This window comes from Acanthochromis polyacanthus, chromosome 10, assembly GCF_021347895.1.
Source record: "Acanthochromis polyacanthus isolate Apoly-LR-REF ecotype Palm Island chromosome 10, KAUST_Apoly_ChrSc, whole genome shotgun sequence".
Lineage (NCBI taxonomy): Eukaryota > Metazoa > Chordata > Actinopteri > Pomacentridae > Acanthochromis > Acanthochromis polyacanthus.
In genome coordinates, this window is record NC_067122.1 from 36,034,671 (window position 1) to 36,092,692 (window position 58,022).

Here is a 58,022-nt window from a genome sequence, read left to right on the forward strand (position 1 = left end):
GCGAAGACCCTGGATTTAATTAATTATTATTAATATTATATTATTATTATTATCATTATCATTATTATTATCATTATTAGAATAGAATAGCCATTACACACACACACACACACACACATATATATATATATATATATATATATATATATATATATATATATATATATATATATATATATATATTCTATATATCTATATACACCCCCTGTCAAAGGTTTTAGGACACTTTCTCATTCAAATAAAGTAGAACCTGTCCTACAACTTTTGACAGGGGGTGTATCTACCAAATTTGGTACACACATGCAGCACATCAGGCTGAACAAAAAAGTCAGTGACAGCCACATTCCAAACCCAACAGGAAGTGAGCTATTTTGCATTGAATGTCAGATTTTGCCCATTTTTCATTTTTTTTCTAGAGCGAACTCCACCTAGGGGGAAAGTCCAATTCACCTCAAATTCGGCCAGTACATACAGGAGGCCTTAATGATCCAAAGTTATTAAAATCTTTTTCCAAAGTCAAAGGGCATGTCCGTGGCGGTCTCTGGAATTTTGATCCTTCACCATGAAATTTCAAATGCTGTGTAAATGCCCTGAACATGCTCCAATCTGCCTGAAACTTTACATGTATGACCAGAGTCCTGCCCTGATCACATCCATATGATGAAATACACCCCCTGTCAAAAGTTGTAGGACAGGTTCTACTTTATTTGAATAAGAAAGTGTCCTAAAACTTTTGACAGGGGGTAAGTCTGCGATTTGGTAGAATTGGAGTTTCTACCAGTAGAGATATTGCGATCGCAATTTCTACCAGTAGAAACTCCAATCCTACCAGTAGAGATTTGTCAGGGCTAAGGTTAGACTTTTAAGGTTAGGGTCAGGGGTCAGGGCAGGGGTCAGATTTAAAGTTCCATCTCTACTGGTAGAGATTACAATCGCAATCTCTACCAGTAGAAACTCCAACTCTACCAAATCGCAGTCTCTACCCTGACATATATATAGTTTTTACATGTATATATTGGAATTGCTTTTTATTTTTAATTTTTTTTGTTTTGTTTTTCTAATAATACACACATACGGACACACACAGACACACACACACAGACACACACACCTGTATATATACACATCCACCATCCACAAATATTTATTTTACAGTGAAGATGTATAACATTATTATTGTTAGTAGTAGTAGTAGTAGAAGTAGTAGTCTCCCCGGAACAAGTGCGTTGTTAAGGGACTAAACGTGCTCAAACTATTGTGAAAATTTGCAGATGCACCAGAAGCAGTGAAAAATTTAACTTGAATTGCGCATGTGTGTGACAAAATTGCTCCATAGTGCCCTCTGCAAAACTTGTATCATCTACACCTACAGCTACCGAATTTGAGAGGCATATGCAGCACGTCAGGCTGAACAAAAGTTAGTGGTGGCCATATCCGAAACCTAACAAGATGCCTGCCATTTTGAATTGACTGTTTGAAATTTGATGATTTTGCTCATTCTCAAGACCTACAAACTCAAAGGGCGTAGCTCCAAATCACCTTAGATTTGTCCAGTACATACAATAGATCAAAAGTTATCAAAATTTTATCCAGAAGTCAAAGGGCATGGGCATGGGCATGGGCATGGGCGTGGGCGTGGGCGTGGGCGTGGGTGTGGCGGCTTCTGGAATTTTGATCCTCGCCATGACACATCAGGTGCTGTCTACCTCCCCTGTACATGCTCCAATCTGCCTGAAACTTTACATGTATGATCAGTGTCCTGCCCTGATCACATCCATGTCATCATATCTGTTCACAGTTATGGAGTCACTTTATTTCAACTGGAAATGTCATGTTTTACACTTTGAGCCCATTGCCTAGATTATCCTGCAATGTGGTGACATAGGCCTTAAGATGTTGATGATGATTCACAGTGAAAATGGTGACTCGTCATTAAAAGGTGTGTTTGTGGTGGTGCGGTGAATTTTGATGTCTCGTAAGGACTACTGCAGTGTTTTTATCTCAGCTAATCCTAATTCAATCTGTCCCAAACTTCATGTGCTGGACACCAGCCCCAGTCTGAAGACATTCATATTCATAACTGTAATCAGAGTCATGCCTTGTTGATATGAGAGCTCAGAGAATGGGAAGACTGGTTCTGAAACTGAGGCTACAATTCGCACAGGCTCACCAAAATTGGACAATAGATTGGAAAAAAAGTTGCCTGGTCTGATGAGTCTCGATTTCAGCTGTATGGATGTGCAGCCGACAAATCTGCAGCAACTGTGTGACGCTATCATGCCAATATGGATCAAAATCTGAGGAATGTTTCCATGTTGAAAATATGCCATTAATAATTACGGTAGTTCTGAAGGCAAAAGAGGATCCAACCTTTAACTAGCAAGGTGTACCTAATAAAGTGTATACAGTGCTAAAATTTATTCGACCACCACCCAGTGTAAGGCATTTGCCAGCGCTGAAATAAATTAACAGTACTGCTGATTATCAAAATATATTTGTTTCTGTAATGGTTAATCCATCAGCATGTGGAGACCTTTACTCAAATGATATCTTTAATGCTAAAATATAATTATAATCCGTGAATTTTCAAATTTACTTGAAAAGTAAAGCACATTCTTATTTTTTGACTGAGATGCCAAATTAGTTATTTGCTTGTATTCCTGAACAGAAATGTTGTGGTTATATGTTAATCTTGATCAATTTCTGACTTCTCAGAGAATTCCAGTGTGCTTGTTCAAGTTTGTATATAAAAACATGAGTCCTGTTTGAAATTCCTCACTTCTGTTCAAAATGGTGAAGCATAAGGAACTCATTGAGAAACAGTCTGAATTAAAGCACTTCATGATGGTGGATGAGTCTTTGACAATAAGGTAGGACATAAATTATTCTCATAGCTGGGTCAATTATGCCTTGGACTCGATTGTAGGGACTGGTACTTAGAATATGAGCCAAGAAAGAGGCTGAAAACAAAAGCTGGCTGAAGCAGATGTCAGACACTTCAAGATCTGAAGGACCAGAGACAGAAGGAAGACCACTGCTGATCTTCATGCAGAGATTAATGCTTCTAGATCAGAATCTGTAAAAGTTTCTAGAATGACCATAAGCAGACGACTGAAGGAACAGAATTAAAGGGAGGAATAGCTGCTAAGAAATCATTGAGGTATGCAAACATCCAAACCACTTCAAATTTACCAGCGAGCACAAACACTGGACTGTAGATGACTGGAGGAAGGTACTCTGGATGGACGAGTCCAAGTTTGAACTCTTCAGTCTGCATTGTCGTGTTTATGTCTGCAGGAAATCTGGAGAATGTTTTGATGTTAGATGCACTGACCCGTAGTGAAACACGGTGGAGATATGGTACGAAGGCATTAGGGCTCTCGCCAAAAACCAACAAGAAACAGACAAAGGCAGTTAAGGCACTTTTTTATCAGAAACAATCACCTCAGATCCATTATTTCTCTTCATACAACCTGATATGGAAACCACAAACATTTAAAACTTGATTTTACACACAAGGAATGCAGACTTCTATGACAATAGTCTTGCAAGTTTGAATACTCGCGCTGATGTATGTACAGTACAAAATGTCATCTTGCCCTGGGCTTAATGCCAATCTCACTTCTTAATAAGAGCAAAAAGGAAGTGTGAAGAATTAATTGGACATCTACTGGTATTACATCATAACAACAGCAGGAAAGAACCAAAGTATTTTACATAAACATTGCTTTCTGTAATTCTTTAACATTTTTTTCATTCCAATTGTTTTTTCTTATTGGGACATTAGTAACTGAACAGGGGATGGATATAGAGTTACAGAAGACTGCTTCAATATGGCTGGATTTATGGGGACCATGTTGATTATTGCTTAACATTTCTGCATTGTTTCTAAAAAATAATGTTTTACATAGTGTTGGGAAATACTACGCTTCTCTTCAGCCCTAGCGGAAAATAGCAACAAGACCTACAAATACCAACTACTGAACCTTAAACACTGTTGCTGCTACTAGGAACCATCAGGGGGAGGATTACTAACCATGATGAGGAATAGGACTCACTGATGCAGGGGGACCAACAGCTCCAGGCCTATTGGCCCTAAACTGGTTTGTGTTGATCTACCACAAACTTTGCTCTGGAGATTGCACTACATAAAATATAACAATACTTAAAAGGGGTCCTGCTTAAGTGCCAGATCTTGAGACCCTATGTTGTAGGATACAAGATCTTACTTTACAGTCAAACAGACATATTTGGTCATTCTTTTCTTTTAGTACAGTTTGAAAAGGTGGTTTATAAGTATACTGCTACTTATCAAATAGTAAAAAGGGCATTTGAGCAATATCAAAAAGAGCCCTGCTTTTTAGTGGCTGGAGGGGCATTTAAGGCAGGCTGAACTTGACACATAACAAATTTGCACCTTAGCTTGAAAGCTGTTGACAGACTGTCTTGCTAGCAGTAGTATTGCAGAGCAGAAAGCCTTTGCTAACTGAAGTGATATTTGCAGGTAATTTCCATGAGCTTTATTGTGCTGTAGCTGACTGACTAGTTGTTCAGTCTGCAAACTGATGCTAGCGGTGTCATTTTCCCTGGTGATGTCTCTCGGCTCAAATGTGGATATATTAGAAGAACAATCTGTAAAGAAAAAAATACCTTTCCACAGTCCCTAATTTTCAAAACAAAAGACTAGGATTTTAATTTCCATCAGGCATAAACTAATATGATTGAAAAACAATACATTTTAGACTTTAGGATTTTTAACAACTCTAATATAGAAGACGTCTTTTGGCACTTGACAGTTTAGAATGCACAGTGGTGATGAAGGCTCTGTTCTTGGCAAATTATTGCTTGCTGATATTTTGTAAAGGCACACCGTGTCCAACTTTTAATTCAACATGTTAAACATCAAATTATAGTTTGGGAAAAAGTTCTGCATTGCTGCAGCAGAAAACACTCTGTTAATGGCACTTGAGGACTTCCTCTCCTTAAGTTTACACTTGCTTTGGAACTGCAGGATTCTCATCAGCCTTAACTCATCAGGAAGCTACAACAGAGACAAGAAAATTTACAGTCATTAAACATGAAGGCACTATCCAAGCTATTTACAGCAGACAATACAGAGTGAACTGATATGAATGTGTCCCTCTGTTCCTACCTGTAAGGGTATCCATGGTACTTGGCTCTGAAAATGGACAACAGCCAGCTGAAGAACAGCATCACCAGGCCAATACCTGCTATGCACATTACTGACACACAAACAGAGACAGAAACACACACACAGACAAAGAGAGAGAGAGACTGAGTTACAGAAACATAGGTCAATCTTTTCAACACGTATTATCTCTTAAAGGATTCTATATGTAGATTTTCAGTTAAAATATATATTTTACATAGCAACACATATTTGTTGAATTTATCCTCTGCCAAAAGTTGTTTTGTAAGTTGCGAAAATGGCCACCTCAGACAGAGAAACTATGGCCACACTGAGCAGGGTGGAACTTCCAGTAGCATAATGTCTCTCAAGGTTATTTCAATATACACGGGGTCCTCGGTTTACGACGTCATCGACCTACGGCATTTTGTCATCACGTCGGAACTGGTTACATGGAACTAGCTGATGAGCGGAGCGGACAAATACCTCGTCACGCGGTGCTATAAGACAGATTTGTTTCCATTCTATAGTTGTACACCACCTTGGATTGTGCTACAACACTAACTTTTTGCTCTTCATTATGGCTCCCAGGCGTAAGTCAGACTCTTCTGATGGCATCACCATGGAAGTGAAATTAGGTATAATAAAACACTCAGAACAAAGCCAAACACCGACCAACATCGGCATTGTTAGATGAAGTTGTAAAAACAGGTCAATATATTGTAGTGATCCTCTGTGATGAATGAGTGAGACTTTATCTGGTTCTCTGGTCATTTATTGAACCTTCACACAGGCCACTGTGGGCTGTAGCCAACACCAGAACAATTACAAAAACCCCATAACTTAGCTCCAGAATTAGCCGCCGTTCCAGCTCTCTCTTATTTGATACACACACGCTACTGCTGACTGTCAGCCAATCAGAGGTGAGCTACCTAAACATGCCACATTTTAGGTAAATCTAGAACTGAACAACAAGACGACATGGTCATCAATATCCTCCGCCACATGTGATGTCTATGAGTCTACATCCAAAACAGTGATAAAGGGCCATAGCTCTGTTAAATATTATGGCACAGGTCTCATTTTTGAACTTGATCAAGGTGTCCATGGTGTGAAGCTACACACTAAATTTCGTAATCCTAGCTGTAATAGTTTCCGAGAAAAGCTGTCCCCTTCATGTCGGATGGAGGCCAAACCTATATCCCCCTTTGTCCACTTCGTGGAGGCGGGGGATAATAATCACTGAAACCTCGACATCAACAATATCAGTCCGTTACACTATTCTGCTATTTTCTTGTAAAATGATTCATACATGCATGAAAGTCGTTGGTATTCATGACTTTTCCAAAGAACTGATCATAACGTGATTCACAGAATGGCTTTATTTACATTTTTGCCATATCAGGATGCACATAAAGGCTTTGTTTATGTTTTTGCCATATTGTGATGCACGTAACGGTTTTGTTTACATTTTCGCCGGAGTTCCGTCTTATGGTGAAAATCTATCTATCGCACCTTTACTGATGTGTTATACCCTTAATCATTTAACACCCAGGTGATTACTGTTTAGTTATAAGACAGCTGTCAAGTCTGTCCCATGACAATGATCTCATGCCTGTGGAGTTTCTTATGTTCTTATTGGTCAGAAACTGGTGTCTCCTTAACACGATATAAGCCAAAATGTATTCAAGGACAACCCAATTTGACCATGGGCAGTCAACTTAAAAAAAATAACAATTTGACCTAACTCCCAATGCTAAAGCCTCTATTGGCTTTAGCTGATCCTTAGAATGCTTTTTGCACAACAAAGTCAGTGGACTTGATTCTTCATCGATTGCACATCAATAACTATACAAAGAAGTAGCTTCAGGTGGAAACGACAGAAGAATTCTTTCAGGATGCACATGGTTATTTAGCAACTATTTTAGATCGATGTAGAAGAAAAACTATCCTTCAACGAGGTGAAGGGAATAACACTGATCATCATGTTACAATGCAACATCCTGCTGAGGAATTTGGATCGTGCATTCATGTGGATGCTACTGTGACATGTACGACCCACATAAACATTGTTCCATACAAAACACTCATGCCGTTTCCAGTAGCTTTCTCCAGCAGGACAACGTGCCTTGGTTCACTGCCAAAAACTGATCAGGAACAACTCAAGTAACAAACTCCTTAAACAGTAATCTGACTGAGCATTCGCGGAATGCACCAGAATAAGTCCAACGCTACAGAGGTTCCAAACAACAGGACCCAAGGGATGTGCTTCCAGCATACCAATGCCAAATAACATAGGACACTCCTACAGCTCTCATGTTCACTTCCCAGCAAATCAGAGCTGTTCTGGTGGCACAAGGTAGATTCATGCAATACTAGGAAGGTGTTTTTAATATCGTCACTAATTGGTGCATGCTATGGGTGTTCCTTGGTTGGCACACAGAAAATAGTCTTAGTGAATGGTTATCACTTGGAAAAGTTCATGAAATGATCAAGAGTGATACAAAAAAGATGGAAAATGTGTGCGTGTGTGTGCATACTTTTCCTTTTTCCAATGTCCAGGTCAGAAGTAGCAGCCTCACACAGCAGCACTATCCCCATGGTAACCGCAGCGTCTGACAGTGACGTCAAGGTTTATACAAGCATGTCAGTCTACTACAGACTGAACTGTGCTATAAAAATAAGCAAAAAGGAGAAGTGAAGAACAGGATCAAACCTGATGCTTTGAGGAAACATTAAAAAGCTTTTACTTTGGGGATAAAGGGGATACGATTCACCACAGCAATACAAATCACTATGGATCACACCCCAAACACCATTCAAGCATGAAGTTAATAACACTGATTATATTGTGAGAACTGTAGATGTCAGAGTCTGGGAAACATTACATGGTAAGTGAATGCTTATTTTTGACATGTTGGAAAAATGGGCAAGTGTAGAGCAATGAGCCACTTTAATGAAGCATCTTCAAAAAGCGCATTTGACACTCAACATGTTCAGTCAGAGGTCTTACTAGCTGCTTTGAGTAACACAGAAGTCAGACATTTTCGCAACAGATTACTAAAAATTCTGCCAAAATTCGTTCTTTGTAGACAGTGTTAGTGCCTGAAACTGCCGGGCACCTTCAGAGATCTTGTAGAGTCCATGCCTCACCAAACCGGAGATGTTTGGGTGGTGCATAAAGAACCTCCAGCAAATAGATAAGAGGTCACACTGTTTTGTCTCACCAGTTTGCTGTCTGGACTTTTTTTTATCCGTGCATTTCAAAAGACATCAACAGAGATAAGACTTCTGCTTTAGCATTCATTGTTTTGTGAGAGTATACACACAGCTGAAGGATACTGAAGAGTAGGATGATGTGTGTCTCTGCCACAAACTGGGCCTGACTGCTACCGTGGATGTAACTCTGAAAACACAGATAGTTCATACATTAGTAGACTGGGCCAAATACAATTATTTTTTTCTGGAAAGTAGCACAACACAATGAAAATAACATTGAGCATCTTATAAGACCAATGGTGTATCAGAGTAGCATGTTCCTCTACAGAAAGTGTTGAAATATGGGTTACATGTAGCCTTAAGTCTTTTCAGTTTGTTTATTATGAGCTTTTCAGATTAGGACAACATTAAACTATGTGGTTAGTCAAGTTTAACCGTATTGAATTTCTGAAGGCTCATGTAATGTGTTTTGCTGCCAAAAAACATAAAGTCGTGATAGCTGAAAGCAAGCACAGCTTCTCTCAGTCTACTGCAAGAAAATCTGTCCAGCAGCTATCATCAATGGTGAGCTCAAAAAGAAAGAGCTGCGTAAAATGAAGAACTGGATGTAGAAAAATTCTGAGCAATTTCTGAACAGGACAGAAAAGAGTGTGAGCCTGTGACTGACAGATGACATACACTCCATGATTAACAAGGAAAAGACTTTCAGAATCAGAACTCATTGTTAAAAGTATTTCAAGAAAACTATCCCAACAGGATGAACTTCAAAGTGTTTCCTATCTTGGTAGTCTTTTAACCAAACACAGACATTGGCAGGATGCATTCTTTTAGAACTGTAGTCATCTTATATTTGGGCCAGTATGGTACATTGTGAGTTATGGAGTTACTTTCTTTAAACCAAAACGTGGCCTTTCAGTTTGATTAGATACTTCATTCCTCCCTGTTGAGAAATTCACAGGCTCCAGCAGGATCTACACATGAAAGATAAAATGCTTGCAAAATACAATAAAGGAAAATATAAGTTAAAAGTCCGGTATGGTGCAGGATATATAGTTTAAGATCAGCGCTTCCTCTAGGATTTTCTGCAGCATTGGCGGCAGGCTCTCTGGGGAGCACCGCTGCGGAATGAATGTAGAGGAAACACTGAAGGTGCATGGTGATCAGTGTGTTGTACAGTTCCTAACTTCATTTCCCCCACCGAGTGGAGCTGAAGAGCCACATGGCTAAAGGGAGGAAGGATCTCCTCAGTCCATCAGTAGAGCAGGACAGTGGCAGCAGCCTATCACTGAAGCTGCTCTCGGCTTGGAGATGATGCCATGCAGTGGGTTGTCCATGATTGATAGGAGCCTGTTCAGCTTCCATCGCTCTGACATAGACGCACGACTGTCCAGTTCTGAGCCACAGAGACTGCCTTTCTCACCAGTTTGTGCAGATGTGTGGCGTCCCTCTTGTTAATGCTGCCCCCTCCCCAGCCCTCCCCATTCCTCCAGTCTGATAGAACGTCTGCAGCAGCTTTCTGCAGCTGTTGAAGGATGCCAGTCTGAAGAAGTACAACAGGCTTTGTCCTCTCCTCCACAGAGCACCTGTGATGGCAGTCCAGTCAGGTTTGTTGTCCAACTGTACTCCCAGGTATTTACAGGTCTGTACAACCTCTACACAGTCCCCATTGATGGTCACAGGCTCAAGGTGCAGTCTGGGCCTCCTGAAGTTTACCACCATCTCTTTGGTCCTGGTGGTGTTGAGGTGCAGATGGTTGGAGTCACACTATGTCACAAAGTCCTGGATCAGTTTCCTGTACTCCTCCTCCTGTCCACTCTTTATACAGCACGCGATAGCAGTGTCTTCCACAAACTTTTGCACGTGGCAGGACTCAGAGTTGTCTTTGAAGTCCCACGTGGACAGGGAGGACCAGAGAAAGCACAGTCCACTGTGGCGCTTTGGTGCTGCTGACCAAAGTGTCAGACCTGCAGTCTCTCAGTCATACATACTGAGGTCCACTTGTCAGGTAGTCTGTTTTTCATGCCAGCAAGTATGAGCCTACTGCTAGCCTACTTCATCTCTGTCAGTTTGTCCCTGAACAGCTGAGGCTGGATGGTAGTACAGATGCTGGGAAAGTCCAAAAATGTGATTCTCCCAGCACTGCTGCCCCTGCCTACGTGAGAGCGGGATCAGTGTATCATGTAGACAGCGGCGAAGATGCATTGTAGAGCGTTTCCAACTCCATGGGGCAGGCCTTCATCAGTTGTGGATATACTTCATCTGGACCCGCTGCCTTGTTGGGATGTGGCCTCCTCAGCTCTCTGCACACCTGGGCTGCTGTGATCTTGGGTGGAGAAACGTTCTCCATTGTACTCGCGTCCGCACAGGGGTGGGTGAGGGGTGCAGTCATCTAGGGTGAGAGCGAGTTAGGGAGGTTGAACCTGTTGAAGTTGTTCAACTGGTTTGCTCTTCCCACATCTCCTTCAGTGGTGTCTTCCCTCGTCGAGCGCCAGCTGGTGATGATCTTCATCCCGTCCCACACCTCATTCATGCTGTTATTCTGCAGCTTCTGCTTCAGCTTCCTTCTATATCTCTCCTTCACCTCCCATGCACTTTAGCTCCTACTGATCATCATCTTTAAAGGCCCTCTTCTTCTGGTTCAGAAGGTTCTTGATGTCACTCGTGATTCAGGGATTGTTGCTGTCATAGCAGCGTACAGTTCGTAGCAGAACAACAGCGTCCATACAAAAGTTAATTTAATCAGCAGTGCAGTTTACAGTCGCCTTGATGTCCTCACTGTGGGATCCCTGCAGTACGTCCCAGTCTGTAGATTCAAAGCAGTCTCTCTGCTTTGCCTCAGGAGACTACTTCCTGAACGAGCGTGTGGTCGTGGGTAGCCTCCTCACTCTTGGTTTGGAGTGATGTAGCAGAATAAGGTTGTGGTCCAAAATCCGAGAGCAGAAATTTCTCAAGTATGAGGAGACACATTTAAACTGAACCAAAAGAAATTTGTGCAGCTATGAATTTCAAATTTTTGACTGCAGACGAACAGTTTTGAACATTAGTCAGTTGGTAGCAAAGCACAGGTTATTTGAGAGAGGGGGCACGGTTTGGAGGAAAAACTAATTTGAACATAAATTAATCAACAGTGCTATCAAACTGAAAGACCACACTTGATTAAACATGTGAAAGCAACTCCCTAGTGAGTGAGTGCATATTGTGAATTCTGTGATATTGCCTTACAACTTGTCCTGTGCTGGGGTTCTTGTGAGCATAAGGCGGTCCTCTGATGTGGTTCCACATCTGGCCTGAAGTCATGATGAGGACAAAGCACTGAAACACAAGGAAACACACACATACTTGCTGGGTATCCATTCTGTATTTGACTCTGCTTTTGCTTTCAGATAAAAGCATTCAAAAACAACACCAAATGATTTTGTTTTTTAGAAATTTGTACATACAATTATTTTTAAAAAATCACAATGCAGACATAAATGATAATGTAATGTCACACAAGTACCACAAAGAGTTGAGCCTAAGCAATGGTTAGTCCAGTTATCCAACACATTTTTGTCATTGTTTTTAGCCTGCTTCCAGGTTCTTTTCACTTCACTGAAACTGCATGTCCTGAAGGTAATGATCCTCTGCTTGCTTGGATTTGGATTCTAGCCCTACGCTTGTATTGCTTGATGCTGGTGTGCCCATCTCTCCTTATATTTTATATGTGTTTCACTCAGACTTCACTGTGCTGGTCCACCAATCATTCTGGGACCTGTGACTATCCTCAGGATCTTAATGCCTTGTTCAAGATGTTCTGGGTCTGGATCTCTATCGTCTTTTGAGTGCATGGTTACCTTGTTTCTTGATTTGCTCATGTTTCCCGCTAATTATGTAGTTTTGGGGGTTTCTAGGTCACCATGGTGAAAAATCCGATTTGAAAATTTATAGTTTTTATATTATAATTTCATAATAATATGAGCTAACTAATGGCTGGCTCATCAGGAAAAGACATTCCTCATCTGTTGCTCTTTCTGAGGTATTCATTTCTATTCTTAAATTCTTATCTAAATCATAGCACTGTTTGGATATGAATGACTTCAATTTTAGTTTTAATTTTGCTTCTGAATTCCAGTTATCAACTTTTGATTCACAGTCAAAATAGGTCACACCTTGTTTCGCTTTAACGGGAATATTTTACAGAACATTTGATAGCTGCCACTTGTCATGTGAAAACACTGAAAGACATTAGATGTGGAACATTGCCGACTACTGACTAGGGCTGGACTGAATATTCGGTAGTGACGGTGGTATGTGAATATTTATTTTGAGATCCGAATATTCAGACGATGACGTGCGACTAGTATTCGTCTCGTCAATTCGCCTGACGTGTCGTCCTTGTCATATGAATCTATCCCAATGTCCAACAACAACTCACAGTCACTGGTTCATTTATGTGGATGACTGGGTCAAAATCAAAGCCCAGAAAGCACAAGCCTTCACAGAACACAGCAACTCAGTGGATAACAACATCAAGTTCACAAAAGAAGAAGCTGCTTTTTTGGATGTGCACACTGAGGAGGATGGAAGTCTCAACATGTTTAAAGAAACGGTAAAAACTTTGTGTGTCTGACAAAATCAAAAGGGTTAGTTCCAGAGCAGAGGCTGTTGTACACCGTACAGATTGATTCAAGGTCCCATATTGTGCTGCTTTTCAGCAAATTAATGTCTCACATGCAGTTTTCAGTTCAAAATGTGGCTAGTGCGTTCATTTTACCATGACTCCGTACAACTCCTGGTTTCCTCCACCAGAGTCTGATAAGGGTCATGAAGTGCCGATGTGAGAACAACCACACCTCTGGAGAAGAGGAGATGGCATTCTTCACTGAGACGCCCTGACCTTTCTCTCTCCCTAACACACAGAACTTTCTTTACTGCAATGAACTGAACAGTTTTAAATGCTCAAAATGAAGAAATTCAGCATTACTAGAGTAATGATCTGTACTCAGTCTATGATACCAGGTTGATCAGGACCAGTATCAAAGAAGAACACATCATATGTGAAGTGTTTGTGGAAGATGGACACACAATACAGCAACACTCGCTTCTCTCTGTCACTACAATAAACGACACAGACACTCTTTACAGTTAGTTTTGGGCCTTTTTGACAGGTAAGTTGAGACACAGACAGGAAAGTAGAGTGAAGAATGAGGGGGAAGACCTGCAGCAAAGGGTCGAGAGCTGGAGTCAAACCCAAGCCAATCAGTTGAGCTATCCGGGCGCCTGACACATTATTCCAAGCGTATACTGTATGTAGAATTTCTAAGTCTCATTTTACTTGCGATTCAATATATGCTTGTGCCCTCAATTACATTAGAAGTTTACTTTCAAGTATCCTGAAATTCCAGTTTGTATGCACATTTACACTTTTTATATTTTCTCAGAAACAGCATATTTCTAACCCCTTATGTTTGAAACTGTCTGATTCACTATCCGGTGATATTTCACATCTGTGACCATCAAAGATATTTCTTAACCAGATTTGTACACTAAAAGTTAGTTCTAAAGGTATCTGACCTTCAAACTCTCCTGGACAGCAAAGTTCTACACCATCCCTTGGGAGGAACACATCCATGATTGGATAGATGCTGTTTTGAATTTGGCTCCAAAACTTTCTGTATAAAAAACAGTCACTGGAATGAAATGAGGACTGAAAAAGATGGCTTTAACTAAAAATGGCTTAAAACAAAAGGTGTAAAAACAGGTTCTTTAATGATGACTTAAACAAACACATGGATTCACTTTAAACTAAAGCTTGTTATTTTAGTATTTTTCCACACCTTTTCCATACAATTGTTAAGGATTCTCTTCTATAATTTAAGTTTGAATTTGTTTTCCTTTGTTTTATTTAAAGTTTGACTTCTTAAGTTAACTTTAATCATGCAGCAGTGGAAAGATTTTCTGTATAACTATGAGCATCGGCTCTTAGTGCTTTTACTTTGCCACACTTTTTTGCAATGCAAATGTGTCTAAGTCTATGTCAAAGTGTCTGTTTGTCTCTGTGTTCCTGAACCAACTCATCCAGCAGATCATCACTGCTACACATCCAGCCCCAGCCTCCCTCTTCCTCCTACAAGGGCTATATAAGGATCATTTTCCTTCTGCTAAATGGGTGAATTCACAAATTCTAATAAATAAATTCATCACATTTCTACCAACTGCTTCCAGTGACGATCACAGCTAATTAGTTTGTTCACTTGCATTCATTCATTCATTCATTCATTGCTGTTTTTTCCATCATTGTTCATAATATGTGTCTGTAGTATTAGAAAATAAATGTTTGTGCATAATTATCATCAATCCTGTTGTGTATTTCTTGATTTGGGGAACTGGAGGTCAGTGAAATCAGAACTGACGACTTTTATGAGACTGATCAATACGAGTAGATTTGATAAATTTATGATCATTCAACCTGAAATATTCTTGATAGAGGTCTCTCAGATTGGTCTAAGTTAAATATGTGTTTATGTTACGTAAAATAATAATTAAACTGGTGGTAAAAAAAAAAACAAAACACGTGTCTGGGACATTCATAGTTTTGACACAGTGGAAAAGATCATGTGTGCGTCTGAAACGGTTCTTAACCCTTTAAGCTTCAGTCAATTCCAGCCGTTTTCAGTACAAAAAAATCGCTAATATTCTATTTTTTAATTAAAAAAATTACGAAAAATACGGGGAATATTGGACGGGCATCGCGAGGTGCATTTCCTTGAAAACGACTGATTCGTGTCCGACTTCAGGACATGTTTTGGACAAAATAGTTTACTGGCTTGTGTTGTCTGGATGTAAAAGGTTGGATTATGGCCGTTTTTTGTGGAATATTTTCATCTGTGTGTAATAATGAACCCGGAAATGTGAGTCGAGCTGTGTATGTTGAAGCCGTGTATAGAGAACGGAAGGATGGATATTTGTTTTTGTCGGACAAATGTGTTTTTCTCACCCGCTGTGGTAATCACATCTGAAAGTGGTTTATACCGGCGGATTCATGAGAATCTAAGCTTTCCATCGGCGTATAGTGTTTGTATAATCGCGTTTGCAGCCGTCGGACGTTCTTGAAATTTCTATGCAAATTAGTAGGTGTACCGCCGGCAGGACACCTACTACGCACTGAAGTGCAAAGGGTTAATGCACCAGTGAATGTTGCAGTGTGTGGCAGGGACCCTATGAATTACTGCTGATGTGTAAGGTGGCCACTTTGATGGGGATGGTGTGTCTTATTATTATTATTTATTTACCTTTATTTATATTTAACCAGGAAGTCCCACTGAGATTAGACATCTCTTTTACAAGACAGACCAATGGAGCAGCCATCCAAAATGTAGAAGTTAGATAAATGCATATATGGTGTAGTTTTAGTTTTTAAAGGCGCACACTGTCATCTTTTTCAGTGTAACTCGTTTATCATCACTGCTTTTGGAGGACTACCTGCTGGTACCACCACCATGTACGTATCTGTGTAAAGCTGCAGAAGCATGTGTTGATTCTTGTTACCAGTGCAGAAAAGGCCCAGACGTTCTTGTTAAAGAGAAACTCCAAATTGTGTCTTCGTAGATACGCCAGTCCTCCGATCACTGCCAGGAGAAAGCCCAGCAGTAGAGGCCCCGCATAGTTGGGAGGACGGATGACACGAATCTGAAACAGACAAATGTGACTAAAATCATCAGAGGCACCCATTATCCTAGTGAGCAACAGCTCTGACTGAAGATTTATGTTGTCTACTGACCTGTACATCTGTCCTGTCTGCCACCCATCTAGCCAGTTGCTCAGCTGCAAAGCCTTTGACCTGCAGCTCATATGTATCAGACCTGCGAGGTTTTCCTTTGGATGGGAAGTGGAGGAAGGTCGGCGCAGAATTCATATTTAGCTGCAAACACATAAATACAGTCAAAACATTTTACATGTGCAGCAGTGGGGTTCAATGATACCTAGTTGCATCCATGACTGGTTAGATGCTGCTGTGAATTTGGCTCCAAAACTTTCTATATAGAGGAAAGCGACCGGTATGCAACTCAGCTTAAGAATTCGAACCAGGCTATTGAGAACAATGAGAAGATGGGAAGAAGGATTTTTGAAACTGGCTTTTTCATAAAAGTTAAACTAAAACAAAGGCTTAAAACTCTGATGGCTAAAAGAAATGCATTACTCAAACTAGGGCTTTGTTTTTCTATAATGCACTTAAAGTTTGACTTCTTAAATGAACTTTAATACTACAACAGTGTGAACATTTTCTTTATAACTATGAGCTTTGACTCTCAGTGTTTTTACTTCAGCACACTTTGCAATGCAAATTTGCCAAAGTTCCTTCTTGCCTCTGCGTTCCTGAACCAACTCATCCAGATCATCACAGCTACACATCCTGCAGCAGCCTTCCTCATACAAAGGCTACACAAGTATCATTTTCCTTCTCCTAAACAAAGGAATTTACAAATTACATCTGGTTTTCCAACTCTAGAGTGATTCTAACTCCATCACCTTTCTACCAGCTGTTTCCAGTGACGATCACAGTTCATTCGTTCCTTTAGCTGCATTTATTCATTCATTTATTCAACATGTTGTTGTTGTCATGTCATTGTTGTTTATTGTTTGTTCACAGTATTAGTTAATACATGCTTTTATAATTATCATCCGTTCAACAGTGTATTTCCTTTATTTGGGAACTAGAGGTCAATGAAATCAGAGTTTACAATTTTCATAATGAGACTAATCAATACAAGTACATTTGATCAATTAATGACTATTGACCCTGAACTATTCTTGATGAAGGTCTCTTAAGTGGTCTTCATAACATAGTGGTATCCCTAAACAAACGAGTGCACTTTGAATCATAAAGTGTAGTTTCTATCATTAGGTGTGCTGCATTCGACACATTTATCCTACATTATTGTTTGGTGCAGCGGTGTGAGGCCATTTCTGCAACATTTTGCAACGCTAAGTTGAGAATTTGTCCGAATGCAATTCTTTGGAGCCGAGTTAAATTACAGAAAGAAAGTGGTATTTTTATAAATGTTTACTATAATTATATTGAGGATATTTAGAAAACACATGTATAATCATAGGAACTTGGACAACAAGTAGCGTTTGCCTTGATTAAACCTTTAAATCCGTAACTTGTTAGACGGTACTGTTTGGGTGGGGTAAAACTGAGGCTACAAGTAGTATTTTGGATGAAATAATGTTTGAAACTATCACAACTTGGACACCAAGTTTTATTTTGTGTGAAAAACTCTTTGAGCAACCTATTAAAACTAAGTACTAAGTAGTAATCTGGGTGTAATCAGTTTATTCCTGTCCAATCAGAATCCTTTCCAACGCCCAAGCGTTACAGCGGAATTAAGAAAGGGGGAAAAAACGGGCGTTCCATGTAAACCTTAAATCGGAATTAATATTTCCATGTAAATACGAAGCACAAAACTTTTATTCCGAATGAGTTGATTTTGAATTCATAATTTTGAATTAAAAAAAACTTGATTTAACCGTGGCCTGTATCTACTGATTTTGGGGAGGCTTAACAACCACTATAACCTTGCATTTTAACTACGGTCTAAACAACATTGTACATTACACAGTAAATAACGCCCTTATAACAAGGAGTCGGTAACACTGATGTTATTGAACCCGTTCTAAAAACTCTGAACTGCAACTCAAAAATCAAGAATCAAGCAAAACAACATTAAACCTATTTTAGAGAGTTCTTTTTACTCTTGGAGATTGGATGAATCGTGTGCCAAGAGATAAGGACATATCTGTGCACCAACTAATGGGAGAACTAAGTCTAAATGACAGTTTATCCCCACCGTTAGCCAATCACATGTTTGAATTATATGTTTGTGTTTTATAACCAATCACATTTCACCAGACTGAATAAAATGTTTTGTTCATATCAGACTTTATCCTTTTCTGGAAATCTGTTCCAAACAGAAAACATCCTTGTACAAGATTCTTTTGAGACACCGACATTAGAAAATACATACGGGAAGCTTAATTGGAGAGAAGCAGTTTGTCTTCTATCTCAAAAAACAACCATGCTCAAAAAAAGCACTTCTGAAAACTACTGTCTGTACATCACAAAGGCAGGTAAGACTGTCATGAAAAAAACCCCCAGATATAAACAATATTAACACACAATGCCACCCTCACTAGGCCTAAACGTATTGATCATAGACTGAAGAAAAATTCTTCTGTTGTCTGACCAATCAAACCAGAAATTCTGGACATGTGTCTTGAGGGATAATGAGGTGAGGGACCAACTGGCTTGTTATCCGTAAACACCACAAAAGCCAGCGTGATGGAATGAGTTTACATGACATTGTGAAGCCTGAAGAAATCAGTAACACTGAACAAAGCTGAAAAGGTTTTGGAGAAACACATGCTGACAAGCAGAGAACATCTTTTCCAGGGAATATTTTTCTCATCTCAGCAAGATGACACTAAACTACATTGTGCAGATATTCCAATAGTGTGTCTTCATAGGTAAAGAGCCAGCTGAACTAGTCTGTCTGCTGTCCTGATCTGCAGCTAAATGAAGACATTCAGCATGAAAAGAAATGAAAAACAAAAGGTCCAAAACTGCTACAAAGCTGAAATCCTAAACCAAGCAAGAACAGAAAAAGAATTAGCTTTCAGAATTGCAGCAAATCGTCTCCTTAGTCCTAAAATACGTACAGAGTTTATGCCTCTTTCTCATTGTTTTTGAAATGTTTTGCTAACATCAAAATCAAAATGAGGAAATACTTCTCAAACAACAATAAAACTTCCCAGTTTTAACATTTTATCCATTGCCCTTGTATCATTTGAAATAAATGAAAAGAGGGTTTACATGATTTGCAAATATTTGCATTTTGTTTTAATCTACATTTTATGTAAATTGAGTTGTTTTTGCAAAACACTTAGATCTCTGTCATAGCCTTAAAAGTGCAGAGAATAAATAAATGCTCAATTTTAAAACTAAATTGTTCTCTTTTTGACTCAAACCATATGACATGACTGTGGGACTCTAATTAAAGACTAGATACTGTTCCAAAGCTAAAGGTGTACTGGTCAGCAAATGTTGGTGTTGTTTTCTTATGGATGGAAAAGTTACATAAAACAAAAAGACAATCTCCACTCTTGGAGCAAAAGAAGTTGTCTCACCATCTGAAACACATCTGATCCTTCATCAAAATCCACAGACGCAAAGAAGACTTTGTTAGTAAAGGCCGAGGAATAACGCCAGGAATTAGCCAGCACCTGGAACTCCTCATCAGCTTGTCTGGGGGAAAAGGATGCAAATAAATTCGTAAATCATAAATTCAGCAATATACGTTCCCATTGTTATTGCCTCTTACCTGCAGACCCCACATTGTCTCTGTGGTTGCAGCGCTGTGAACATGATGACCACTGAGTAGTTCCTGGGAGGAGCCTTCACAAAGCGACGAAACTTATCTCCATTCATTCTGATCACTGAACGCTTGGAGGCCCACTCCATCATCTGAGTCACCTTCTCTGACAGCAGAGTCTACACACGACACAGACAACAAGACCAAACGCCCTTCTAGTAAACAAACTGCTGGTGACACTTAAATAAAAGTCACTGAGGCTTTATGAACCTCAGAATGACTGTTTGATGCCAGTCCAACACCAAGTTAACAAGCAGTAAGTCGGTTTAGCACAAGTTATTAGTGCTTGTGAGTTAAGATCGAATTAATAACTTTGTTGAAAATTGCCTATCATTTACTGCGATACTTAATGAGCTAAAGCGTTGAGCACATTTCGAGTTACTGCTAGCTTAAGTTAGCAGAGACGACTGGCACGGAGTCGGACGACAGCCGGCTCTGCAAAAGTGACAAAAACTTTACCCAAACTTTCTGAACTTTCTGCACGTTGTGTTACTGAAGGCACATTACCTCCTTTTTCTTCTGTGCGTTAGCATGTTCATGGTAGAGAAGGACGGACAGGAGCAGCGAAAGTAAAACGTTCCTAAACATTCTGCTGAAAATCCACGCTACTGTCGACTGATCACAACTCTCCTGTCAGCTTCCCATTGGTCCGCTGTTTGTTCACCAGGAGCTACGTCATATCCGCTGTCTCAAGAAGCTTCCTGCTTTTTTTTTTTTTTTTTAAAGGGGACGGTGGGTACAGGCATGGTACAGGACGTTAACAGAGGAAACCAGCAGTCCTTTTGTGATGTACTTTCAGACGTTTTAGTAACAGACCCGTCTGAGATTTACTGCAGTTTACCAAAACATCAGACAAGAGCGCCGGCAGCAGCGGGGGGCGGAGACAAAGCCGCAGTCAACAGGAAGTTACCGAAACCACGTCAATGTGGTCACTGTGTGCTACACAGAGATATGTATAGATTATTGTGCTACACATAGAACGAGAAGTTAACCCTCCTGTTGTCTTCATTTATCGAAACCAAAAAATATTATTTTCTTGTCTGAAAAAAATCCAAAAATTCAGCAAAAAATTCCCCAAATATCTGAAAATTTGCAGAACCTTCAGAAAGAAAATTCCAAGTTTCCCTTAAAAGTTTTATTTAAAAAAATCCCCCAAATTTGAAAAAATAAATTCTTGTAAATGTTTTCAAAAAATGAGTAAAAATCTTCCAAAAAATCTTAAGAAATATCTTCAGGGATTACATATATGTCAGTAAAATTTCTAATATTTTCTTTAAGAACATCCCCCCTCCCTCCCCCCCAAAAAATCAACCAAATCCAGCAAATTTTGCACATTGCCTTTTTTCCACCAAAAATGTTCAAAGATTTCCCAAAAATGTAAAAAATTTTGATTTAAAAATTTAATTTCGCTGTGAAAGTTTTTTTTTTCCCCCCCACATTTTCAAACTTTAAAAAGGGTCAATTTTGACCCGCAGGACGACACGAAGGTTAAAGAAAGAAGGAGTTGAATTTCAACATTTTAAAATATGTTATTACACACCTTTACAGATATATTGGTGAAGAAATTGTTTGGTAACAATTTAGCCGGCAGATATCCACATACTAATGTTAGTACATCACCTGAGAATTATAGAGGAGGATACATTTTCTGGCAGGTGCAGTTAAAGCAGGCTGAAATTATGTGTCTCATAACATGTTCTGGTCAATCCTCCTGTATCATCACTTGTCTGTGTTGAGATTTTCTGAATGAATGCTATGAAGTTCTGATGATCCACAGAGGAGGAATTTTTTAAAAAATGCACAAATATCTAAAGATTAGATACCCTGTGGAAAGGGAAGTCCATCCATCCATTCTCTATACGCCGCTTTATTCTCACTAGGGTCGCAGGGGGGTACTGGAGTCTATCCCAGCTGAGTGGGACACCCTGGACAGGTCGGGAAGGTAAGTGACTTATAGTAACTGCTATTGTTGGCAGTGCTGCAGTAAGTTCATCAGAGCCTATAAGTCTGAAAAGTGAAATTGAATCTGGCACAATAGGTTGTTTGCAAATCCCATTAAAAAAATGAATAGATGTTTGGTTTATGTTCTTGTTTTAATGATAAAGGTCAGCCATTCCTTATTTTGTTAAATTCTTTTCGTTTAGTTGGCTCAAGCACTTTGCTCCTCTACATTTTGTGACCCTTTTCTATTGTTGCATGATGTTTAAGTTTTGAGTAAACAGTAAATTAAACATTACTTTTCCATATCCACTTTCTATATCTCATTCCTTGACTTGTGTTATCCCCATTTCTGTTTGTTTTTAAAGGGAAATAATTTCCAGTCACAAAGTGGCTTGAATCAACCTCACCTTTATCATATCTGAACATATTCAGAAGCAAAAACTTATCTGTAAATGTTATACTTATCTGTTTCCTGAAGTGTTTCTATGCCTCCTGTCACCTCAGAGGGAGGTGAGTACAGCAGCGTGCTTTAGGAACGCCATCACTGATATTTGTGTTAGAGTAATATTAGTTTTCTGATGAGGGGGGTAATTACACGGAACTTCCACCCTCCACATGAGAATTAACTAGTGGTCTGATGAAATCAAGCACTTTTTATATTAACGGATACCGTTTCTCCCTTCATTAGCCTCACAGCACATACATTAGACCACCACCCAGTGTGAAGTGTTTGCCACCGCTCCCGTAAATTAACACTACGGCTGATAACCAAATTTTTTTTATGTTTCTGTAATGGTTAATCCACCAGTGCAGCTCTTTAATCAAAATGATATCTTTGATGCTAAAATGTAATTATTGTTGTCCATGAATTTTCTAATTTACTGTTTTACAAAAAAAGCCTAAAAAATATTAAATCATTCTTTTTTGATTGAGATGCCAAATCACAGTTGTTTGAAGTACTAGAAGACAGAAGGAAGACCACTGCTGATCTTCAGTCAGAGATTAATGCTTCTAGATGAGAATCTGAGAAAGTCTCCAGAATGACCACAAGCAGACAACTGAAGGAACAAAATTTAAAGTGCTAAGAAACCACTATTTAGGCCTGCAAATATCCAGAAAAAGGCCAAAAAAAATTGCCAGGGAGCACAAACACTGAACTGGAGATGACTGGAAGAAGGTACTCTGGACAGACGGGTCCAAGTTGGAACATTTCGTCAGCATCATCGTATTTATGTCTGCAGAAAACCTGGAGAATGATTTGATGCATCACAGTGAAATGTGATGGAGATTCCATTATGGTATGGGGCTTCATTTGTGGAAATGGCATGGGAAAATGAATTAAAATCGATAGCATCGTATGAAGGTCTACCACATCATCTTGGTGCATCATGGAATCCCTTCTGGATTGAACCTGATTGGTCGTGGGTTCATTTACCAAGAAGACAACGACCCCAGTCATACTTAAAAGCTGTGAAGAGACGACTGGACCAAGAAAAAGGAATCTGGAGTGCTGGAACTGATGGGACTGGCCAAGTCAAAGTCCAGACAGGAATCATATTGAAGAGATCTGGGATTTATTGAATTCAAAAGTTTCATCCAAAGCAAGTCTCTGGGAAGAACTAGAAACTATCTGGAACTCAATAACAAGAGACCGTCGGAAAGGTCATAAAAACAATGGCAGCAAGAATGCAAGCTGTTACCAGGACCAAAGGAGGACATACAAAATATCACACTTTATGGGTAGTATGTGTGAATAAGGATTATTTAGTTGTTCTAGTTTATTAGTTGCCTAATAAATAAGAATACAATTTTTTTGTTTGAAACAAGTTTTTGACGGATTTGTAAAATATGTGTTTTCTATTTTTATTGCAGGTGGTCTAATAAATTTGTTCAGCACACAAACAGGAAGACATCTCAGATATCTCAGCCATGTTGACTGAAAGGTGTGTAATAAGAGAATGTGTTTGCGTGTACGCTGTAAGCTCAACTACTGCCTGAACCGGTGCTGCAGATGTGAACAGTGTTATAAAAGCACATCAGCCCTCTGGTTGTGTGGGTACAGTGTGTTTGGTGAGCAACACTTAAAGCCAACAGAAATTCAGTTTTTAAGGTCACCTTAAAACTTTATTCAGAATTTAAGCGCATCAGCTGAATAACAGTTACAATAATAACATTAAGTATTCAACTGAAATAATTTGTGAAAATCAGTGTGTGTCAGATCTATTAGGTTACATCTGTTATTTCTATTTACTGGGTGTAATGTATTCAAATGCATTTTAAACTATGTATGCTGCACGGATACTGCATATTTATAAGAATCTGGATGAATTAAGTTCTCTGATTTAATTTTAATGTTTAGTTAGTTAGCACACTGGGCAGTTGTCATTTACATAAGAACAAAACACATACAGGTGGGATACTTTAGTCAACTCAGATCACAGTAAGTCCACAGAAAAGATGCAAACATAATGGCACATATGAAAATGCTGGACTATTAACTTACTGAACATCATATGAAAAGTTCTAACTTATAGAACTTACACATATAACTTGTGATGCTAACACAGAACACATTGCAAAGATGTTTCATTTCATCATAACTGTATAACCAGTGTTTAGTCACTGTTCTGTATGAGCTGTCAGTAGCTCTAAAAACCATGACCTATAGCTATTACCATCTCCTTTAGGAGGGAAATGCTCTTTGCATCTGTGATTGACACACGTAAATATGAGTGTTAGACCAGGACATTGTATCACTTCTAACTTTCTTTCTGAGTGATGATTTGACATGGAAATACCGCTGAATTGACAGCACAGCTTCCATTACGGGATGGCAGGAGTAATCGTGTTATCTGAACAGCTTTTAATTTGCACCTGGAAATATTTAACAACCGCAAAACACAACAAAAATAGATGTTTAACATATTGGTCCATTAAAGCCAAATTAAAGCCAATGACAAAAATGTAGGAAGGAAAATTTGTCCAGCAGTCATTCTGATGTGCATGCCACAGTAATACTACCGCCACCAGGGGGTGCTATTGTCCAGGCCATGAGGTCCTGAGATTAAGGAGAATCAACACATCACAGGGTGCCAGACAGTAAACCCCTAACTCATTGAGTGCAGCCTTTCTTGGAGGTTCCTCTGCACCTGTCGAATCTCCCATCTCCTCTTCAGACTCAGTAAGTACAGTCCTTAGTAGAATAGCGGAGCCCACATTCAGACACAAGATGAGACATGCTTCTTTAACACTGCAGAAAGACAGAGAGAGAAGATTAATGCACAATAAACCAGAATGCCAAGTGAACCAAAGTCATCCATTTCTCATTGGCTTGTTATTGAATCATCTTTCTCAAAACTCCTCATACAATACAGATATTTGCTTCTGTTTTGTGTAGTTTTTTTGACTGCTGATCATTTCATCCAATCTGGTGTTATAATAGTAACATCAGTTCAAAAAATGCATACATGGTATGGGGGGAAAAGCTGAATGTTTCCAAATCACACCAGTGTAAGATGGAAACTTACAGGCTTCTGTTGCATTGGATGGCATGGTCCTTTGATACAACAAGACAGTATAGGCTTGTTTAGAAACAGCGCTACAGACTGGTAACAGGTATCACTTTCACTGTCTCAGAGAGAAGTTTCATCCCCTCAAATGTCTGCAAAATGTATTATGTTCACAACTGTTAAGGGCTGTTAAATTCTAAGATGCCTACATTTTTTTTGGGGGGGGGGCTATTCTTGTGGTACACTTTGCGTTCAAGTACAGTATATGCATTCCTAGGCTCATTAATTTGTAGGAAAATGTGCAATTATGATGCCTCCAACGCACACACACCCACACACCCCAACCATAAACACAAACACACACCAGCACACACACACATGCACACACTTACTGCTTAAAGAAGTTTTCAGGTCTTTTGCAGTAGTGGCCAAAGAGAGGAAACAGGTTTCTGGTCATGTCGAACTGAAGCTGAGCTGCCCCTCCATCACTGAAATGATTGCACAGGATCACCTGACAGAAACACATGAAAACATCGTGACAATCAAAAGCATACTGGGGCAACCACATACTGTAAATCAGCCAATTAGCAGCAAACCCTTCTAGAGAACAAGAGGACTAGCTTTGTGTCTATTTTTCATTACCAGCAATTGCAAAAAATATCTGAAAAGGAACTGATACGAGTGGGATATTTATGGTTACTGCAGTCATGGACAGTAATATAAGTTCATGTTATTTAAGACAGTAATGGTCATTCACAGTTGCAGAGTACAGCACAAATGCTGTGGCTGCTTTTTTGACATCATTTACACTATAATCCCTAACAGATGTAGCTGTGTGCACAGAGGAACACGGTGGCAGGAATGAGACATAAGAGTCAGATAAGAGTCAGATAAGAGTCAGATAAGAGTCAGATAAGAGTCAGAGAAGAGAAGAGAAGAGAAGAGAAGAGAAGAGAAGAGAAGAGAAGAGAAGAGAAGAGAAGAGAAGAGAAGAGAAGAGAAGAGAAGAGATTACTACTCGCTGTGACCGGGGAAATTTCTCATGTTACAGCAGCACACAGCATACAGTATGAGCAGCAATAAACAACAATATAATAATTATACACATAATAATATTCAAATGGTGCAAGAACTGTGCAGATTATGTGGTAAAGGATGATGTGATAAAGTCCAGTTTATGTTAACATCAGCCAGCGATGCTGGTGTTATAAAGTCTTATAGCAGATGGAATGAATGACTTGAGATAGCACTCCTTCTTGCATGCTGGGTGTCTCAGTCTGCTGCTGAAAAAGCTACTTAGAGACTCCACAGTGTCATGCAGTGGGTGGGAGGGATTGTAACTAAGTTTACCCCAAAATGGTGTCTATGTGAGAAGACAGTCAACATTTTGACTGTACAAATAAATGACTAGAAGAAGTGCTAGACAAGCTGACAAAGGATGCCATTAATGGCATGGAGCCATATCTGCATATCTGCAATATGAATGAAAGAGTTGCAATGAACAGTTTTTTTGTTTTATTATTGTTAAGCAGGAAAGTAGGAGTTTAAGCTACTTTAGCTGAACTAAAACAAAAACAAAAGAAAAAACTAAACTTGTGGGTCACTGTTTGTGTGGTTGACCAGATAACTCATAGAGCAGCTTGATTTGTATGTGTATGTAGTGTTTGAATATATACCTTTTCTCTGAAGTCTGTGAGGGTATATGCTGTCTCTCAGCTAGATGCTAACCATCTGTGTCCAGCTGCCTTTTATTTTCTCCTTTTACCTGATTTTGTAATTTCAACTTTTGTGAGTGCATCCTTCATTATTTTTATTTATTCTTTGTTTTGTTTCTGGGCTGACTGAGAACTTACATTGACTGCAACATGGAATTGAACTTGGCTTTCTGTGGGGTTTATCTCAGTGAACTACAGAGAAATTACTACTACAGCTAATCCTGTGGATCACAGACTTCCTGACTAACAGGTCACAGAGAGTCCTAGTCCACACTTTCTCCAACCTCTCCTTCACCTTTATACCAGCTTCCCTCTGGGCTGCATCCTCTCACCTGTGCTCTTCATCCTCTATACTGATGGCTGCAGGTCTACCAGCCCACACTGTCATCTCGATAACCAATCAGATGCACTCCATGAGTTTGTGGAGTGTTGTGATAAATCTTCCCTGCAGCGATGGTGAAGAGATGGTGATGACCTTCTCCAGCAAGCAGATGAATTTTTGACTACACATTCAAAATTGCCTCCATTACTGAGGAGATCCCCAGAAAATGCCAGCAGCAGCAGCAGCATCTACCGAGGAACTTAAATTCTTTTTTGTGTCAGCAGGAACGTCTTAAGGACATGTTCAGCTCATCCACTCCAAACCATCACTGCCCCTCTGCCTTCCCCCACTGGACCCCTCCTTGCCCATCCAGCTTGTGATCCCCTCCTTTGCATTGGGACAGTGCATGTTCCATATATCACGGACACGACACTGAACTTATGTTCAATCCGCCTGCACCTTCAATTATCTCTCCGTTAATCCAACTGCTCTACGTTCCCTAAATTGCGTCCAGGTGACAAATAAGTTTTTTGTATTGTATTGTAAATTAGCTTAAACTCACTGCATTGCTTTTAATTCCACACAAAATTATCAAGATAGTGATATACAGAATTATTTCAAACAAACTTAAATGCCATAAGTAAGAGACTTCCTATCACCAGACAACTTTATAATGGCTGCATTTTCAAATGAGTCAAAAACCGTGTTTCTAATGAATTCACTGATCAAATCCTAATTCGTCGGTCTGTTAGTCAAACAATAAAGCTTTTTATCTGTGATTTTAGTGTTTTTACTTCAAACATGAGTTGCTGAGACTGACAATATCAGACATGTTCACATGTCATCAGCAGGCCTTCACTTTTAGTTTCAGATCCGTGTTTCTAGCTTTACGCATTTTAGAGTTACTGAATGTCAAAAAACTCATGGAAGATGATACAAAAATTCTAACAATGAGTGAAAACAACAATAGCATGACTGCTATGCAATTACACTACTGCAACCAATCACCCTAACTAGAAAGGGCAATTCCTGGAGAAGCTGCAGGTGTGACTGCAGACAACTGCTGCAGCTTGTTTATACAGTTCAGCACATAAACTGGAGGAACCTGGTGCTGAACCAGCAGAACAGTTGACTCTACCCACCTGCTGCACAGTGTTGGAACTGGAACTCAAACAGCTTTCCTGTATCATATCTAAGTTAAAGTTTGTGGTTATTATGTTTTGAAAAACAGAAAGTATCATGGGGTTTTAGTGGATATTCAGCTCTTACATTTTGGTACAGGAAGTTGTCAAGTCTCTCCGCCAGACCCTGCCAAGCCAGTTGGAACAGTGAGAGACTCAGAACATTATGAAGGTTCAACAATCTGTCCCTCACACATAGCATCATGGGACATGCTGTACTGGACAGGGACATGGTAGACTGGTCATGCTGGGATGGCAGGGACAACCATCTAAAAGAAAAACAGAGTAAAAGCAGGACATTCATTAATTAGAACGAATCCTTATTCATTGGACAGGAACAGAGAGCAATAGTCCTGATGTGTAGACTTTAAGTGAGATAAACATGCTTTCTTTTCTGCCTTTCTTAGATTTCAAGTGTAACGTATGCGAGGAGGAGCACATAAAAGACATTAGTCAAAACGTAAATCAACATGAAGACGGTCAGAGAGGTGATGAGGAGGTTTTTCTCTACAGCATTTACTGTCTCTACCAGCCAAGAGGAAGACAATATATTGTAAAGAGCTCTGCTGTCTGTTAGCAGCTGTTCAGTCTTAGTTTATGGAAAATAACAATGCAGCACAGTGTTATACTCTATGTAGAAAGACAGTTACTAACCCCTAACCCTTCTTCCATGAGTAGAACACCTTATTAAAACATGATATTGATATTGAACAGATTCTATTGATACTGCACAGATTCAGAGTCCAAATATCAGCCCATGTTTGCTGTTAAGTTCCCCACTTTATACATGGACTGATTTCAGAGGGAAATATTGTATTTTTACATTTATCACACAGCTGTAATTACTGCACAATGCATTAGCATCTTAGTATACTATAATGATATGATGAATGACATAAATTACATGAATACTCAAATAATATGTGAAGTGTATGACTCTGGTGGATGCCAGTCTCTAAAATCAGTGGCATAAGAGTCATCTTATTAAAAATAATCAATGTGCTTACCTCGAACATCTGCTGACAGATAACATAGCTCTTTACAACAAACTGTCTTCCTCTTGAGTGGCAGAGAAAGCAGCGACTGCTCAAACACCACCTTCTTCTCACCACTGATAACATTCATAATGGTGTAAGTTTTGATGAATGTATTTTATGTCGTCATGTTCACGTACATGACACTATGGTTCAGAAAGGGGTGAAAAAGTTTACTTCACTGTAGGCCAACAGATTAGACTAAGAGCTTTGGAGCCATCATGGTGAAAATGTCAGTTTTATCCATTAAAAATTCATTTTACAACACAAACTGTTCAAAAAGTGAAGGTATCTGAATACTTTCAGAAGGGACTCAGTGCTTCACATCAGTAACACAACAAAGTCAATTTTAGCCTTCATAGGGTACGTACGTATTATTCGTTTAAACTATGAGGATAGAGCTACCTAAACTAGCACTAAAAAGCTCAAAGACACCAACTAATAACGTAGTCCTCAACGTGCTCTCACCTATCTTGGCAGTATGGTTTGGCCTTTTCTGTGATTTCTCTCATGGTCCACTCCAGCAGTCTTCCCAGCATGTCTCCTTTCAATCGATCCAGCAATGCCAATAGACCGTCAAACAGAGAACCTTCCAGTGAAGCCAGGCGTCCCACTTCCATCACACCTTGGCCTGTCAGTACCATCTCCTCAGCATGTGAAACCGCAGCCTGCTGCAGCTGGAGGAAAAACTGAAGAAAGAAAATAGAAAAGTCAAGCACACAAGTGTTAGTAAGAAAGTAAAAAATACCACAATTTTCTGGCTGCTCAATGCAGCTCACTCTCACATGACAGAGGGTCATATTTTAGGAAAGCTAGAGAGCACAGTTCTTCTCCATATGTATGTGTTTATTAATGACAATTAACCTCGCCTAGATTCACACGGTCGTTTATGTATTGTTTCATGAGACAAATTATAAATCATTTGATAACACCTCTAATTTCAGGTATTATTTACTTTTATTTACACACACATAGAATGAGTCAAAACACCTTCTCATTCAATGGATTTTATTTATTTTAATTATGTTCTACATTGTAGATTAACACTGAAAACATCAAAACTACGAATGAACACACATGGAATTATGTAAACAAAAAAGTGTTGAGCAAATCAGAATATCTTTTGGCCTGATCATCTGACCTAAGCAGCACTCCATCATCTCCTTCTTGGTCAGATAGTCCTTCCACAGCCTGCAGGTTTGAGGTCATTTTCTCGTTGAAAAATAAATAGTGGTCCCACTGAGTGCAAACTGGATGGGATGTCATGTCACTGCAGGATGTGCAGGATGCTGTGGTAGCCATGCTGATTCAGTGTGCATTATATTTTGAATAAATCACCAACAGTGTCACCAGTAAAGCACCTCCACACCATCACACCTCGTCCTCCATGCTTCACGTTGGGAACCATACGTGCAGAAACCATCCACTCACTTTCTCTGCATCTCCCAAAGACACGGAGGTTGGAGTAAAAAATGTCAAACTTGTCAGACCAAAGCACAGATTTCTGCTGGTCTAATGTCCATTCCTTGTAAAATAGCATTACTTTTTAACTGACAAGTGAGGAAAAGATGGTTTTTAACTTGCTGACATGTTCCAGCTGCGCCTGCGGTCTTCCTCTGAGCATCATCTGATGTGTGATGACGTTTCGTTTTTAACAGTGACTGACATGACAGATCTGTCAGCGCACAAGAAAGTTTGGTGAACAGTGAAGAAAGACGAGACCACAATGAACTTGTTGGCCTGGAAAGTTTTCTTTTAAAAAAGTCCTTATGTCAACTTCGATAAAAACGTGATTCTGTACAAATTGTGCAACAAGAATTTTTTCATCTCTGCAGCACTTCAAGCTGACTGTATCACCTGAAAGCAGAACATGTTGCTGTTCAACACCAGAGCTAACGTTAGCTACAACAGTCCTGCTGTACCGGCTAACAGTGCAGCCATCCCATAATAGACCACTTTTTAAGACACTTACAGGGCTTGAGTTCACAGCAAATCTTAAAATGTTGAATATAATCGCTGCAGTTGCACTTTGAGTTTGCAGTAATCTGTGAATGTAGCAGACAAATGAAAAATGCAAATAAAAATAAATGAAGCAAACATTTTTGTTGTTGGGCTGCACAGTGGAGTAGTGGTTAGCACTTTCTCCTTGCAGCAAGAAGATCCCCGGTTCAAATCCTGGCCTGGGCCGGGGATCTTTCTGCATGGAGTTTGCATGTTCTCCCTGTGCATGCGTGGGTTTCCTCCAGGCACTCCAGCTTCCTCCCACAGTCCAAAAATATGCTGAGGTTAATTGATTATTCTAAATTGCCCGTAGGTGTGAATGTGAGTGTGATTGTTTGTCTGTATATGTAGCCCTGTGACAGACTGGTGACCTGTCCAGGGTGTCCCCTGCCTTCGCCTGAGTCAGCTGGGATAGACTCCAGCACCCCCACGACCCTAGTGAGGATAAAGCGGTGTATAGAGGATGGATGGATATTTGTTGTTTAAGTTTTTAGTCTGCTAAGGAGACGGAGCCTCGGTGCAGTGATGTGACGGTCGGCACTGGTTTGTCTGTCTATTCCGAAAGAAAGAACCATCAAAATGACACCATTTATCAGACCCAAAAACTATGAAAACAGAATAAGTCTGAGGAGTTTCAACTTTTTGAAGGTTCTTGAACTACTTGTGCTGATGTTATAGTCATACAGTGGGAAAACCGAACTGAATCCAGGCTTTACATCATCAAAATCACTTTTTTCTATACGTCTCATTTTAAATTTTATTAAATTTAAAATTATAAACATGTATATGCCTATTCAAAAAAAAAAGATAAGGTTACTCAAAACTGAAAAATAATTTACACTTCAGAACTATACAAAAAGACAATTTTCAGGGAACAAGACATGAGTTAACAACTTAAAGCTGTTCTGTAGCAATGGAGGTTGATCAAGCCCACTGGTCGCTGTATGCTTTATTTTAAATGATCTACCTGCCAAATTCACAGTTGCTGCGCAGTGCCAGAACACACATTTTCGTCCTGGATATTGTTGAGCTTTGCTGCTTGTTTCCAGAAAGTGTTCACACATTCAGACCCTTTGTGTTAACTGTTGGATCAGCTCCCCAATAAGGTAACTGATTCAGATTCTGAATTTAGGAAATGATATGATCTATAGTGCCAAATGCTAATATTTACCAAAATATTCACATTTCTAACATGTACCCACAGTGTCATCAAGTGGCATTGGATGATCCTGCGATGTCGGGACTAAATCAATGCTACATAAGTTATGGGTAAAAATACCTGAATTTTCTAAAACCCACATACCACATTGTCTGCCCAGTCTCCCAAGATGGTGGAAATGTAGTTGACGGCATTAAGGATGGCACAGTAGCGGACACCCAGTGGGCAGCGAGACTCCTCCTTCATCACCTGGAAAAAACAGCAACCATGGTAACCACCACTGCCTCATTCATTCATTCATTTCTCACCCTTTCTCTTTCAATTCAATTCATATGATATAAAAAAAAATCGTAAAAAATACACAAAAATGGACAAAACTGCAGGAAAAGCAGAGGTATATGCGTGCGTCATGATTTGGATGGTCACAAATTTGATGACTATAAACAGGACCTAATAAAATCACAAAAGACAAGTCGACTTGGAGTTCAAAACTAGCTGACTTCACATGTTAGAATATGATACAATGAATCAACCAAACAACAGCCTATCATACTCCACAGTTGTGCCTGTGAGTGTACACAGCTGCATAATCACATTAAAACACTGAGCAGAATTTGATTTTTAATCTCTCTGCACTGTAAACAACAAATCTTTCTGATGGCTGATGACTTCAGCTGTAAAATGATGTACACTTCATTCGAGCAGTCTCTGCACAGCTCTCAAGTATGACCGGGGTCGATGTCTTCTTGGTAAATGAACCCACGACCAATCAGGTTCAATCCAGAAGGGATTCCATGATGCACCAAGATGGTTTAGTAGACCTTCTTGTTCATTTGAACTAATTTTCCCATGCTGTTTCCACAAATGAAACCCCATACCACAATGGAATCTCCACCATGTTTCACTGTGATGCATCTAGCATCGAAACATTCTCCAGCTTTTCTGCAGACATAAATACAATGATGCTGACCAAAGAGTTCCAGTTCAGACTCGTCTGTCCAGACTCTTCCTGTCGTCTACAGTCCAGTGTTTGTGCTCCCTGGTAAATTGTAATCATTTTTGGATGTTTGCAGGCCTGAATAATGTCTTCATAGCAGCTACTCTCCTTGTTCCTTCAGTCATCTGTTTGTGGTCATTCTGGAGACTTTCTCAAATTCTGATCTAGAAGCATTCATCTCTGTCTGAAGATCAGCAGTGGCCTTCCTTCTGTCTCTAGCACCTAAAACCTTGAGGTGTCTGACATCTGAGCATTTATTTTAGTACCAGTCTGTGTAACCGAGGCCAAAATGTACTTGACCACATTGTGAGAACACTTTATGTCCCCTCAGCAGCCTCTCCTTCGCTATCAGTATTGCTACAGAAGTCACTTTCTTTGGTTCATTTTTTGAGGGTTTGTTATTCAATATTACCTGTGTGAGTCGTATGCGGAAGTCATCCACGAGTTCTCTCTGCAGCTCCAAAAACTTCAGCTGGGCAGAAGGACAGGGTAAGGCCCGGTACCGCTCTGAATAAAGCAATAAAAAAAAGAAAAGAGTAAGCATCCACAAAAAAGATAGGATCTTGGTGAGTTTGATGGTTTTTAATGCCAGTTGACTGCCTTCATGTCTTTGAAACTCCAGCTGTGAATGATTATCCACCAATAATGACAAAACTTCTATTATGAATTTTAACACAAAAGCTTTCATCACAGGTATACCAGCTTAACAATTTCAATTTCTAAAAACTGCAGAGGAATTTCAGAATATCAGCGTTAAGCTTCTGAACTTCTTTTGATTTCATGACTACTTGGCTTTCTTCATCTTCAAGTGTCCTCAGAAATGTTGAAGGCGCTGAGGTCTGATGACTGTGGAGCAAAGTCCATGACGGTCTGCACTTCCTTGATCTTCCAGTATTTCTTCTTCTAAAGTTGAAAGTGTAATGTATCTCTAAAGAAAGGAGTTCTTTTCATGAGGTACTCAATTCAGTGCAGGTGTCCATCTCCAAAGTGAACAGAACAACACCAGATTTGAATCTTCACAACACAATGTGTCACTGTGTGTTTGATCCATTCCCCGTTTCATTTTGTTTTATACACTGGAGGTGAAGGAGGAGGTGAAGAAAGACATTTGGCCTCCGTTCATCTTGACAAAATTGATGAGATCTTTACTCCTGCTCATTTTTCCTTATCCCAACAATTTAACTTTAAAAACTGACTTACTTGTTGCTTTAATATTCAACATTCGTTGACCGGTGTCATACTAAGAAGACAATAAACGCGATTAACATAATTTGTAATTTTTTCAGTGTTGTAACTGATCAGTGAAACTTAATAATAGCACAAAAACTGTGTTGACAATTTGGAGAGGAAAATAAAAACCAAAGGTGTAACATTGATGTGTTTAACATGAAAAAGTGTCCTGCAAAGCTCAGAATGACTGAAAGAAGCAGTCTTACCAGTGATGACCTGAAGCAGAGTCATGAATGTCTCAGCACAGTCAGGAGCCTTCAGCTCATCCATATCACTGATGTCTTTATACTGAGAGCTCCAGGCCCCCTCAGCTGACAGCATGGCATCCATTTTTTCCACTGCCACTAAACAGAAGAAAACACAATGTACTGAAAGAGGTAATTCCACTGTGTAACTGGCTAGATCAAGCTTCTTGAGGCAATGCAGACTGCACATCTTATGTGACTTGTGATACATCTGTAAGTAACTGGATACTGTGTGAAACTTAATTTCGGTGTTATTGCAGAGCTTTTTTGCCTCAATATTGAGTTTTGTGGATACCAGTTATTGAGGCAGCAAGCTGTAGGAATACCAATCATTTGAATTCTACTGTATAAACTCTAATCTTGTCCAAATACTGTATTTGTGTCCAAAAGATAATGAATTTACTGTGAGTTGACTATGGTATATCTGTATCTAACGTTAAACCTCAGGGTCGTGCTTGTTAAATGGGTTGGCATCTTCTTATTTATCTGAGCTTCAAGCTGTTCATGCTCCAGTTTTATCACTGAGGTCAGCCAATCAGATGGTCCTTTAAGTTTACAGATCCAGGTTCAGAAACAGTGGTGACCATGTCTTTTCTGTGGCTGCACCCAGTTTGTGGAACCACTTACAGGTTCAAATTAGAACCGTTTGGTCTCTTGACACCTTCAAGTGCCTACTGAAGACACATGTACTCTCTGGTTTTCAACTGTAGCTGAGTGCTGACACCTGATATACGTCATTGTTCATCTTAGTCTGCATATTTCCTAACAGACTATGTCTTGTTTTCTGTTTTTGAGCTGAAAGCATTTTGGTCAACCTTGGTCATTTTTTTAATGTGCTGTATAAAAACAGTTGTGTCCACTGCTTGAGGCACTATATGGGAATCGTAACAATCCCAAGTTTTACTCGGAAAAAACAAACACATTTGTTATTATGAGGACAGTCCCAATGATCTGTAAGCAGTTTGGACGTTTTAGGACTGGATCGATCTCCAGACCTCAGACATTCCAAGTAATCCAAGTAAACCAAGTAATCTGGTTACAAGATCCCCGAGCAAATTTCTCCTTCAACTGCCAGTGGCAGGGTAAGCACTGCCTTTTTAGAAGGAACACCAGTGTGTATGCAATGGCAGCATAATTGGTCAGTGTAAGAGCTAGAATTAGACACACAAAAATTAAAGCTGACATTTGTGAAAGCAACACAGATGTGAGTGCAGAAAATGCTCCATGCTTTCTCCATCTGTGGATAATTTCTCTCACTGTGGTTCTCTGAGTCCCAGAGCCTCAGCAATGGCTTTGGAACCTTATCCAGACTGATGAATATCATTGACTTTGTTTCGTATTTGTTCTGGAATCTCTTTACAACACGGTATCATGTGCTGCTTTTAAGTAGTTTTAGCTACTACAGTTTCTTTTTAAAGACGTTTAGATTCAACAAGCCTGGCAGGAATCATGTGGGTGTGGATGGTGAAACTGAATCTAACTGCTAAATGAATTTGGTCATCTGATAGATTGGTAGCTAAGGGGCAATCACAGTTTTTCTTTCAATAAATGAAATCCTCATTTAAAAATTACATTTCGTGTTTTCTTATATTCGTCTTACACTAAAATTTGTTTGATTATCTGAAACATCTTAGTGTGATAAGTATTCAAAAATAGAAGATATTTGTAGGGGTGCAAATATTTCTTCACGGCCCTGTGTACAAAGCCCATCACCCTCACACCCATGCAGCATATATGAGAAATAACTGGCACCAATCAGGAGACAGCAGAACACTGCAATATCCATCAAAGGAGCTGCGTTACACACATATTTATGACCGCTGGTAGGTGTGCATTTGGTGGATGGGTGGATGGGTGGATGGGTGGATGGATGGATGGATGGATGGGTGGATGGGTGGATGGGTGGATGGATGGATGGATGGATGGGTGGATGGGTGGATGGGTGGATGGATGAGTTATTTTCAGAATCAGGGGTGCAAATTATTGCTCCTGTCACGCAACTCTGATACTCCAAGCTCAATCATTTATCTTTGTGAAGAAGTGGCAGATTTTTACCAGTTACTATTTGTCTACCATGTGTGTGTGGAGTACTTTGTATGTAAACAAGTAAGCAAGGAAAAAACAACAAATTATGGAACTGTATTACTGAAATAACAGCAAGAAGATGACTGGTTAGACTATGTGTGTTCAGATTGCATTATCATCAGGAAAAGAGATTTCCTGTCATACCAGAAGATAAAACTATCCTATTCATGTTACGACAGAAGGAGTGAAGCATTCTTTCCTTGATGTAGTAAATATTAGCGTAGTTGGCACAATAAAACATGGGCTCATTGTAAAACAAACACAATTGAAGTCGACTTAATAATAGCAAGCTAGCTGAATAATACTGAACTATGACAATGGTACATACATTAACTGTGCAGCTAGGTATCCTCATACTGTACAACTCACTCTTCTTTTCCACAGTGAGCCATTTCTGAAGGACTGAATCCTCCAGCAGGAGGTGAAGCAGACCAGGTAGCACTGCTGGGTACAAATGGTTGCTTCGTAGCTCTTTCTCAAATTGAAGCACCTCCTCCACCAAGTGACAGAAGAGCACATCATCGTACAACAGCCTGGAAGCGTCACTGGCCACCTTCTCCTGGACTAGAGACAACAAGCCACGACACAACTCCACCTACCCGCAAATACAAAGCAATAACTGGTGTTAGCTAACAATCAGGTGACCACAAACACTGACCAGTTATATTTGTTGATAGCTCAGCAACATGTCTTGAGATACTATAGAAATTACACAACATTATAAACAGATCCAAATAAATACTATGTTGAGGAAGGTTTTGGGTTCTTGTTGAAATCTTAAATTAAAGCAACAGGTTTATCAGTAGTTCCAGTAAAATTTTTATATTGCCATTTAATGACTTACTAATCAAATAAAGTGTTAGTGGTAAGAAAAAGTGTTCACTGAAATGACTATTGAAGATGCAAAATGAACTTAAATGAAAGAGAACATTCATACATCCAGGTAAAAGTGTTAAGTAGTCTTGATTAGCATAGTGCACAAACCATCACGCCTGTGGCTCGTGTCTAAATACTTGTCCACAGGTATTCAATAACCTTTTCAGCATGAAAAACAGTTTGATCTGATAGAAATTGCATTTTTAAAAAAAAGAATACTTCTTTGAATGAAAATGAAACTGCTTACCCTGGCACTGAAACTCGCCCCCGCCCGGTCCAGGATAGGTTGGATCTTTTCTTCCATGAAAGCAGAGTTGTTGCCCATCCACATGAGAGCCTGCGTGAGGTACCACTCAGGCTGAAAAATACACACATAGAAGATGACTATGAAGTTAAAGATAAGTCTTTGACAGATGACAATTTTGTGCTTTTAAACACTGAAGTGAAACTAATCTTTCTCTGGAAAAAAATAGATCTAAACAACATCAACAACTTAGAGCTTGCTGCACAACTTCATAAGATTTTCAGTGTTAAGGGTAAGGTTTTGCTAACTCGGCTACAGGACAGTAGTGTTTAGAGGTGTTTTCAACAGCCACTTAAAAAAAGGGAAAGACATCATTTCACTTCAGGGAGCTAACATGACACATTTTCAAAAAGTCTATCCTTGAGGATATAAAATTAAATGATAAATTCAGTCATACACATGAAACTGACATAAATAATTGTGTAAAGAGTGGAAAATTAGGGACAGATCAGCTCTGAGTGCTGACTTATTAATGGAAAGGGTCGTGAATGGTGAATTACTTTTTCCAGAAATATACAGACATTGAAAATATGTCCTGAGGTGATTTTCAAACCATTTAACAATCTATTTTACTGTCAGCAGTAGTGAGTGATCCTAAGATGAGCAGCCCTATAATAGTATCTGAAGTCTGGAAACACTAAACCTCCATCCAGTTCAGGCCTCTGTAGAAGCAGTTTTCACATTCTCTGAGTTTTGTTTTAGCCATAGATGGAAGCATGCTGTCAATCTTTTTGAAAATTGCAATAGGAATTCAAATAGGAAAGCACTGAAAGAGATATACATTTTTCAGCAGGGTATTCATCTTAACTGAGCTAATTCTCTCAGCTGAAGAGAGATGTAGTAAGAACCAGTGTTCCAAATCATCCTCAGTGCGAGTTAAGAGGAAGTCAAAATTGGTTTGGAAAAGGTTTTTGAATTTCTTAGTAACCTGTATTATAAGATAAGTTAAACTATTGTCAGTGTGTTTAAATGGTAAGGTGTATAAGGGGATTTTTTTTGCAGCCTGGTTAAGTGGCATCAGTTTATTTTTAGTCAGATTTAACTCGAACCCTGATATGAGGATGTAAAAGTGGCAATAGCAGCTGGGACAGAGCAGGAAAAGGTGGAAGGACACTACTTCTTTCAAAAACCATCAAGTGTTACGATGAAACTGGCTCACATGAGGAAAGGAAGACCAAGAGTCACCTCTGCTGCTGAGGAGAAGTTCATCCAAGTCACCAGCCTCAGAAACTACAAGTTAACAGCCCTTCAGATTAGAGCCTAGATAAATGCAACACAGAGTTCTAATAGCAGACACATCTCTACATCAACTGTTCAGAGCAGACTGACCAATCAGGCCTTCAAATAGCTGCTAAGAAACCACTGCTAAGGAAAAACAACAAGCAGAAGAGATTTGTTTGGGCCAAAAAAACACAAGAAATGGACATTAGACCAGTGGACATCTGTTCTTCGGCCTGATAAGTCCGAATTTGAGATCTTTGGTTCCACCCGGACAGATGAAGGTGAACAGATGGTTTCTACATGCATGGTTCCACTGTGAAGCATGGAGGAGGAGGTGTGATGGTGTGGGGGTGCTTTACTTGTGACACTGTTGGAGACTTATTCCAAACTGTACCAGCATGTCTACCACAGCATCCTGCAGCGACATCCTATCCCGTCCTGTTTGCGTTTAGTTGGACCTTCATTTATTTTTCAACAGGACAACGACACCAAACCTCCAGGCTGTGGAAGGACTATCTGACCAAGAAGGAGATGATGGAGATGACCTGACCTCTACAGTCACCTGACCTAAATGCAATCCAGATGGTTTGGGATGAGATGGACCACAGAGTGAAGACAAAAGGACCAACAAGTGCTCAGCATCTCTGGAACTCCTTCAAGACTGCTGGAGAACCATTTCAGGTTCTACTTCATGAAGCTCATCCAGAGAATGCCAGGAGTGTACAAAGCCAAAATCAAAGGGTGGCTATTTTGAAAAATCTAAAACATGCTCTGACTTATTTCACACTTTCTGTTTACTACATAATTCCATATGTGTTCATTGATAGTTCTGATGCCTTCAGTGAGAATCTACAATGTAAACAGTCATGAAAATAAAGAAAAAACCATGAAATGAGAAGCTGTGTCCAAACTTTTGACTGGTAGTGTAGTTTAATTTAGGAGTATCATAAATTTGAAAATAAAGTGATATTATAAATGTTTTGAAAAAACCTCCATCATAATGAATAAGTCCTGAATTATATCTTCTTCTTTTATCTGTTATTCTTAGGTGAAAATGGAAACCCATGCTCACAATATGTTACACAGTGCTAGCTGGTGACATAGACCACAATAACCTCTACAGTGTGAGACCACTAGTAACAGCTTTACTTTATTTGTTTTGAGATTAATAAAAAAAAATCTTGTGCTATATTGATGCCATCTTAGCAATTGTGAAGGAAACGCTGAGTCTCAGAATAACTTAGCATTTGTTATGCTCTATTGCTGTAACAACAGCAAGACAGTTTGCATGGACTCTACATGTTTGCGCAAAACCTGATGTGACAATGCTTTCAAGAGCTTCTTACAACATTGCATAACGCTTGGTTTTCTCAGTCTTCAAGTGCTCGTTAACAGTCGGTAGGAGTTGCGTTCTTATGATTTGGAGTTCATTGACAAGGCTGGCCCAGGACAGGCAGAAGTGGAGGAACTTTGTTGCTGCCCTACACACCACTTGGTGTAAAGGATGATGATGATGATGATGATGATGATGATGATGATGATGATGATGATGGGGAGATTTGCAGGGATTTTGCTGCTTGGTACTTTGTAGTCCTGCTCGTCCAAGAAAGGTAAGATGCCATTATGCATTTTCCATGGAAGTGGAATAGCATTTAAAATAGTTATCATTAAAAGAATCAGAGTATCAAAGTATCGGATGAATTACAGCTGCAGTTTCTATGTCAGTGTTACTGGTTCCTGTGTCTGACATTTATGGCCGCATGCACACTCAGGTGTGATGGGTGCTCTGTGTGTGACACACCTTGCTGAGGGAATTTGTCTGTCGATTCCCATAGAAGTGGTATTTGAACCTCCTGCTGAGTGGCAGCAGCATGATCTGGATGGGCAGGCAGAGGGGAGGAGCCTGCAACAGACATGTGGCTGAAGACACAAGCTGGGTTGAGGGTTGACTTTGACATGAGGCCCTCTGTGATATGATGTCATCACTGCCAGCGAAAGTTAAAGAAACAAGCACATAGAGGGTTTCAATCCTGCTGGAAGTCTTAATTATGTCATTTTGAGGACCATGAAAATCTGTTAAAATGATACCAATCATTCAACATTATGTATCATCACTGGGGCAATTAGTTTGGTAGCAGGGACACGCAGTTATTTAACACATATAAACACAGAGCACATACACACGTGGACAAAATTGTTGGTACCCCTCAGTTAAAGAAGGAAAAACCCACAATTCTCACTGAAATCACTTGAAACTCACAAAAGTAACAATAAATAAAAATTTATTGAAAATTAAATAATCAAAATCAGCCATCACTTTTGAATTGTTGATTCACATAATTATTTTAAAAAACAAACTAATGAAATAGGGCTGGACAAAAATGATGGTACCCATAACTTAATATTTTGTTGCACAACCTTTTGAGGCAATCACTGCAATTAAACGATTTCTGTATTTGTCAATGAGCGTTCTGCAGCTGTCAACAGGTATTTTGGCCCACTCCTCATGAGCAAACAGCTCCAGTTGTCTCAGGTTTGATGGGTGTCTTCTCCAAATGGCATGTTTCAGCTCCTTCCACATATGTTCAATGGGATTCAGATCTGGGCTCATAGAAGGCCACTTTAGAATAGTCCAACGCTTTTCTCTCAGCCATTCTTGGCTGTTTTTGGCTGTGTGTTTTGGATCGTTGTCCTGTTGGAAGACCCATGACCTGCGACTGAGACCAAGCTTTCTGACACTAGGCAGCACATTTCTCTCCAGAATGCCTTGATAGTCTTCAGATTTCATCGTACCTTGCACACTTTCAAGACACCCTGTGCCAGATGCAGCAAAGCAGCCCCAAAACATTACTGAGCCTCCTCCATGTTTCACCGTAGGGACAGTGTTCTTTTCTTCGTATGCTTGCTTTTTGAGTCTATGAACATAGAGTTGATGTGCCTTACCAAAAAGCTCCAGTTTGGTCTCATCTGTCCAAAGGACATTCTCCCAGAAGCTTTGTGGCTTGTCAACATGCATTTTTGCAAATTCCAGTCTCGCTTTTTTATGAGTTTTTTTCAGCAGTGGTGTCCTCCTTGGTCGTCTCCCATGAAGTCCACTTTGGCTCAAACAACGACGAATGGTGCGATCTGACACTGATGTACCTTGGCCTTGGAGTTCACCTTTAATTTCTTTGGAGGTTGCTCTGGGCTCTTTGGATACAATTCCAACGATCCGTCTCTTCAATTTGTCATCAATTTTCCTCTTGCGGCCACGTCCAGGGAGGTTGGCTACTGTCCCGTGGGTCTTGAGCTTCTGAATAATATGAGCCACTGTTGTCACAGGAACTTCAAGCTGTTTAGAGATGGTCTTATAGCCTTTACCTTTAAGATGTTTGTCTATCATTTTTTTTCGGATGTCCTGGGACAATTCTCTCCTTCGCTTTCTGTTGTCCATGTTCAGTGTGGTACACACCTTTTCACCAAACAGCAGGGTGACTACTTGTCTCCCTTTAAATAGGCAGACTGACTGATTATGAGTTTGGAAACACCTGTGATGTCAATTAAATGACACACCTGAGTTAATCATGTCACTCTGGTCAAATAGTTTTCAATCTTTTATAGAGGTACCATCATTTTTGTCCAGGCCTGTTTCATTAGTTTGTTTTTTTAAATAATTATGTTAATCAACAATTCAAAAGTGATGGCTGTTTTTGATTATTTAATTTTCAATAAATTTTTATTTATTGTTACTTTTGTGAGTTTCAAGTGATTTCAGTGAGAATTGTGGGTTTTTCCTTCTTTAACTGAGGGGTACCAACAATTTTGTCCACGTGTGTAAATGCCAACTGAAAATATAAGTACACAGTAAAAACAAAAAATTAACTGTTAAAGAAACGGACAAAATAATATAAAGAAGAAAATAATGGCCTTTCTTTCGCAGAGTGCAGGAGGGAGATGGCAGTGGATATAAAGGAGTGTTCTTTGCACTCTCTTTGTAATTACTGTCTCCACCAGTATTCACTGTCTTCCTAATGTGGGCCCATCAACTGTCCTTTATAATGATTTGCTAATCTCTAGGATTGGCAAAAGTGGCTTACTATTTTATTCTTTCTAAAGTTATTTTTTGGCCATTTTTGGCTTTTACTTGCCAGGTTAAGTTGTGAGGCAGACAGGAAGTAGGAGAACAGAATGACAGAAGACCTGCAGCAAAGGGCCATGAGCTGGAATCAAACCCAGCCCCGGTTGATGGGTCGTCTGCTCAACCAGTTAAGCTATCTGGGCGCCCTACGATTTCAGCCTTGTTTTTCAGCCTAATAAGGGCTTCTTCAACTCTTGGTTGGATAACTCAAATACTCATGCTTAATAATTATAATAAGCTTAGAAGCTTACACCTGCACTAATGACACAATTAAGCACACCAAAATGGCAACAAAAACTTGTGTAACCTAATTATGGTGCCCTGAAATTAAGGTAAAAAGTGTAATAGAATATGAATTTTTGACTACAAACTAAAAACTGTGGAGAACATGGCAAACAGGTTTCTTAAATTGCCCCCACGGGACGAATAAAGTCTTTTTTTTTAACTGACTTGCATGCATCTTTGTCTCAAACATTGTGGAGAGTACTGTAAGTTTATATTAAAATAATTTCTAGAATACATTGTTTTTGTTTGTAGCTTCTGTGCACCTTTAGATGGAAGGATACGAGGTCTGCAAGGCGAGCAGCTGTGTGACAAGCAGCTCCAGTTGGCTGCTGATCTCCTGGTAATTGGCAGCTGGTATCGGTGACTGAGTGGGAGGGGAGATGATCGGCCAATGAAGTTGCGTCAATATTTTCTCAAAATCACTATAAAAGAATTTAAGAAAATGATTTAGCCCACTTAATGTAGTGTCATGATGCATTATTTAGACAGAAAGTGACATAAAAGAACTGAGGGGGAATTGACAGGAGACATACCTGGTCAATCGATCCTTGATGATCTTATGCCAGAAGCAAAGTGTTTCTCGGAGGAACTTCTGGAGGTGGGAACATCCAGACTGGCTTAGTCCACAGTCCAGCACTGCCATGCTGTCTACTGCCTTTATGGCTTCCCAGATACTGCTGGTCATTAGACACTGCTGGACTGCAGCACTGCAAAAACACAACTCTTTGCACATTACTGCTTCTGTCATGAGTACAATACTGGTGACAAATTAGTTCTGCTTGTGTGAGGAAAAAAGCCTCTCTCACACAAGTTGTTGAAAGAACCAATTCTACTGCTTCTCTGTTCTGAGGAAGTTGGATTCATGTTTTCACGTATGCCTCATTCTTCTTTTCATTTAACTTAAATCAAGTTATAAGTCTGTCATTGGAGAGCAGCTCAGGGAACTAAGTTAACATTACTAGGCAAAGCCTTGTACAAAGCATTACAGTGGGTATCTTCATTATCATTTATGTGGAGCGATCCGATGGCGAGGACAGCTCTAAGTACAGGTGTGAAGGTGCCCTAAAGTTCCTTTAGTTTTGTGTACACAAATCAGTCCTGGGCCACATCGTAGGACTTCCTACATAACTGAGGCCAGTAAAAAACAGCAATGCTTTCACAGAGCCTGCATCAGGTCAGGTATCAGTGGCTATTGATAGTCATTCAGTTGCAGAAGGCTGAAGTGTTAAGTGACCTGACGTGTGAAGGCAAAGTGTTGAATCGTGTGTTAGATGTGCATTTGCTAACTGGATCCATGCAGGACTCTGCTGTTTGCCTTTTGAACAGAAATGATGTGTTTATTTGCATATTCAGCACAGAAGGCAGAACCAATCACAGTCCTTTGTGACGCATGATACACATTCTGTTGTTTGGTTGGAACTGACATATTGAAAGCTGTCTACTTATAATTGGATCATCCAAGACACATGTTAATACCAGGAATGAACACAACCATCAGCTATTTTTGAGTAGTCGATGTTGATTCACATTTTGTCTAGAACAGGATTCTATTCAAATTTCCACCAAGTCTGTTGTATACACTGCATCACCTTCCCTTTGTATTTATTCTAAAATAATTACAGTATACAGTCCTGTGTGTCAAAGTTCAGCATAGTGGTAGAACTGATTCCCTCTGTCTGTCTGAATTTAAAACTGAAATTAATGGCTCACAATGCTGTAAGCTGTGCTTTGCTTTTGGATGGTTTCTTTTAATTACATTGTCACGTCTACCTCCTCCTCCATGTTTGTTCACATACACCTCCGCATCTCTTTATCTCTGTTTACAGTACCTGAGTTCCTCTATATGTTGAAGGCACCGCAGATATTTCATGTGTCTCTCTGTAGTGTCGACTTGGTTACATGTCTGGCGAAGACTATCCATCCAAGGCTGGGCCACCTGTCGGTGCTAGGAAATGGAAAAATTAATCAAGAGAAACAATATATCACTCAGAAAAGAGCAACAAAAACAACTTTATAGTGTCTGTGAGAAATAGAATCTGGAATGGTACGTACATTACAGTTACAATCAGTAATGATTCTTAATGCTTACAGAATTTTTTTGCATCTCATATGTAAGACACCCATATCCTCCATGGCAACAATGTTGGAAAGCAGCAGTGAATTGGAAACAAATTCTATTTAGCACTGGAAGTTGCATACATTGCTGAATGACCACATACAACCTTTTCATTTCTTGTGACCAATGCCACAAATGAAGAAAAACATTTTGACAAAGCATTTTTTTAAAAATAGAAGGCTAACACATTACAAAAGCACTGTTGTTACAATAGATAGTAATGAATTCATAACATTTTTTGTTTAACAAGCTTTTAGTTCTTTAGAAATTAGACCTCAATGTTGAATCAAATGCCAGTGCCTTTTTAACAAGGCAAACAAAACTCAAATTTAAATGAGGTCTAACTTTAAGCAAATTGAAGCATTTTTGTCATTCTGAATTTATTGAGCATTCCAGGTTGGAAGGTATTGGCTACAACAATCTCAGCACATCTTGTCTGGAAGCATGATGTAAAATGTTATGCAAAATTGTCAGCACACTCTGAGCTGAATTTTATTCCACATATTAAAAATGTAACAAAAATAGGTTTTTATCATCTTAAGAATATAGCCAGAGTCCGCCCATTTCTCTCTCAAGCTAACACGGAGGTGCTGATGCATGCTTTTATCTCCTGTCGTTTAGACTACTGTAATGCCCTGCTCTCTGGTCTTCCCAAAAAGACCATCTCTAATCTGCAGTTACTACAGAACTCAGCCGCACGTGTGCTGACGAAGGCCAGAGGGCGGGCTCACATTACACCGATTTTAAAATCGCTGCACTGGCTCCCCGTGTGCTTCAGGATCGATTTTAAGGTTCTTTTATTAGTTTTTAAATGTCTTAATGGTCTTGGGCCCTCTTATTTATCTGACCTGCTTTTATCATATCAACCCTCGCGGGTCCTGAGGTCCTCCGGCACTGGACTTTTAATTATTCCTAGAGTTAATACAAAAACCCACGGGGAGGCTGCTTTCAGCCATTATGGCCCTCGAATATGGAATAGCCTGCCGGAGAGCATCAGGACTGCAGAGACTGTTGATGTTTTTAAAAGGAGGCTCAAGACTCACCTTTTTGGTTTGGCTTTTAACTGATTTCTTTTAAACTTTTAATTCTTCTATTATGTTATTTTTAGTTCTTATATTCTTATAGCTCTTCTGCACTTCTGCATTTTATCAGTATTACATCTTAAAACCTTATTATTATTATTATTATTTATTTACTATTTATTTATTATTTACTATTTATTATTTATTTATTTGTCTATTTTATCTCTACATTTTTAACTTTCTTAAAGCTTTTAATTTTTATGCATTATACCTGCTTTTTTATTTCTTGTTAGTCTTTTAGTTCTTAGCTTCAGTGTTTCCTCATGGGAGGCCTCCACACTGGGATGTATGCCCGGTCTGCCCGCGGGGGGCGTTGCCCTGGAGGCCTCCTGGGCCCGAGGGGCTGGGGCGGCTCTGCATTTAGTGCGGGGTCTGCCCCTGCCCATCGGCGTCTGGGTGGTCTCTGTGGCGGCGCTCTCTGTGGGCTGTGGCGCGTCTAGGTGTGGAGGGCTCCCATAGGTGTTTCCCCACATGGTTCCTCAGTGCCCTGCCGTGTCTCAGCACCGGGTTGTGTATGTGTGTGTGAGTGTGTGTGTGAGCGCATGTGTATATACATTGTATGTTGTGTATGTGTATATATATATATATATATATATATATATATATATTGTTGGTTACACTATGTTTTTTATTATCTCTGTTGTTTTATTCTTTTATTTTGTGAAGCACTTTGTGTTGCATTTTAAATGGATGAAAGGTGCTATATAAATAAAGTTTGATTTGATTTGATTTGATATAGTGAACTGCATGTAAGCTGCCTCCACTCTTGTAAAAGCAGACGTGTAAACCAGCCCTGCAGGCTTCACATCACATATTTAGTCAAATTATTGATCTGCTACTGTTTAAGCAACTTTGATTTGTTAATTTTACACTGCATTATGAATAGTTATTGTAAATACCTCTAAATGGGTATTATAGTGTGGTGGACACTTATGTCCAACATCTGTTTCTGAGGTCAACTCAAACCAAACTGTTGCACTGCTGTGCCTGGAAGATCACTAATTTTGCCTATTTTAGATTTTAGATGTTTCTCACATTCTTACACACGTGGACAAAATTGTTGGTACCCCTCAGTTAAAGAAGGAAAAACCCACAATTCTCACTGAAATCACTTGAAACTCACAAAAGTAACAATAAATAAAAATTTATTGAAAATTAAATAATCAAAATCAGCCATCACTTTTGAATTGTTGATTAACATAATTATTTAAAAAAACAAACTAATGAAATAGGGCTGGACAAAAATGATGGTACCCATAACTTAATATTTTGTTGCACAACCTTTTGAGGCAATCACTGCAATTAAACGATTTCTGTATTTGTCAATGAGCGTTCTGCAGCTGTCAACAGGTATTTTGGCCCACTCCTCATGAGCAAACAGCTCCAGTTGTCTCAGGTTTGATGGGTGTCTTCTCCAAATGGCATGTTTCAGCTCCTTCCACATATGTTCAATGGGATTCAGATCTGGGCTCATAGAAGGCCACTTTAGAATAGTCCAACGCTTTTCTCTCAGCCATTCTTGGGTGTTTTTGGCTGTGGGTTTTGGATCGTTGTCCTGTTGGAAGACCCATGACCTGCGACTGAGACCAAGCTTTCTGACACTTGGCAGCACATTTCTCTCCAGAATGCCTTGATAGTCTTCAGATTTCATCGTACCTTGCACACTTTCAAGACACCCTGTGCCAGATGCAGCAAAGCAGCCCCAAAACATTACTGAGCCTCCTCCATGTTTCACCGTAGGGACAGTGTTCTTTTCTTCGTATGCTTGGTTTTTGAGTCGATGAACATAGAGTTGATGTGCCTTACCAAAAAGCTCCAGTTTGGTCTCATCTGTCCAAAGGACATTCTCCCAGAAGCTTTGTGGCTTGTCAACATGCATTTTTGCAAATTCCAGTCTGGCTTTTTTATGAGTTTTTTTCAGCAGTGGTGTCCTCCTTGGTCGTCTCCCATGAAGTCCACTTTGGCTCAAACAACGACGAATGGTGCGATCTGACACTGATGTACCTTGGCCTTGGAGTTCACCTTTAATTTCTTTGGAGGTTGCTCTGGGCTCTTTGGATACAATTCCAACGATCCGTCTCTTCAATTTGTCATCAATTTTCCTCTTGCGGCCACGTCCAGGGAGGTTGGCTACTGTCCCGTGGGTCTTGAACTTCTGAATAATATGAGCCACTGTTGTCACAGGAACTTCAAGCTGTTTAGAGATGGTCTTATAGCCTTTACCTTTAAGATGTTTGTCTATAATTTTTTTTCGGATGTCCTGGGACAATTCTCTCCTTCGCTTTCTGTTGTCCATGTTCAGTGTGGTACACACCTTTTCACCAAACAGCAGGGTGACTACTTGTCTCCCTTTAAATAGGCAGACTGACTGATTATGAGTTTGGAAACACCTGTGATGTCAATTAAATGACACACCTGAGTTAATCATGTCACTCTGGTCAAATAGTTTTCAATCTTTTATAGAGGTACCATCATTTTTGTCCAGGCCTGTTTCATTAGTTTGTTTTTTTTAAATAATTATGTTAATCAACAATTCAAAAGTAATGGCTGTTTTTGATTATTTAATTTTCAATAAATTTTTATTTATTGTTACTTTTGTGAGTTTCAAGTGATTTCAGTGAGAATTGTGGGTTTTTCCTTCTTTAACTGAGGGGTACCAACAATTTTGTCCACGTGTGTAAATATATAAATAAATGTTTGACAGAAAAACTTGTTTGGACTCAGAATAATGCGGTGAATTAAGCTAACTATATTTGTCCTTGGGTATCAGCAGCTACCTACAATGACTGCACTGACCCCAGTATTCTGTGTGATTGATGGTAGCTCTACCTGATGCAGCATGTTGAAAATAAGTTGCTCTCTCTGCAGCAGGTCCTCCAGGGAAGATCTGCAACCCTCTGCAGCAGACAGTGCTTCAGCAACTTTAGGAGGCACAGAACTGGATACTGTCAAAACCTGAATGACACAAATAAATGTGATTTATTGACGATTGTACCGCTAGTGGAAGCAATGGGGGAGGTACAGCGATATAAAGGAGTGGACTGTGTGCTCACATTCACATCAAATCTCACTGGACAACATTTTGCCTTTCACAGAGCAACTATGCAAAGCAAACAAGGAGCTTTTCAGGTAAAGACATGAAATATCCTTGACTGATGCGCTAGCTAGTTCTGTGGCCTCCTGGGTCTGAATCTTGGCCTGGGGTCTGCACTTGGTTGGTCTATCGCTCTGTGTTGCTCTGTGATCTACTTATAGCTGTAACTCTCACCTTTTCTAAGAAATGACAAGATGCAAAGCTGCTGAATAATGCATCCAGACTGGAACATTTTTCTGAGATTAATAACCCAAATGACTTGTCAGTATATACAGTGCTTAACTAACTTATTAGACCACCTGTCATAAAAACAAGAAAACACAAATATTTTAGAAACCTGTCAAAAACTTGTTTCCAACTAAATTTATAATAAGAAACTAGAACAACTAAATAATCCTTATTCACACATATTAATCATAAATTGTAATATTTCCCATGTCCTCCTTTGGTCCTGGTAACAGCTTGCATTCTTGCTGCCATTGTTATGTCCTTTTAGACGGTCTCTTGTTATTGAGTTCCAAATAGTTTCTAGTTCTTCCCAGAGACTTGCTTTGGATGAAACTTTTGTGTGATCTATTTTTTAATTCAATAAATCCCAGATCTCTTCAGTAGGATTCCTGTCTGGACTTTGACTTGGCCAGTCCCATCAGTTCCAGCACTCCAGATTCCTTTTTCTTGGTCCAGTCGTCTCTTCACAGCTTTTAAGTATGACTGGGGTCGTTGTCTTCTTGGTAAATGAACCCACGACCAATCAGGTTCAATCCAGAAGGGATTCCATGATGCACCAAGATGATGTGGTGGACCTTCATTTTCATGATACCATCCATGTTAACTAATTTGCCCATACCATTCCACAAATGCATCCTCATACCATAATGGAATCTCCACCTTGTTTCACTGTGATGCATCTAGCATCAAAACGTTCTCCAGGTTTTCTGCAGACATAAACATGATAATGCGGATCACAGAGTTCAGATTTGGACTTGTCTATCCAGAGAACCTTCTTAGTCGTCTACAATCCAGTGTTTGTGCTCCCTGGCAAATTTAGGCATTTTTGGATTCAGGATTCAAAAATGAGTGTTACTGTTCAGGGACACGTCACCTGTTTTTAGCCTTTCTGTTTTAGAAGTCATTGTATAATTTGTTTAGTAATACTGTGTGACTTGCTGTACATGTGATCTGTTTTATTGTTTATCTCATTTGTGTGCTGCCTCTTGGTCAGGTCTTTATTAAAAATGAGAAACAGAGAATAAGTTCTCAATTAACTTACCAGGTTAAATAAATAAATGTCTCCTTAGCAGCTATTCTTCCCTTTAATCCTTGTTCCTTCAGTTGTCTGCTTGTGGTCATTCTAGAGACTTTCTCAGATTCTGATCTACAAGCATTAATCTCTGACTGAAGGTCAGTGCTCCTCCTTCTGTCGCTTGAACCTAAAATCTTGAGGTGTCTAACATCTGCTTCAGTTAGCTTTCATTTTCGGCCAGTCTCTGCCATCGAGTCCAAGGCATACGTGACCACATAGAGAGAACACTTCATATCTTTCCCTATTTGTCTCAAAGACCATCCAGCATCATGAAGTGTTTTAATTCAGACTCTGTCTTTCTCAGTGAGTTACCTGCACCTCACCATTTTGAACAGGAGTAAAGCATTTCAAATGAAACTCACGTTTTTAGACCCAAACTTGAGCCAGCACACTGGAATTCTCTGAGAAATCAGAAATTAATCAAGAATAACATACAACCACTAAAACAAATATTATATTCACAAATGCAAGCAAATAACTTCAATTTGGTATCTCAATCAAAAAAAATCAATTTAGTATGAAAAAAATTCATTGTCACAGCACCAAACAAAAGTTCCAGCATCATCACTTTGCCCAGTGCAGGTCTGTGATTCATCACTGAACATGACTTTCATCCAGTCATCCACAGTCCATGACTGCTTTTCTCTAGCCAACTAGAGAAAAGTGTCACAAGTCTGGTCACAAGTCTTTGAATATTCTTCCTCTCAATCCGTTTTTATTTCTTTTCACGTCTTTTACAAAGTCACAGTTAAAGTTTTATGAATCTGGTTAAAAGTCTGAATTTTCGTTCAGTTTGAGTGGATGACAACACCTGTAATGGTGCCACTACAAATTTTTACAAGAAATTTTTTGGGAAACAGTGAGTTAACTTCGCCCACCACACAATTTCTAATCTACATGAACAATTTATAGTCTCATTGCTGTAAGATTTATGTTTTTTCATAAATTAAACACAATATAGTTTACTTTATAACGCTTCCTAGATAGTGCGCAGACAGTAGGGAGTGAGTAATTATTTCGGACACAGCCTGTGTCTTCTCCCCACTCCCTCTTCTTCCACTAAAAAGGCAGGAATCACTAACCTCTGACTGACAGGTTGATTGATACCGGACTAAGCGAGGACAAACATGGCTGCCTCCATCAGCAATGTATAATGTTTAGCAGCTCTATCAGCAGTATATGTGCAACAGCAGCTTTAAGGGAAATCCACACAGCTGTTACTAATGATATTAACAAAGCAAAGACATGCTCTAACATGTCCCAGATCACGATCCATAAACCATAGGGTTTTTAGTGGTTCCATATCTGTTGGACAGAACTTCTAAATAAGAGTTTCTTTCAGGTAACAGTGGTATAATAATCCATAGCAGCTGCATGTTTCTTTTTTCTTTCAAAAGGAACAAAACTCTGACAAGGCTAAAGAAAGAAAGTGTTTTTAGCTAAGTCCTTAGCTAAAAAAGAAATGGTGGCTTTTCAAAATAAACAACCATCTCATGGCTTCCCCCTTTGCTATACTGTCCAAACAAAACCTCCCTGAAGGAGTTCATCAAACAGTACTTAGTAAACCTTATGTACAGTCCCTGACAAAAGGCTTGTCGCTTCTCTTAAGTTGTAGGAACAACAAATAAGAACTGGACTTGTAGTTGATCAATTGGAATCAGAAATGGCTCATATGAATGACAAAGCCCTCTAGATTATATTTATTGTGCCAAAATAAAGTTTTGTATCATTCATTGAGTTTTATCATTTAATTAGGACAGAAAAGTCAGATTTTTCTTGGACAAAAGTCTTGTCGCATACAAAAATAATGTTGAAATTATACATATACTTTATTCTGATGTTTATTTTTAAAACATCAGAACATTAAGTCATGGTGTCTTGCAAAAAAGAATTAATATTGTGTATGACTTCCAGAACTTGGAGGACTGCATCCATACGTCTCATCAAAGACTCAAATTACTTATTGATAAAGTCATCTTAAATGGCAAAGAAAACAGTCTTTCAGGGCTCCCAGAGTGCATCAAGATTCTTCGGTTTCATCTTCCAAGCCTTCTCCTTCATTTTACCCCAGACATGCTCAATAATGTTCATGTCTGGTGACTGAGCTGGAGCTCCTGGACCTTCTTTGCTTTCAGGAACTTTGATGTGGAGGCTGAAGTATGAGAAGGAACGCCATTCTGCTGCAAAATTTCCCCTCTCTTATAGTTTGGGATGTAATGGGCAGCTAGAATTTCTTGATACTTCAGGCTGTTGATGTTTCCATCCACTCTGCAGAGGTCTCGTACACCCCTTACCGGATGTAACCCCTAACCATGATTTGTCTTTCACCAGACTTGACTGTTTTCTTGGTGAATCTTGGGTCAGCTTCTGCAGGATTTGCGTTGATTGGGATGCAGTTCAATGGATTATTCATCAGAAAAATCAAGCTTCTGCCACTTTTCATTGTCCATCCTTCCTGCAAGCTGTGGACCTTGACAAATGCAACATGATTTTTTGTTGTCTTCTGTTTAAGGCTGGTTTCTATGCACTAATTTGACCATGGAGAACACCACGTGAGAGAATTTGGCAAACTGTTCTTGTAGATACAGGGATTTCTGGCGACCAGTTCACGTGTAACTCTGTTGCAGTTGAAAAAGGGCTGGCCCTGGACTGTCGAAGCAACAAATGCTCTTCTCTAACAGGTGTCTGCCTGACCTGGGCTTGTCATAAACGTCACCAGTTTCTTCAGATATCCTCTCTACTATACTCTCTACTCTCTGACATTTGGATACATTAAAGCTGTCTGCCACCTCAGCAGCAGACTTGGTCTTCAGGGTCTTGTTGATCAGCACTTTGATCTGTGGTTGGATCTTTGGCATGCTGTCGGGGTCAGGTTGGGCTTCACATGAAGGTCTTGTGTCTTGGGTTTCTTTTTATACACACCTGGGAATGTGTCAGTTACAGTATTTGTCACAGGTGAACTTCTAATCTGTGACTGGTTGAATCATTTAAAGACATGACAAGACTTTTGTCCTTGCAAAAACAGATGTCATGGGCTTTACCAAGACGTGAACATCAGGACACTTTATGACGGGTTCAATTTGCACCCAGTTATTAATGTGAAAGCCCTTGACATTAAAATGAACCATTTTTTTGTGAGAACTGATTGATTAGAAATAAAGTTATATGCCATTTAAGGTTACTATATCCTTATGCGACAAGACTTTTGTCAGGGACTGTATAGTTATAGCAGGACGTACCAACTGGCAGCAGTGGCATCGCCACACTCAAAACTCTTCTGAAATGTTCTAGTTTGTTTTAAAGTTACTTACCACACTTTAACTACAACCAAAAACAAAGGTAGTGTTGGTGCTATTCCACACAAGTAATTGTAGCCATAGTCAGCAGCTGGGACTATAATGACACCTTTTCCCAAACACACAAAACACACACTCTGACTTGGACTGTATAGAAAACTGGATGTAGCCTAAAGTCCATAAAGTGAAGGAAAGTTGGAAATGGGTTCTAACGGCAGGTGTGTTCAACTCATCTGACTGCAAAAATATGTTCAACTGTTTAGTAGTTTATGAGAATACTACTCTGTTTCTCATTTATTAGCTCAGTAAAGAATTTCCTAATGACTCTGTGGTCGCCATTGCTAGTCTGTCTTTGTTACCAGTAATGGTCGACAAACTGAACTTGGATCTACTTTTAAATATCTGGGGTTCTTGACATTTGTATTTTAAGGCACATATTCAGCATAATGCAAATAAGCTGAAGCTTCTATTTGGATTTTATTTATGAAATAAGTTTTGCTTTCCTTCTAGGGTGAAACTGAAATTGGTGGTCAACTTCTCCTCCAATTATTGATTGTGGTGTTGTATATGAATGCATCCACTCAATGCTTCCACATCCTGGATAGTGTGCATCATGGTGCTTTGAGGTTTATTACAAACTGTGGAGCCTTAACACATCACTGCATCTTGTATTCTAAAGTAAATTGGCAGGCTCCATAATTTATATGGCTATTCTTGAGATGAGGACTTTCTGCATTTCACTGTTTCTAAGGTCAGTAATGGGGAAGAATGTTTTTAGATTTGCTGCTCCAACTACATGGAACATTTTGTAGTCAGAGCTCAAACTCTAAAGTCTGATATCTGAATGCATTTAAGGTTGTGATCAATCCAATCATATCCAGGCATCTGGAGTGCAAATGTTTTAATGGAGAGCAAAGGTTTTATTTTAACTAATCTTGTAAAATTATTTGCATTTTTTATGTCTATGTCTAAACGTGATTGTGTTAAAACTTGTTTTAAACTGTATATACTGGCATTCTTGGCCAGGTCTCTTTTGTTAAAGAGATCTTGGATCTTAATGGGGCAGACCTGGTTAAATAAAGTCAATAATATTAATAATAGTAATAATAATAATAATAAATCTCATTTAGCAGAGCGTGGTGATCATTTAGTAAATCTGCATTAGGGCTGGGCTAATATGTGATTGACTAGCCTCTACCGTATGGCTGGCGGTAGTGTGCTCCAGTTCTTAGTCAGATCCAGCCTTCGCTAATCCCGTCCGGTTCAAATCACCAAAATGATAAAGGCTACGTCATAGATATATATCTCTGGGCTTACGTCCCCAACTCGAGGCTTCAAAATAAGAGTCTAGAGATCATCTGGACGGTGCATAGAGAAGCACAATGAGACAGTCAGCCCGATTACAGACGATATTAGACGTAAACAATGAGCAAAACTATCTCCTTTAAATTGAGTTTCCACGAAGTATTACTAAGTCTAGGAGGCGATAAGAGGAATGTCTGACTTTACGTTCACAGCTGTTGGTTCACCTGCTCTTCCAGTGCGCTGTTCTCCGCTGTCAGCTTTTCCAGCAGCTCGCCAACATTCGTCAGGAATTGTGTTTCGCTGCCAACTTGTTTGTCCAGAAAATTCACTACATAGTCTTCCAGTTTCTCCGAATCTGCTGAGAAAGATTCTGTACTTTGTCTGGTTCTGTAAGTAGGTTTTACAAAGTAATCTGTCAGTTTCATGGTGAGCTCTGGCGGTGTTGCTATGGGTGCAGCCATTTTCCTGCTCCACTGTTGTCACCCACTGCTAGGAGGAGGCGCTCGTTTCTATTACCCACGCAGCCCGGTCACCGCCTCTTGGGGTGTTTACGCAACACTAAATGTTCATATTCTTTAATTAAGTCCTTGCCCACTTGTGATTTAACAAAAATAAATATGGTACACGTGTCTGTCTGACTGTATTTAGTTGACACTGCTCCACCTTTGTTCCACCAACACGGTTTACGGGGTACGCGGGTCTAAAAATAAGGTCATCTTTGCCTTACTATGGCCACGTCATCACCGAGGAATCAGTCCACAAGTCAGTCTATGATACACATAAAAAGATTCCTTTAAAATACAGATTTTATTTTTCGTTGAATTCAGCATTCTGCTAACCAGAATCACTCAAAGTGACTGTATTTCAAAAATATTTTCAGCAAACAGTTCTGTTATTTAAGTTAATTATATCAATACTGCCTAAACATGGAAGTGCCTGATCAACACACATAACTCACAACAGTTTTGTCTCTAGACCAGTGTTTCTCAAATAGTGGGGCAGAAGCATGACAAGGGGGTAAAGGACAAACATGACAGAGAAGACATTAACTGTAAATTGTAAATTTGTAAAATTTAAAATAATTTGTAGATGATGACAAGTTTTGATCATAAAGTAAAATACTAGATTGTTCAGTTAGCTGTGACTGAATGTTTTGTTCCTTTGTAGATAAATTGTGATCTGTCAGTTGCAATGCTCATGTGTAACTGATCAACTGGGGCATAATACTGTTGAAAACGGACTTAATTTTCTTAAAGGGGAACTTCGGTTTTTTTCAACCTGGGGTCTGTTTTCATATGTCATTTCATGCATGTGAGTGATGGAGAAATGAATTTTCGACATAGCTCCAGTATTTAGCCAGGCATACATCTTAGCAGCTCAGCTAGCAGCTCAGCTAGCGAAAAGTATGGGGCAACTTGCCCCCCCCCCCCCCCCCCCCCCCCCCGTCAAAAGCAGCAGGTAGTCCTCATGTGTTAATATGAATGTGAAACAAGGTGGGTTCAGAAAGCCCTACTGAAAGTTGTACAGTCATTTAACACTGACACATCACTAGCTTAAACACTGAGGCAAGTATAGGCCAAGTCAGTGAAGAACTGAAGATGAATACACTGAGGTAAAAAAATATTAGCTGAAGTTAAGGAGCTGGACAACATTTTTTCTGTTAAGAAAGAAAAACCCACAGTGGTCACTGAAAAAAACTTGAAACTGAGAACAAAGAGACAAAGAAAAGAAACATGGAGGAGGCTGGGTTATGTTCTGTGGCTGCTTTGCTGCATCTGACACAGGGTGTCTTGAATCTGTGCAGGGGACAAAGAAATCTCATGAC

The 58,022-nt window shown here is 39.5% G+C and overlaps 2 protein-coding genes across 3 annotated transcripts; both read right to left on the reverse strand.

Moving 5' to 3' along the window:
• Nucleotides 1–3,409: 3,409 nt before the first annotated feature.
• On the reverse strand, nt 3,410–20,435 carry LOC110969224 (magnesium transporter protein 1). The gene is made up of 10 exons (XM_022219274.2): nt 20,287–20,435; nt 19,729–19,898; nt 19,535–19,652; nt 16,128–16,268; nt 15,896–16,036; nt 11,591–11,680; nt 8,492–8,555; nt 7,690–7,764; nt 5,153–5,243; nt 3,410–5,041 (listed from the first exon to the last, which is right to left on the reverse strand). Exons 1-10 carry the CDS (start codon nt 20,365–20,367, stop codon nt 5,026–5,028), a joined length of 987 nt encoding a protein of 328 aa, XP_022074966.1. The 5' UTR covers nt 20,368–20,435; the 3' UTR covers nt 3,410–5,025.
• Nucleotides 20,436–23,272: 2,837 nt separating this feature from the next.
• On the reverse strand, nt 23,273–56,698 carry rint1 (RAD50 interactor 1). 2 transcript variants are annotated; one of them, XM_051954062.1, is made up of 15 exons: nt 56,422–56,698; nt 50,029–50,154; nt 45,831–45,946; nt 44,535–44,708; nt 44,283–44,423; nt 41,401–41,584; nt 38,322–38,432; nt 37,568–37,793; nt 35,075–35,212; nt 34,051–34,145; nt 32,786–32,890; nt 29,950–30,170; nt 28,536–28,716; nt 25,622–25,740; nt 23,273–24,970 (listed from the first exon to the last, which is right to left on the reverse strand). In XM_051954062.1, exons 1-15 carry the CDS (start codon nt 56,656–56,658, stop codon nt 24,757–24,759), a joined length of 2,388 nt encoding a protein of 795 aa, XP_051810022.1. In that variant the 5' UTR covers nt 56,659–56,698; the 3' UTR covers nt 23,273–24,756. The 2 variants fall into 2 exon arrangements, with proteins under 2 accessions (XP_051810022.1, XP_051810023.1); XM_051954063.1 differs by lacking the exon at nt 50,029–50,154.
• Nucleotides 56,699–58,022: the final 1,324 nt, after the last annotated feature.

Coding starts and splice junctions, on each gene's coding strand:
- rint1 (XM_051954062.1), bottom strand. CDS start 56,658: ATGGCTGCACCCATAGCAACACCGCCAGAGCTCACCATGAAACTGACA. Junction 32,891..34,050: donor TCCGCATACGACTCACACAG/GTAATATTGAAT, acceptor TGTTTTTTCCAG/GTGATGAAGGAGGAGTCTCG. Junction 28,717..29,949: donor AAACCATACTGCCAAGATAG/GTGAGAGCACGT, acceptor TTTTTCTTTTAG/ATGGTTGTCCCTGCCATCCC.
- LOC110969224 (XM_022219274.2), bottom strand. CDS start 20,367: ATGTTTAGGAACGTTTTACTTTCGCTGCTCCTGTCCGTCCTTCTCTAC. Junction 7,765..8,491: donor ACACATCATCCTACTCTTCA/GTATCCTTCAGC, acceptor CGTCACTGTCAG/ACGCTGCGGTTACCATGGGG. Junction 5,244..7,689: donor GGACATTGGAAAAAGGAAAA/GTATGCACACAC, acceptor TTTGTGTGTCAG/TAATGTGCATAGCAGGTATT.